Genomic DNA, 72,089 nt, shown 5'->3' on the forward strand with positions numbered 1-72,089 from the left:
ATCAGGAGGAGCATTCAAAACAGATCAAGATTTTAACGAGTCAATAGAAGACTTGTGGCCATCCAAGGGGGAGTGTTGTAAAGGTGAATGGATGGCTGGCCAATAACCCATTCATTTTCTTTTACTATGCTGCTTGTGACTTGCTTGTATATAAGCAAGCCTTATGAAACACAACAAAGATAGATGAATGTGAAGGGTTCACGGGAAAGAAAGAGAGGAAGGAAGGAAGAGGAAGAGAGAGAAGGAAGAGGAAGAGAGAAAATAGAAGAAGATAAGAGGAGATAATAGAGAGAGTTATCTTTGTACTCCTATTATTCTAAATTATAATGAAAGCACCACTGCTGCCCCGAGGACGTACTCCAGTCACACTGACTGTAGAGGAACCTCGTAAAATTTGTGTCTTGTTTCATTTATTCCACTGCACCCACAGTCGATTTTACAACAGTATCATCATTAATCAATCATTCTTTCCTCTGAGCTAATATTTCCCTTTCTCTCTCTCTCTCTCCAAATACTTCTGCCTACAAGCTCATTTTTAACAAAAACAAAGGCAAGGGCAAATTTCAATGCGGTCCTTAATTTGGAATTACCAAATCCTTCTATCCAAATTCAGCTCAATGTATTCTTGGCAATTCTCCACCAAGACAGCATCTGTACTCCAATTCATCAATGCTTACTTGTCAAATCTGTGGCAAATATGATCATCTTGTTGATACATGTAGATTCAGAAACTCTGACACAACCTTTTTGGAAGGGTGTCAAATCTGTGGAAAACGAAATCACAGTGCCCAATTCTGCTTATTCGAGACTTCTTGTATAATTCTAAATTAAGGTGAGACAATATTTCTGAAAGCATTGCTTTTCATTGCTTCATTCCTCTGGATAAATAGTTACATAAGATTGATGTACAAGAGTCCTATTAGGAGTTAAAGTTCCCATCTATATCAAATACAAGTGATAACAATATTATCATCAAAAGGTAGAGTACAATAGTAAGTTTAACATATGTTGGACTCTTCGTTAACAGCCCCCCGCAAACTTGGCGTCGAAGGATGAACAAGTTTGGACTGAAGAAGGAGATGACGGGGCTTGTGAAGACCCTTGGTGAGTAAGTCGGCAGGTTGGTCGACAGAGGGTAGAAAACAGACTTGGTGACTACCCAAAGCCACACATTCACGAACAAAGTGGTAGTCCAACTCAATGTGGCGAGTCTGAGCATGAAAGACGGGATTGGCAGCCATGTAAGTGGTACTGAGGTTGTCACAGTATAGGTGAATGGGAAACTAAGCAGCAATGCCTAACTCATAAAATAAATAGGAGAGCCACGTAGTTTTTGCATAGGCATGAGATAAAGCTCGGTATTCGGACTCAGCGCTAGACTTTGAAACCGTTGATTGTTTCTTGGAGCACTAGGACACCAGATTACTACCATGATAAATTAAGTACCCCGTTGTCGAGCGACGAGTATTAACACAACCAGCCCAATCTGCATCCGAATAAGCGGAAAGACGGGATGGAGCAGGTTAAGGACGAGGCAGCAAGCCATGAGTGAGTGATCCTTTGATGTACCGAAGAATACGTTTAACGGCGAGAAAGTGTGGCTGTCGAGGAGAAGCCAGAAACTGAGCGACACTGTTGAATGCAAATGACATGTCCAGCCGGGTTAAGGTCAGGTACTGGAGACAACCAATAAGTGCTCGAAATTCAGTGGGTGAGGAGAGCAAGGGACCATTATGAGCCAAGAGAGAGATCTTGGCAGCAACTGAAGTGGAGTATGGCTTCCACTCAACCATGTTCGCTCGCTTCAATAAGTCATATGCATACTGGGTTTGGGAAAGATGAATTCCAGCAGTGGTTGTTTGTACCTGAATACCCAAAAAATAATGCAACTGACCTAAGTCCTTCAAGTCAAAAGCAGAACCCAAAGCCTGGATAACATATTGTAAAAGGGTAGAGTCACTGCCTGTCAAAACTATATCATTATCGTAAAGGAGAAGTACGATAGTATGAGGACCACGGTGAAAAATGAAAAGTGAGTTGTCTGCCCGACTTTGGACGAAGTCGTAGGAAGAGAGAAAGGAGCTAAGCCTTGTAAACTAATCCCGAGGGGCCTGTTTGAGACCATAGAGGGCCTTCACGAGTCGACAAACATGGTGGGGAAACTGAGGATGAATAAAGCCAGGTGGCTGTGACATGTAAACCTCATCCTAAAGTTGACCATGCAAGAACGTATTTTTTACGTCGAGTTGACGAAGTGGCCAGCCCTTGGAAACCGCGAGGCTCAAGACAGTGTGGATTGTTGCAGGCTTCACCACTGGGCTAAAAGTGTCATGAAAATCAATCCCAGGTTGTTGATGAAAGCCCTTAGCCACCAGTTGAGCTTTATAACGGTCTATGGTGCCATCGGCATTGCGGTTGATGCGATAGACCCGTTTGCAACCTATCTTATACTAAGCAGGAGATGGGGGAACAATGACCCATGTATGATTTTTGAGGAGGGCATTGATCTCTTCTGCTATGGCTGCACGCCATTCAGGTTGACAATTTGCCTAAGAGAAACAAGTGGGCTTATTAGTATATAAAGACATAGTCAAGGCATGAGGTAGAGGATAATGAATGGACCCATCAGTCTATGTTTTTGGTTTCCGTGTGCCATCTCTGGAGCGGGTGACCATTGGGTACGATAGGACAGGATGGGTGGTGGGGCTGCAGCAGGAATCGGTGGAGAAGATGGCTACAGTGCCGAAGGTGGAGATGTGGGGTCTGTCGGTGGAAAAGGGGACACGGACGGTGGGCTATCAGGCGTAGGGAGTGAAGATGGGCCGTGGGCAGGTGGCACGATGCTGGGAGCAATGGGCCAAATGGAAAGCTCCACATATGGTGATGGTGCAGGACCTATGGGCTTGTGAAAAAGGAACACAACTTCATTAAAGACGACATTACGGGAGATGTAGACCCGGCCCGAGGTGGGATCGAGGCACCTGTAACCCTTATGTGAAGAACTGTATCCCACAAAAATACACTCAATAAAGTGAGGGGATAGTTTGTTTTTGACATAATTGCCCAAATAAGGAAAACAAAAGCATCCGAAGGTACGTAAGTGAGTGTAGGATGGAGAACAACCAAATAACAGAGTGTGAGGGGTGGACCAAGATAGGGTAGGAGTAGGTAGTAAATTAATTAGGTGAACAAAGGTAAGGGCAGCTTCAACCCACAACGAGTGTGGAGCTTTGGCTACGGTGAGTAGGGTACGGGTCATGTCAGCAATGTGACGGTGTTTACGCTCAGCAAGCCCATTTTGTTGGGGCGTGTGAGGACATGAAAGACGTTGCTGAATACCAGAGAGACGACAAAACTCAAACAGGGAGTGATTTACATACTCAGTGCCGCCATCACTTTGTAAATTTTTAATAGAGGCATGAAATAAATTTTTAACCATAGCCACATAAGTTTAAAAATGGGAGAAGACTTCAGATTTCTTTTTCATAGGGTAAATCCATGAGTAACGAGAATAGTCATCAGTAAAAAGGACATAATAGCTATAACCAGAGACAAAATCAACAGTGGACATCCATACATTTGAGTGAATAAGAAAAAAAGGAAAAATGCACGTTTATTAGTAGAGGAAAAAGGGAGCTGAGTGGATTTCCCTAAAGCACAACTCTTACAAAAATTAGGACCTAGACTAGAACCTAAACGCGACAGCACAAACGGAGATGGGTGACCAAGACATTGATGCCAATCAATAGACAATGCAGCAAGAGCTTTAGGAGGAGAAACAGACAATGGATAAAGTCCATTCTTACATGGGCCCTGAAATAGCAATGCACCAGTACGTAAATCATAAATACAATAAAAGGAAGGGAAGAAACAAATAACAACATTATTGGCGTATGTAAAACGAGCAACGGAAAGAAGGGTTTTACGTAAGGAAGGAACAAGAAAGACATTACGAAGAACGAATGAAGAAGAATTGAGATCGAGAGGAATGGTATTGGTGGATGCAATATTTAGAGTGTCATCATTACCCAATTCGACTGAGTTAGGCCCATGATATCGTTAGGGATGCGGAAGAGCAGTGGCATCGCCGGTCATGTGGTGGGTGGCACCTGTGTCAGGGAACCAAGTGGAGGGATCCTAGTACTAAACAACTTGAGAGCCAGCAAACAGAGGAAATGTCTCAAGACCACCATAACGATGAGGATAAGTGGCGTCAGAATGGTGAGATGTGGAGGAGGTAAGACACCAGGTAGGAGTGTGCGGTGGATGAGGGCCCAACAAACCTAAGCCAGCCCAATGTGCTCTCGAGAAGCCACGAGAACTAGGCCAAGACGATGGATGCCCATTCCAATTTGAAGAAGACCCAGTCCAATTTTGATGAGAAGGGCGATAGTAAGGCTGAGAATGCCCACCAAGGAAAGAACCCTGGTTGCGGCCGTGATTGGTGGTACAACGAGTCCCATGCCAGGAGGTAACGCCACCACAATGGGCAGAAGATTGGGAACCACGTGAAAGAGCTTAGGTGGTGAGAAGTGCGGTCTGAGAAGCAGCAAGGCTCGAGGAGGAATGAGGGTTTTGCAAGTCAAAAGCGAGGATCTTAAAATGAAGTTCCTCAAAGGTGGGTAGGGGTGTGATGTTGATGATGGCAGTATAGAGAATAGAGTAGTCAAGGCCAAGACCACGAATGACTGTGGTGATGAAATATTCAAGATCCACAGGGTGACCAATACTGGTGAGTTTATCAGCCAATGTTTTAGCTTGCTGTAGGTATTCAAGCATAGGGGTGGACCCCTTGGTTAAATCAAGAAGTTGGTAGCAGAGAGTGGCAGAGTTGGTGACAGACGGCTGAGCAAAACGGCGTTGAAGACACTCCCAAAGAGCCTGAGCCGAGTCATAACCCACAGTGAGAGCAAGGATAGGTTCAGTAAGGGTGGAAGTGATATAGCTAACCACCAATTGGTCTTGTTGGAACCATTTGAGATAGTCGGGATTCGAGGTTGTGGATGAGGTGATTGTAGCAGTAGCAAATAAACCATTCGAGTCAGAAGTAGGGGTGGGTGGTACAGTAATGGTGGGAGGAGGTTGGGGAAATGAGCCATCGACAAACTTCTAGAGATTGTGACCAATAAGAAACAGCTTGATTTGACGAAGCCAGGTGAGGTAATTTGAGTCAGTGAGTTTAAGAAATTGGGCTACGTTCGGTCCGAGAAGAGAGGAAGAAGCAGGGGTTGACATGGATATGAAGAGGGTCAGGATCGAAGAAGGGATGATACCATGTAGAATTCTAAATTAAGGTGAGACAACATTTCTGAAAGCATTGCTTTTCATTGCTTCATTCCTCTGTATAAATAGTTACATAAGGTTGATGTACAAAAGTCCTATTAGGAGTTAAAGTTCCCATCTATATCAAATACAAGTGATAACAATATTATCATCAAAAGGTAAAGTACAATAGTAAGTTTAACATATATTGGACTCGTTGTTAACACTTCTAATGTCTTACCTTCTCTTGCAACTATAAATGCAATGCAAGTCACTGCCTCTGCATCACCTTTGGTACCTACTCAACCATCTGTACAACTATGGCGCATAGATTCTGGTGCAACTAGCCACATGACTGCTGATTTGAACAATTGTCATTGGCAACTCCATTTCCATCAAATGAAATGATTTAGACAACAAGTGGTAAATGTTTGCATGTATCCCATTTGGGGTCATCTATATCACAGATTGTTTTTCATAACTTGAAGTTGAACTTAGTACTATTTGTGCCTTGAATATCTCAAATATTACTCTCAGTGCATAGCATTTGCCTTGTAAATAATTGTTGGCTGATTTTTTATGCTTTTTGTTTTTGGATTCAGGACAAAGCCATAAGGAGAATACAGTCCAATGGTCTCTGCAATAATGGATTGTACCCTTATCTCTTTTTCTATACCTTTATCTCATTTACAGAAAGCTTTTTAGGCTATTGCATACCTTGGCAATTGAGTAACCTCTAGTCTTTGGCATAGCAGATTAGGCCACCTTTCTAATCTTGTTGTTTGTCTGATGATTAAGAAGACCAATAATACCCCAATAATACCTATTGTTCTTGATTCTTCACCTACGTTGTGCTTTACTTGTATAGAGAATACAACAACAACAACAACAACAAAGCCTTTTCCCACTAAGTGGGGTCAGCTATATGAATCCTAGAACGCCATTGCGCTCGGTTTTGTGTCATGTCCTCCGTTAGATCCAAGTACTCTAAGTCTTTTCTTAGAGTCTCTTCCAAAGTTTTCCTAGGTCTTCCTCTACCCCTTCGGCCCTGAACCTCTGTCCCGTAGTCACATCTTCGAACCGGAGCGTCAGTCGGCCTTCTTTGCACATGTCCAAATCACCAGAGCCGATTTTCTCTCATCTTTCCTACAATTTCGGCTACTCCTACTGTACCTCGGATATCCTCATTCCCAATCTTATCCTTTCTCGTGTGCCCACACATCCCACGAAGCATCCTCATCTCCGCTACACCCATTTTGTGTACGTGTTGATGCTTCACCACCCAACATTCTCTGCCATACAACATCGCTGGCCTTATTGCCGTCCTATAAAATTTTCCCTTGAGCTTCAGTGGCCTACGACGGTCACACAACACGCCGGATGCACTCTTTCCATCCAGCTCGTATTCTATGGTTGAGATCTCCATCTAATTCTCCGTTCTCTTGCAAGATATATCATAGGTAACGAAAACGGTCGCTTTTTGTGATCTTCGCTAGATTGCTCCGGTCATTAGTGTGGATAAGTATATAAATGGATAGAGATAGGAAAGCAAACACAAGATGTACGTGGTTCACCCAGATTGGCTACGTCCACGGAATAGAAGAGTTCTCATTAATTGTGAAGGGTTTACACAAGTACATAGGTTCAAGCTCTCCTTTAGTGAGTACGAGTGAATGATTTAGTACAAATGACATTAGGAAATATTGTGGGAGAATGATCTCGTAATCACGAAACTTCTAAGTATCGGAGTGTGGTGTCGTCTTGACTTGCCTTATCTGTCTCATAGGTAGATGTGGCATCTTCTCTGGAAGTACTCTTCCTCCATCCAGGGGTGGTATCTTTAACTGGTGGAGATGCACAAGGTAATGTATCAATTTCACTTGAAGCTTACTTGTAGTTTCAGGCTTGGTCAAGCGCGATACAAACCATGTAGTAGGAGTCCCCCAAGTCGCCGAGCTAGGGGGTCTGCTGAAAGAGGTGACAGACAAGGTAAGCAATCAGAGCTCCGACTGATTGTTCACCTTCTCCCCATCTTGCAGCAGCATGAAGGATAAAGAGAAGAAAAATGAGAAGAGATGATATGAGATACTTTTGCTTTTGAAGAAGTAACTTTCCACAGGCTTATTCTTGAACTGAGCTGGAGGGTTTTCTGGTTTCCTCCAGAGTATAAGGCCGACTGAAGAATTTGAGGGTCAAAACAAGTCCATCAAATCTAGAGTACGTTCCACCCTGCTGATATGGGATACTTTTGCTTTTGACAGAGTAATGGATGTATCGGCACGTGTGCTGTTACGCTTGTCTCCACATGCTTCCTTGTATCCTTCGCACTTGCCCTATCTGTTCCTCAAGCAGATGCGGAATCTTCCCTGGAAACATAAGATGTTGAAGATGAGTACTCGAGAGCAATGCCAGGTAAGTAATCAGGTAAGGGGTTCCAGGCAGTCAGTTCCTGGCTGGAAGCTTGATTCCAAGTGCTGACTGATTGCTCTCTTTCTCCTTGTCTTGCAGGTAAAAACAAGGCCAAAAGAAAAAACAGGGAAAAAGCATGATATGGGATACTCTTGCTTTTAACCCTGATGATATGAGATATTCTTGCTCTAGTATAGCTTGTTTGCAGAGGTATTATCGGGGGGAAAGAAAGCTGAATATTTCGAAAGGCTTTGTTGGGAGTGCCCTCTCAGATATGATGAAGGGTTGAGCATTTTTGCAGGTCTGCCTGTCCGTTGGGGATGGAGGTCGACATATATAGGAGTCTCCCTAACAACAAGTAGTAATGCTATTCCTTTACCCTGCTTGGTCATAGCACGGTAGTGGGAGCTGCCAGTTTCACATGTTTTAACTCTGTCAGAGCACTTTGAAAAAGTGGTCTGTGGTATCTAGCTCTCGAGATTCGGAGAACGATGCCTCTTCGATTTTTGAGAAAGCAATCATGTTGGGGGTCTGACTCTCGAGATTCGGAGAGCAGTGTCTCTTCGATTTTTGAGGAAGTAATCATGTTGGGAGTCTGGCTCTCGAGATTCGGAGGGCGGTGCCTCTTCGATTTTGGAGCAAGCAATCTTGTTGGGAGTGTTGTCTCGAATGTGAGTAAAGGTTGGACATGTTTGCTAGTCTACCTTGCCACGAAGCACAAAGGTTGACACATAGAGACTTTCCAATTATCCAGCAATGGTACTGTTCCTTTACCCTCTCTTCGATTTTGAGAAAGTAGTCATGTTGGGAGTCTGGCTCTCGAGATTCGGAGGACGGTGCCTCTTCGATTTTGGAGCAAGCAATCTTGTTGGGACTGTTTTCTCGAATGTGAGTAAAGGTTGGGCATGTTTGCTAGTCTACCTTGCCACGAAGCACAGAGGTTGACACACAGGGACTTTCCAATTATCCAGCAATGGTACTGTTCCTTTACCCTCTCTTCGATTTTTAAGAAAGTAGTCATGTTGGGAGTCTGGCTCTTTAGATTCGGAGGACGGTACCTCTTCGATTTTGGAGCAAGCAATCTTATTGGGAGTGTTTTCTCGAATGTGAGTAAAGGTTGGGCATGTTTGCTAGTCTACCTTGCCACGAAGCACAGAGGTTGACATACATGGACTTTCCAATTATCCAACAGTGGTACTGTTCCTTTACCCTTGTGGGTAATAATATGGTAGCTAGACCTTCAAAATTTATGGGTCTAAACTTTGTTAGTGCTGTTTCTTTGCTATTCTTTTACCCTTCTTGGTCAGAGCGATGTAGTGGGAGCTGCAAGCTTCACGTGCTCAACTTTGGCAGAGAACTTTGGCAAAGTTATCTGTGGTACCCATGAGCTATTGTTGCGTGTGGGAAGTGGGTGATTGAACAGTAAGATTCATGTGTTTTCTACTTCCCCAGAAGTCTTTGACAGAATGCCCATAATTTCCGCAAAGCTGAGTGTGCGTGTGACAGGTGCTGACAAGGCTGGAAAAGTAGGTGCCTCTTCGATTTCTGAGATCGGCCCTCGTGGTCTCTAGGGAGCCCAGCTTTTGAGAAAGCTAGCGCCTCTTCGATTTCTGAGATCGGCCTTCGTGGTCTTTGAGCAGCCCAACTTTTGAGAAAGCAAACGGCTCTTCGATTTCTGAGATCAACCCTCGTGATCTCTAAGCAGCCCAACTTTTGAGAAAGCAAACGCCTCTTCGATTTCTGAGCAGGTGCCTCTTTGATTTCTGAAGCTCCGTCGAGTGCAGATTTTTATAGGGGCTGGCATTAAGTTCCAAAGCACACTTGAATCTCCACTAGTAGAAGCTTCATTCTTGCACTTCTAAGATCTTGATTTGTCCGACCTCTTCTCTCTTCAACACCTTTGAAAATGTCTGGCCCCTCCGACCGTCGTTTTGACTTGAACCTTGTTGAAGAGGCAGCCCCGCCTTCTCCAGACAACATATGGCGCCCATCCTTCGTCTCCCCAACTGGTCCTCTTACCGTTGGGGATTCCGTGATGAAGAATGATATGACCGCTGCGGTGGTGGCCAGGAACCTTCTCACTCCCAAAGATAACAGACTACTTTCCAAACGGTCTGATGAGTTAGCTGTTAAGGATTCGCTGGCTCTCAGTGTTCAGTGTGCAGGTTCTGTGTCTAATATGGCACAACGCCTATTTGCTCGAACCCGCCAAGTTGAATCATTGGCGGCTGAAGTGATGAGTCTCAAACAGGAGATTAGAGGGCTCAAGCATGAGAATAAACAGTTGCACCGGCTCGCACATGACTATGCTACAAACATGAAGAGGAAGCTTGACCAGATGAAGGAAACTAATGGTCAGGTTTTACTTGATCATCAGAGATTTGTGGGTTTGTTCCAAAGGCATTTATTGCCTTCGTCTTCTGGGGCTGTACCGCGTAATGAAGCTCCAAATGATCAACCTCTGATGCCTCCTCCTTCTAGGTTTCTGTCCAGTACTGAGGCTCCAAATGATCCCCCTCCGGTGCCTTCTCTTTCTGGGGCTCTACCGACTGCTGAGACTTCTCCTAAGCAACCTTTGTGAAGGCTCCCTCTTGTGTGTTTATTTTGACTCATGTATATGTACATATTTGTAGCTTATCGGGGATATCAATAAATAAGCTTTCCTTCATTTCAACGTATTGTGTTAAATACACCAAAGCCTTCTTCGCTAAGTTCTTTGAATTTTCTTTTGTTGAAGCTTGTATGTTGAAGCTTTCTGAGTGGAGCATGTAGGTTGGGGTAGTGTTCCCTTAATTTCCCGAGTGAGGAAAACTTCTTGGTTGGAGACTTGGAAAATCCAAGTCACTGAGTGGGATCGGCTATATGAATCTTAGAACGCCATTGTGCTCGATCCTGTGTCATGTCCTTCGTTAGATCCAAGTACTCTAAGTCTTTTCTTAGAGTCTCTTCCAAAGTTTTCCTAGGTCTTCCTCTACCCCTTCGGCCCTGAACCTCTGTCCCATAGTCGCATCTTCTAATCGGAGCATCAGTAGGCCTTCTTTGCACATGTCCAAACCACCGTAATCGATTTTCTCTCATCTTTCCTTCAATTTCGGCTACTCCTACTTTACCCCGAATATCCTCATTCCTAATCTTATCCTTTCTCGTGTGCCCACACATCCAACGAAGCATCCTCATCTCCGCTACACCCATTTTGTGTACGTGTTGATGTTTCACCGCCCAACATTCTGTGCCATACAGCATTGCCGGCCTTATTGCCGTCCTATAAAATTTTCCCTTGAGCTTCAGTGGCATACGGCGGTCACACAACACGCCGGATGCACTCTTCCACTTCATCCATCCAGCTTGTATTCTATGGTTGAGATCTCCATCTAATTCTCCGTTCTTTTGCAAGATAGATCCTAGGTAACGAAAACGGTCGCTCTTTGGTATTTCTTGATCTCCGATCCTCACCCCTAACTCGTTTTGGCCTCCATTTGCACTGAACTTGCACTCCATATATTCTGTCTTTGATCGGCTGAGGCGAAGACCTTTAGATTCCAACACTTCTCTCCAAAGGTTAAGCTTTGCATTTACCCCTTCCTGAGTTTCATCTATCAACACTATATCGTCTGCGAAAAGCATACACCAAGGAATATCATCTTGAATATGTCCTGTTAACTCATCCATTACCAACGCAAAAAGGTAAGGACTTAAGGATGAGCCTTGATGTAATCCTACAGTTATGGGAAAGCTTTCGGTTTGTCCTTCATGAGTTCTTACGGCGGTCTTTGCTCCTTCATACATATCCTTTATAGCTTGGATATATGCTACTCGTACTCCTTTCTTCTCTAAAATCCTCCAAAGAATGTCTCTTGGGACCCTATCATACGCTTTTTCCAAATCTATAAAGACCATGTGTAAATCCTTTTTCCCATCTCTATATCTTTCCATCAATCTTCGTAAGAGATAGATTGCCTCCATGGTTGAGCGCCCTGGCATGAACCCGAATTGGTTGTCCGAAACCCGTGTCTCTTGCCTCAATCTATGCTCAATGACTCTCTCCCAGAGCTTCATTGTATGACTCATTAGCTTAATACCCCTATAGTTCATGCAATTTTGTACGTCGCCCTTATTCTTGTAGATAGGCACCAAAGTGCTCGTTCGCCACTCATTTGGCATCTTCTTCGTTTTCAAAATCCTATTGAAAAGGTCAGTGAGCCATGTTATACCTGTCTCTCCCAAAACTTTCCACACTTCGATTGGTATATCGTCTGGGCCTATTGCTTTTCTATGCTTCATCTTCTTCAAAGCTACAACCACTTCTTCCTTCCGGATTCGACGATAAAAGGAGTAGTTTCTACACTCTTCTGAGTTACTCAACTCTCCTAAAGAAGCACTCCTTTCATGTCCTTCATTGAAAAGATTATGAAAATAACCTCTCCATCTGTCTTTAACCGCGTTCTCTGTAGCAAGAACCTTTCCATCCTCATCCTTGATGCACCTCACTTGGTTTAGGTCCCTTGTCTTCTTTTCCCTTGCTCTAGCTAGTTTATAGATATCCAACTCTCCTTCTTTGGTATCTAGTCGTTTATACATATCGTCGTAAGCCGCTAACTTAGCTTCTCTGACAGCTTTCTTCGCCTCTTGCTTCGCTTTTCTATACCTTTCACCATTTTCATCGGTCCTCTCCTTGTATAAGGCTTTACAACATTCCTTCTTAGCCTTCACCTTTGTTTGTACCTCCTCATTCCACCACCAAGATTCCTTTTGGTGTGGGGCAAAGCCCTTGGACTCTCCTAATACCTCTTTTGCTACTTTTCGGATACAACTAGCCATGGAATCCCACATTTGGCTAGCTTCCCCCTCTCTATCCCACACACATTGGGTGATTACCTTCTCTTTGAAAATGGCTTGTTTTTCTTCTTTTAGATTCCACCATCTAGTTCTTGGGCACTTCCAAGTCTTGTTCTTTTGTCTTACTCTTTTGATATGTACATCCATCACCAACAAGCGATGTTGATTAGCCACGCTCTCTCCTGGTATAACTTTGCAATCCTTACAAGTTATACGATCCCCTTTCCTCATTAGAAGAAAATCTATTTGTGTTTTTGACGACCCACTCTTGTAGGTGATCACATGTTCTTCTCTCTTCTTAAAGAAGGTGTTGGCTAAGAAGAGATCATATGCCATTGCAAAATCCAAGATAGCTTCCCCATCCTCGTTTCTCTCCCCAAAACCATGGCCACCATGAAAACCTCCATAGTTGCCTGTCTCCCTGCCCACGTGTCCATTTAAATCTCCTCCTATAAATAACTTCTCCGTCTGAGCAATTCCTTGCACCAAGTCTCCAAGATCTTCCCAAAATTTCTCCTTCGAACTCGTATCCAACCCTACTTGAGGTGCGTACGCACTAATCACATTGATAAGTTCTTGTCCTATTACAATCTTGATTGCCATGATTCTATCTCCTACCCTTTTGACATCTACAACATCTTGTACCAAGGTCTTGTCCACGATGATGCCAACACCGTTTCTCGTTCTATTTGTGCCCGAATACCAAAGTTTAAACCCTGAGTTTTCTAGATCCTTTGCCTTACTACCAACCCACTTAGTTTCTTGTAGGCACATAATATTTATCCTTCTCCTCACCATAACTTCCACTACTTCCATAGATTTTCCCGTTAAGGTTCCTATATTCCACGTTCCTAAACTCATTTTGCTCTCTTGAACTCTACCCTTCTGTCCTAGCTTCTTCACCCTCCCCCGTCTAATAGGATCAAAGTACTTCTTTTGTGTGTCCCGGGTAAAGTTGATAGGAGCATATGCTCCCAAACAACTTTGAGTGGAGTCGTTCGAAAAGAAGTTTCTATGGCCCCCTTGCTCATTTAACACTGCATCCGGGTGCCGATGGAGATACAGCGACCCTTGCTCACTTATCACTATGCTCGGGCCACACAGCGCGCCACTTACGGGTGACGCCCTAGCTTTAGCGCGATTTTGTTCTGGATTCATTTTCATAAGGATTCGACGTGATCATGGAGTGCCGGCTGTCGACTACCTGACGCCCTCCCCCTCCTCCTTTATCTGGGCTTGGGACCGGCCATGTAAGACATAGGCGGAGTTTTTACTTGTATAGAGAATAAAATTAGCAAATTACCATTCCCTTCTGCTATGGATACGTCTATTACACCATTTGAGGTTGTGCATAGTGATATATGGGGTCCTACTCCTTGTTTGTGTATAGAAGGTTTAAGTACTATGTAACCTTCAAAGATGACTGTACTCGATATTGTTGGATTTTTTCACTTGTTAATAAATCTGATGTTTTTTCCACCTTTGTTGCTTTCTATCAATTTGTGTTCAATCACTTTTCAATATCGATTAAAATATTACAAAGTGATGGTGGGGTTGATAGGCAAATAGTTTCAATCATTTCTTGTGGAAAAGGTATTAGTCACCAAATGTCATGCTTATGGGACCATAATATTTCATGGCCAGAGCAAGGTGGATTGGACTACAATTACTTGAGAAGTTCGGTCATGGACTCAACAACTCTAAGAAAAGATGGATTAACAGAGTAGTGGTGCTAGCGTCATCCTGTTTTGAAGCAATGGGCGAAGTCCGAGCGACTTCGCTGAGAATGACCGTACTTATTCCGGAAGACATGAGGACCTGATCCAACACAAAATTAGCCAAGTTCCATATATATCTTGGAATTCCTACAATCTAGGAATTAGCATGCGCTGCAAGTAATCACACTCCTAAGAAGATACAACATATATTCCTAAATATCTTCTAGAATTCTCCAGGCCTTATACATGATTCCATCCTAAAAATGTCTCTTTCTCGACCAGTATAAATACACCCTCTAGGTTCGTCTTTGGTAATGCAATCATGACACTCTAATTCTCTTGTATACTACTTGAGTCATATACTTGCTTACTAACTTGACCATTAAAGAACCTTTGGACTGCACACCTCCCATGATTTAGGCTTACTCACGTTTGTTTGCTCTTTTACAGGTTACTCGAATTTCTACATTTCCACCACTTGCGGCGGTACGCGAATTTGATTTCAACAATTGGTGCCCTTATTGAGAGTGAACTCATATTCCTTTCGACCGAATCACTCTACTTCTATGAAGGCCACTCTTAAGTAATCATGCTACGACTGTGCCGTCTCCCCACACGACATCAATCTCAAGAATAAGGAAGTTTCCGCCTTAGATTGAATATGGAAAAATTTGATGTAGATATGCGTATCTCTGAAAAATCTTCGAGAGAGCTCGCAAGCTAAGGAACAAACGAGACTTGCTGACCTCGAGATGTAAGTGAAAGCCTTCAAAGATATCGTGTCCTGTTCTAAGAAGCCAACAGTCTAGGAAAATACCTGGTCAGATCCTAGCAAGAATCCTCGATCTAAACCCAAACACGCAGCCCTAATGACTTGCTCCTGAAATGCGATGCAGAAAGTCTAAAAAGATTTAAAATCTTCATCTAGTTAAATGCTTCGGGAAAGAAACACTCATTAGTATCAATTGCATATATAGAGAATAAGAGTATTTAGGAAAGGTGGCGTGCAAGAAACCTCGAATGGTAGCTTCGATCAACAAACAGTTGCCCATTGACTCTAACATCTTGATGTTCTCTGACTGAGACTTGGAAGATGTCCACTTTCCCCATGATGATGCTCATATCGCCAAGGTACAGATCTCTAATGCTATGGTTAGTTGAGTCTTGGTGGATTATGGATCAAGAGTAAATGTCATTTTCAAAACGCCACTGAAGATGGGCATTCTTGATAACATCAACAAGGGAAAACCACCATTCACATCTTCAACAAGGTCCTTGTCTGGTCTCTAGGAATGAGGAAACTAGTGGTTCGGGCAGAGCCTTATAATCACCTAGTGACCTTTCACGTTAGGAATTGTCTGACTCCACATAATACTATTCTTGGTTAGAACTGGTTGCATAAGATGATAGCTATACCCTCAACCTACAACCAGTTGCTTCGCTACCCCACTCTGAATGAAATAAAGGAAATAAAAAGTGATCAAGCAGCGGCATGTTATTGCTCCGCCGCACTGTCGAAATCATGAACATGAATTGGAAAGGAGAGTTGAACTTCGACACTCCCATGGATGAATCAACATCACAATCATAGCCTAGGGGGTTAACAGACTAGTTATAAGGAATTCAACCTAGATCTCGATCCCCAAGATGACAACACTTCAAAGTCAAAAGCAAATGAGGATGCTGTGTACATCAACCTCGATCCCGACAAACCGAAGCGCAAAGTTAGCATGGGATCAAAACTGACAGATCAAGAAAAGGAATTGTTTACTGACTTTCTGTAGGGCAACAACGATTTGTTTACGTGGTCTGCCAAGGACATGCCTATAATTGGACCCAACTACTAAACTCGTGATCCAGCCTAAGTGAAATCATAGAATGGAATGAGCTGAGATCGACAAGCTCAAAAGCACCAACTTCATCGTCGAAGTATACCATCCAAACTAGCTGGCCAATGTAGTGTTCGTATAGAAGAAAAATGGAAAATGGAAAGTATAAGTGGACTTTATAGATTGAAAAAGGCTTACCTAAAGGATCCGTACCATCTCCAACAAATCGACTTGTTGATGGACTCAACCGCAGGATACGAACTGTTAAGCTTCATGGACGCTTACTTGGATACAATCAAGTAAAGATGTATGAGCTAGACATAGAGGCAACCTCATTTGTTATCGATCAAGGTACATATTATTACAAAGTCATGCCATTTGGTCTTAAAAATGCAAAGGCAATATATCAAAGGCTTGTCAATCGAATTTTAAAAAAAAAAATTGGAGAGATGAAGTCTACATAGAAGACATCGTCGTCATAAGTAAAGAACAGAAAAACCACCTTACCAACCTCCAATAGTCATTTGATTTACTCTAGAAATACAACATGAAGTTAAATCCAAAAAAATGCACCTTCAAGGTAGTATCAGGTAAGTTCTTGGGTTTGGTCAACAAATGCGAGAATGATGCTAATCTGGATCAGATTAGAGTGATTATGGAGATGAAGTCACCCATAATCATGAAGAAGATATAAAACTTGATTGGAAGAGCGGTCGTCCTCAACCGATTCCTCTCTCGATTTATCAGTAAATGCAAACCCTTCTTTTCCGCAATAAAGAAAAGTAAAGGCCTACTCTGGATGAACGAATGCGAAGAGGCCTTTACGAAGTTAAAGGAATGCTGGTCTAATCCTCCACTACTATCCAAGCTAGTAAACAGGAAAGGCTTATACTTATATCTGGTAGTATTATATTGCGCAGTCAGCGGAGCTCTGATTTGAGAAGACTCGGGGGAGCAAAAACCGGTGTGTTATGTATTGAAAGCTTTTCTTGAAATAGAGACAAGATACTAGAAAATGGAAAAACACATACTAGCACTGGTAACAATAGCCCGAAAGCTTCCACCATACTTTCAATCGTTCTGAATAGTTTACATGACAGAATATCCGTTTTGATCCATTTTGCACAGTCCTGATGTGTCATCTAGAGTTACCAAATAGGCCATTGAGCTAGGGCAGCACAAGATCATCTATTGACAAAGAACTTCAATCAAAGCCCTGCAGGTACTGGTAGACTTCGTGGCAGAGTTCACTCCGGCAACACAAGGATATTGGACCACATGCCCATTCGTTGTATAACCTGCCACTTGTCATTAGATTAGTAAGTTTGTTATAGGTACTTATGAGATTACTTAGGCAACAAGTTTCTATAACTGTAGTATATAAAGTGAATCTTGTACTGTAGAATCGTACTACAGAATCATTAATAATCAATCTTTCATTCCTTTGAGCTAAGATCTCTCTCTCGTTCTGCATCACTCTCTCTTTATAGCCCTTCTCTGATATTCTGGCTAGGTTTACATGAAGGTCCCCTTCTGCATCACTTTCTTTCTATAGCCCTTCTTTGATATTCTGGCTAGGTGTACACAGAATTATCAAGTATCACCTGTTTGAAATCTAGGTCTTTAGGCCGCGTTTTATGGGAACTACATGGACAATACATGATTGATATATGTTTTATATGCAAATGATAACCTATCATGCTCCATAAACAGTGTGTTGATCCAAATAACATGTAGTCTTTTTAAGATCATACCTGATAGAATTAACGAATTCCGTATTGCCATCATGTTTTTATGGGATTTGGATTCCATCCTGATCTTCTTTGTGAGGATAGGATCCTCACACCCTATCCGTTCATCGTACATCGTCGGCCAGAAATCATTTAAATTTTTTTTATATAAACTAAATACAAACGGTGCCTAACGAAATTTGGCCCCACGATGTATGATGAACGGATAAGATCCTCACGAAAAGGATCCCTAAGATCCTCACAAAGAGGATCCGGAGACGATCCTCATATTGTTTTTATGAACCTTCTTTGACCGTGGACACGAACACCACCACTTGTAAGATTTGGTTGCATCTAATCCAGTTAGATTGGCTATTGACATATGTCGTTGCACAAGGATCAAACCGATGTAGTTCTCCATGTAAAACTTCATTTGAATGACAATGAGTTAACAACTGGATTTCTTGAGTTACACATAACTTGTTATATGAGTTGCTTGATACACAAGGACTCCAAGAGTCTTGATAGGATAAGAGTTGTGGAGTTTAATTATGTTGCAGCTATCTAATTGAAGTACTCATCTTGTGTATACTGAGGAATAGAGTCATAAAGGGACTTAAATTTTTTCAAGGGATATGGCTTATCACTTTACTGATAATAGGATGGTTTGAGTGAAACCCTTAACAAGAGTACACGTACTTCACATTACCTGATTCTCGAATAAGCTAAAACCCTATTAATTTAGTCGAGAGTGATGTTGTGTGTTGGAAGTAGAAGTCTACTTCTTGTTGTTCTTCCAATGGCGTCACTTTCAAGTGAGTTGTTCTTCCGATGTGCTTATTGTTTTCTAGAATAATTATGTATCAATTTATTTTGTCTAGGTAATCTTAATACTGCGTTGTTCATGTTTTTGGTTTATTCATATAATTCATACATGTGGTATGAGAGTCACCCAACGTGGCTAAGGTTCCTTGTCCATAATCAAAGGCTTTTGGTTAATTTTCTAAAGATTAATATTGATACAGATCCTGATTAAACTCAATGCTTCCGTTGCATAATGATTCCTTACCATAACTATTACCATGCAATCTCCTTTGTGTTAGCTAATATTTTGCAGAGACATTCACACAAAGGGACTGTTGACAACCACCAAGTTCGATACAACCTGCTGGAGAACTTTAGGGTTCCTACTTCTTCTGTCTATACAGAAAAATAAGAATATATTATGAACTGAAAACTAAGGACTTCAACATCTAATCTGCTCAAAAGTGTTTAGACTGTTGTGTTGGCTTGTCATCCAATCAATTGGATTTATGATTTTTGTGTATTAAGTGAATAATAATTTTCCCAAAGGTGTTTAGTAATTCAAGTAAAACAAATGAATCAATGTATAATGAAGAATTAAATTGACAAGATTATATTCTTCATCTGCTCAAAAGTGTTGGAGTCATGTAAATTGCCCTTGTGTTTGATGCTTTGGTTATGCAACTCCAATATAAACGGTGTCTGTCCAAAGATGATACTGAGTTTATAGGCTCATGTTTTGGGAAAAACACTCAGATGGTTTTCCTTGTTTGTTGCTATTTAATTACTGACGTTATGAATTTTTTGCATATTGTTCTTCAGTTCCTCATATGACCTCTCTCAACTTCACAAACATTCAGACTTTGACTGGTTCTAACTTCAAGAAATGGAAGGAAGATGTCAAGATTGTTCTTGGTCTCATTGACCTTGATTTGGCATTGAGGGAGGAACGTCCAGCAGCTCTTACTGCAGAGAGCACCATGGAGCAAAGGGTAAAGTTTGACAAGTAGGATAGAGCCAACATAATGTCCTTGATGATCATGAAGAAAGCAATTACACAATCAGTTAAAGCGGGAATTCCAAAGCAAGATAATGCCAAAGACTTTCTGACTGCAGTGAGGGAGAAGTTTCAAGAGTTGAATGAGGCGGAAACTGGAACTTTTCTTACTTAACTCACTGCCATGAAGTACGACAAAGTGGGAAGTATCAGAGAGCACATCCTCAAGATAGTGGTTCTTGCACAAAAATTAAAAGATCTTGAGGTACCCATGAATGATCAATTTTTAGTTCATATGGCCTTAAATTCTTTACCTGCTAAATATAGGCAGCTCAAAGTCTCATACAATACTCAAAAGGGAAATGGGGCATCAATGAACTGATTTCAATGTGTGCTCAAGAAGAGGATTGGCTCAAGAGTGACAAAATAGTGAATGTCAATTTTGTTCAAGCTGAAAAACGTAAGAAGGATTTCAATTTTTTTTGGTCCGACTGTACCTGCTGGTAAGAAGAAGACTTAAGAAATTTTTTCTTCTTTTAAAAAGACTAATATCTCTCAAGGATCTCATAAAATCAAACCTATTAACACTGAGGCTGAAAAGGAAAAGGAGTGTTACTTTAGCAAAGCAACAGGTCATTTAATAAAGAATTGCATTCGCTTAAAAAAATGGCTTGTTAAGAAAGGTAAAGAAATAAATGTTTTTGTGTGAGTTCAGTCTAATTTAGTTTACATTCCTTCTCAAAGTTGGTGGTTTGATACTAGTTGTTCTATTCATATAATTAATTCCTTGGAGGGCTTCTCAAAAACAAGGGAGATAAACAATGAAGTCTCCAATGTCTATGTGGGAAATGAGAGCAAAGTAGTTGTCGGATCCATAGGAAGTGTCAAATTAGTTTTATCATCTGGTTTTATTTTAGACTTGAGTCCAGTTCTTTATGTACCTTCCTTGCGAAGGAATTTAATTTCTGCATCTAAGCTAGTTAAGTGGGGCTTTACCTTTATTGGTGACAATCATAGTGTCAAGTTTTTTCATTCATATAATGCAAGTACTTTACTTGGTAGTGCTTATCTCAAAACTAATATACGGCAAATGGATTATTCTTATGAAAATGAATGTTTTAATGTTCAAAGTGTTGGTTCTAAAACGCTGCTCACTTCTGGAAAACCCTCCATGCTTTAGCACAAGAGGTTGGGGCACATCTCTAAGGAAACAATCATCACACTAACGAAACAAAACTTGTTGCCACAACTGCCACTCAATACTACAGTCTGGTGGTAATCCTCTTCACATGGAAGTGAGAGGTCTTAGGTTTGAAACTCGTAGATGGCGAATTTGATACCAAATTAGGTTTGTCCATTGTGGGGCTTAGCCGAACTCCTTCTTCCCCTAGTGTAAAAATATCGATGTACTAAAAAAAAAACTTGTCGCCACAATTTGTTTTAAATGATTTAAAGAATGTATTGATTCTTTTAAGGGAAAACTCACCAACACTAGAAAACCAGGATCAAACCGTAGCCAATCCTTGTTAGAGATTATGCACACCAACATTTGTAGACCGTTCCCAACTAAAACTATTTGTGGAAAATCTTATTTCATAACATTTATTGATGATTTTTCTTGATTTGCATATGTTTTTCTCATCTCTGAAAAATCTGAAGCATTAGAATGTTTTAAAACCTTTCACTTAGAAGTCTAAAAACAACTTGAAAAATATATTAAAATTGTGAGATCTGATAAAGGTGGTGAGTATTTTGGCAGGTATATGGAAGCTGGACAACACAAAGGATCCTTTGCAACTTACCTTGAACAAAATGGCATAGTCGCGCAATGCACTCCACGGACTCCTCATCAAAATGGAGTTGCTGAACAAAGGAATTGAACACTTAGGTTTTATAATCCAAGCGAGAAGAAACTTAACCCGAGGACCACAAGTTGTAGGTTCATTGGATATTCAGAAAAATCGAAGGGTTATAAATTCTACTGGTCTAGCAACTACTTGAGAATTATGGAGACTCATAATGCAAAATTTCTTGAAGATTTGAATGAGATTGACATTCGTAGTTCAACATCAAACTCTCCAGAATTCGAAGAATTAAATCACGATAAGGAGCTGCTTGTTCCGCTAGCATCTGTCGATGCTACTCGCACTGAGTTGCTGATTTTTTCTCCACAAGAAAACTTGAACTCGTTGCAGATGCTACAAATGGCCTGCAAATTCAAGCACAACAGCTCTAGTTACAGCCCCAATTAATGAACCAAATGGCACTACTCGTGATCCAATCATTGCTCCAGTTGTTATACCAACATAAACAAATGTTCGAAAGTCACATAGAGTAAGTAAGGCAGCTATTCTACCAGATTTTGTGTATCTAAATGAGGCTGAACACTATGTAGCTGACGATGATGATCTCATATCTTACAATCAATCCATCAAAAGTATTTGATCGGCGTTGTGGAAACAAGCCATGCATGAGGAATTGGAGTCCATGGAGAAGAATAAAGTATGGAGCCTAGTTCCAAAACCGATTAGGATCACAAAAACTGTTGGTTGTAAGTGGGTATTCAAGACGAAAAAAGATTCACAAGGTAATATAGACAAACACAAAGCAAGGCTAGTGGCGAAGGGCTTTACACAAAGAGAGGGAGTTGACTACAATGAGACTTTCTCTCCAGTCTCGACCAAAGATTCCATGAGGATACTTCTAGCACTCACGGCTCACTTTGATTTCGAACTACATCAAATGGACGTCAAAATATTGTTTCCAAATGGAGAACTAGAGAGAGATATTTATATGCATCAGCCACCAGGATTTGTCGAAATGGGGAAAGAGTCAATGATGATTTGTAAACTGAATAAGTCTATTTATGGTTTGGAACAGACTTTGAGGTAGTGGAACAAGAATTTCGATCAAGTGATGATGGCTTCTGGCTTCCAAGAAAATAAAATGGATGAATGTGTTTATCTCAAGGTCAGCAGCACCAAGATTATATTCTTAATATTGTATGTGGATGACATTTTATTGGCTAGCTTCGACATGTCTCTACTGCAATCAACCATTAATATGTTGACTCAAAGCTTCGACCTGAAGGATTTAGGGGAGGATCAATTTGTTTTGGGGATAGAGATTATCAGAGATCGTGCCAAGAAATCCCTTGGTCTTTCACAAAGACAGTACATCGACAGGGTCACCAAAAGGTTCAATATGGAAAAATGTTCTAGTGGCGAATTGTCCATTGGAAAGGGAGATCAGATGAGTCATGAGCAATGTCCCAAAAATGAATTAGAAAGAGTAGGAATGAAAGACAAACCCTACGCATCTGTTGTAGAGAATCTGATGTAAGTCCAAGTATGCACGAGACCGGACCTAACTTTTGTAGTGAGTGTATTGGGTAGTCTTCAATCAAACTTCGGTGCATCTCATTGGGTTGTGACTAAGAAGGTGCTGAGGTATCTTAATAGAACTAGAGACATGCTAACCTATAGTCGCGTGGATAAGCTTGAGCTGGTGGCATTCTCGGACTCTGATTTGGCAGGATGTGTGGATGACAGGAAATCAACAAATGGGTACATTTTTCTGTTAGCAAACGGTGCAGTGTCATGGAAAAGTTGGAAGCAAAAGTGTATAGCATCCTCAACTATAGAGGCTAAGTTCATAGGGTGCTATGCAACAACTCAACAAGCTATTTGGCTTAGGAACATGATGAAAGGATTGATGATCATTGATGACATTGAAAGGCCTCTCATGTTGCATTGTGACAACAAAGTTACAGTTTTCTTTTCGGTGAATAATAAGAGGTCTTATGCAAGAAGATTGATGGACATAAAGTACTTGAAGGTGAGGGATGAAGTGAAGAAAAGCACTATCGATGTAGAGTACATAAACACAAGTGTTATGGTTGCTGACCTAATAACAAAGGCTTTATCTGTGGGAGTTTTCAACAAGCATGTCTTTAACATGGGTGTAAAAGAGTCTTTTGATTCAGTTAATGAGTGGGAGTAAGCACTCAGTTAACTGCATTAAACTATTTTTCTTGTGTTTATTGTTGTCAGTTGCATTACAATTCATAATTAATTGATTCTGATGATTTGATCCTATGACTAATTTATGTTTCTTCAAACAATTTTGGTACTGAACGCATTTTTCAGTTTGTTCTGAGGAACTAACATCATGTTTAGTTGGTTCCTGACTTTATGACTCTAATGGCAACATAGTGTTTCAAGTTTAATATGTATGTAATCATAGAGCGCGAAGTGCAAAATAGAGTGCACCTTGTTTTTTCTATGGTTCTGTATTTTGCTTGAAATGACAGGTTGCTAAGAAGGGTAGTTGTATGCTCTTGTAAGCTCAATGATCATCATGAGTCTTATTTTATTGAGATTCAAGTGGGAGAATGTAAAACTTTGGTTGAATGACAATGAGTTAACAACTGGATTTTGCTTGACATTCAAGTGGGAGAATGTAAAACTTCGGTTGAATGACAATGAGTTTACAACTGGATTTCTTGAGTTACACGTAACTTGTTATACAAGTTGCATGAGACACAAGGAGTCTGAGAGTCTTGATAGGATAAGAGTCATGGAGTTTAATTATGTTGCAGCTGTCTAATTGAAGTCTTCATCTTGTGTATGCTGAGGAATAGAGTCATAAAGGGATATGGCTTATCACTCTACTGATAATAGGATTGTTTGAGTGAAACCCTTAGAAGAGGTCCCTGCTCCCACACTACCTGATTCTCGAATAAGCTAAAACCCTATTCATTTGGTAGAGAGTGCCGTTGTGTGTTGGAAGTAGAAGTCTGCTTCTTGTTGTTCTTCCAATGGCGTCACCTTCTAGGTGAGTTGTTCTTCCGATGTGCTTATTGTTTTCTAGAATAATTCTGTATCAATTTATTTTGTATAGGTAAGATCCTAGTAATGCGGTCTTTCCAGTGTGATTGTTGACACTACATGCCTAAACCCAACATATGTAGGAAACACATAATATCATTATAGTCCTGATAGTATTGACAACTATGGACATAACGATTTCTGATAATCTATTACATGCTTTCAAATTCTCCAATTACAATTTAACAAAAGGAACTAATACAGATTCGTGTTCATGCCAGCAAGCCATAAGTGATCGCTACTTATATGGATCAACTTATTCCTTATGTAATTTGACTGAAAAAAAAAAAAAAAAAAAGCCATAATCAAACTTGACAATACTGAAAGTATCCAGGCAAATTCCTTTGGAACAATTCCTTCCTTTTGGCTCAATTTCCTTCCTTTTCGCTCAATTTTCATATGATCCTGCAAGGAAGTAATAAATCATGAGTTTGATGATTATACATTAAGGGTATGTACATCTGTTACTGGTTCCGTTTCAAAGTGCTGGAATGTATCTATCGATCGGATAAGCTCCTAACAACAAAAATACAATCACAACGCAAGCATATTGGAGTTAATACGAACTGCAGTGTATAATAAATGAGTGACCTTTAAACAATCAACCATCGGACAATAAATGTGTGCTACTTGTAAATATTCAGTATTTAATTAAATTCGCTTGAAGTCAATTTTAAACTGCTGTGTGTGATTGGTTAAATTTGTGTTACTTATGTGATAATCTGCTTTCTTTAGACATTCTAACATGTTATTGAATTGTCAACTGTAACTATGATCATGTGTAGCCACTTCGTGCTAGTATTTCTCTTTTCTTGTAAGTGCAGAGTTTTAGATTCGAATCTCATGAATAGAGTTTGATACCAATTTATTTTCCTCATCCCTAAGTTTTAATATATCATTGTATTAAAAAAAAAATCAAAATGTGTTTGGTTTTGTAGTTTTACAAAATAACATATTAGATTGTTTACCAAGAGAGCATAGTTGCAATATATATGTGTGCACACATGTATAACTATAATTTCATTTGGACACATAAAACTGACACACTTGTAATAGAGGTGGTGAAGATGCATTATCTTTTTCTGTGTGTGTATTTAATTTTTATTTTATTCTTTATTTTTGGTTTTGCAAGTTTTAGAGTTCCACAAATGTGGTATGTTATTAGAGTAATGCGCACACTTACTACATTTTTCATACTATATTTGTTCTAGCTCTCTGGTCCCATTTCTATTAGAGAGTTAATACAATTGTTGTATGAAAAATATAATGAAAGTAGCATTTTTGATGATCTAATGGTTGAAAAACAAACCTTCAAGTTTTCAGCTAAAGTATCTAGCTATTTAGTTTTAGAATATCGGTGTATATGTGTCTGCGAGCGCATACAAAACCTACAAAAATATACTGCAGAGTGTGTTCTGTGCTCATCGCCAAAGCTACATAGAAAAGATGGATGTTGACTTTTTAGGCTCGTAGGATCATGAATTTACAGCATGTATTATAGTCCAATCCAAATATGTTGACAAAAAATAGCTGCATTGATATATAGTCATTAAATAAGGAAGCATTCATATTTGTATGTGCAATACTAAAGATATTACGTATTCAAATGAATTCAATTAAGGATGGTGAAGAAGAGTGTTGTCCTTACACAATGACGTGGGTTCAAACTCCTTTGGCTCCAGAATCTAATATTTAATCTAACAAATATATCGTTTGACAAAAAAAAAAAACCAATTCAAAATCAATTAACAACGAATAAAATAGGTAAAAATTTAAACACATAATTCAATACTTCAATTTCCAATACAAAATACTCTGAAGTCTCATCAACGCATGCTAGATCATTGATGCATCTTTAGTTTAGATTAAACGACACTTTTTGTTGATATACGAACTTTATGTAGGGTATGCATAGTACTCTAATTTAAATGTTTGTAATTAAGAATGCAAATTTCACATGAGTTTCGCATGAAATGAGAGCAACACAAATAATCAAACCCTAGTAAACCTTGGTCTTAGAAATTGCGAACACGTTTTCTGTAATCTGTGTTTGACTATTGGGCCAGGAAATTCATAGTTATATATGTATGTATGTATGTATGTCTGTATGTGTGTGTGTGTGTGAAACACGTGCAAATAGTATACGATTTTCTGTAAATTGCAATTCACACAACTCTGACTGAGAGATCCATTTAACTCTGAGCTATCAACCTAATGCATAAAATAATATGAAGTTCCTATGAAAACCCGACAAAGACATGTGAAGTAAAAACCCTTGAGCAGCATAATCAGACTTTATTTTAATGTCTTTTTACAATTTTTTTCCTCTTCCGACAGTGTGTGTGTGTGTGTGTTTTGTAATAAGCCCTTGATCATGATGAAACGCTACGCAACAGAATCTTGTACTGCCGACAGCAAGAAAAAATGAATTGGTAAAGGAACATAAGAATGGGCGTATAAAAGAAGACTAATTAATTGGTTGTGTATAACTGACATTTTATGGAACTACTAGCTGCACTTATAAAAGAAGAGCAATTAGTTGTGGCATTGATCATCATGGGTGTTATAGATTCGCTATGATGACCTTTGTTAAATTAAAACCAAAAGATAGAAAAGCAGTAGAAAAAGATGGATGAACGCCAAAAACTAATAAAATACGAATGAAAGAGATTTGTGAAAACCTTAAACCTTAATTAATCATATATTTTAATCATTTGTCTATATTTTTAAATTATATATCCTGACGTAAGAAAGTTCGTGACTATATATATTTCTTGACAAATAATCGTGGGGCACCAAAAATTTGCAGAATCAGCCAAATTAATGAAAAGCTACAAATAGATAACAATTTTTAATTAACGTACGACAGTCACAGTGGAGATTGCATCGTGAGAATGTCTCAGAGAGAGAGAAAGAAGAGGACCTGAGGAGAGAGGGAGAAGTTGGAGAGAAGAGATTATTGTTTCTGATGTTATTACAACGCGATATAGGTGGAGTGATTTATTATTGGTTAAAGTTACTGATCACGATCAGAACATTATCACTCAAATACTAATTTGAGTATATCAGTTCAGTTAGGGTTTTAATTTTTTTCTTCATATATATGTAGTTCCATATCAAACCAACCAATTTACAGTCCTTTGACTGCACTCCATCTCACAAGTTTAACTGTCTTTTTCTCTCTTTTTAACTATAATTTTTGGGGGATTTGATCCCAAAAAAAAAAAAAAAAAAAAAAAAAAAAACCAACAACAACAAACAACTATAAGCTTTGGGGGTATATCATGTACACTGGCAAAATTTTTCTTCATTTAACTCCAATTAAATTTTTATGATGTGAACGTACTTAATTAACCATGAAAAGAAATTGAATATAATTTAGTGTATATAATATCTACTTACCCTTTGATTAATTCTGAAATTGGCCAAAGGAATCAAAATGCATCAAGAGAAATGCATGGTAGAACTTGATTCATCATCATTTGGTCCGGATCCCTTGCTTGGACTTGGCTTCTTCTTTTTCTTCTTAAAAGGAATCCCTCTTGCCATAGCTTGGCACTCCCTGACCTCCCTCAGGTAAACCCTGATTGCACCGCTAGCGAAAGGGTTGTTCTCCGGGGATCCTCCATTTTCTTCGTAGGCAGCCCTCAGCCTCCCTATGAGAGCATCCAGGCTGCCCCAGGCTTGCCTAAGTGGACATGTGCAAGGAGCAGGAGGCTCAGGCTGCCCATAAAACATGCAACCCTGGAGATGAACTTTGGTCTTCCCAAACTGGTCCAGATACCTAAGAAACTCCAGTACATGGTTGTAATTGCTCTGAGACAGCGCCACTGGAGGCCTCTGGTTCTTCAAGTACTGACCAAAAGTGTTCCAGTCCCTTCTCTTCTGGGATTCATAGCGGCTTGGTGTGGCCGGCTGCTGCTGATCATCATTCAGAGAACCTCCAGCAGACGATCCTTCGGCGAAATCTTTGCCTCTTTCTCTAGACATAGAGCGGTGATGACTGATCACTTAATGAATATTCCAGATGAACTTATTTTTTGTTTTGCTAAATAAAGGAACAAATAATGAAGGGCAGGAGGTGAAAGGAATAGGCAGTGAAAAATCAAAGATGGGAGGAAGACGGAAATCACATTATGGGCCCAGTGATGAGAAGACCTCCCATGGGGTCGGGGCCATATGATGCTTCCTGTTCATCTTTTTCTTCATCTTTTCATTTATATTCTTCTTTTCTAATAGTGCTATTACCACTAACTATACGTTTTGGTCTGTCAATAAGTTACAAAATTTGCTGTCTCTTGAAACTCCAATTGTTTTTTTTTTTCTATAGAGACAACAACGCATGTTATTATTTTACGTATTATAACACAAGAATAGTTATTAGCACTATGAAAATTTCATTTTGCATACTTCACAAGTGTATCTTTATTTCTAAATACAAAAAATTTGGAGTGGAAAATAAGAATTTTGGAATGCCAATAAAAATTTAGGAAAACTAATGAAAAAAGCTTGAAAACTTTGAGTTTTAATGATAAGGACAAAATAAAGGGTAAAGTGAATAGTACCAGGATTGACTTTTTAGTGTAAAAATGTGGTTTTTCGTTAAAGTGAACAGTATCGGGTGCTTTTCGTTAAAGTTCCCTAAAAAATTTCTATAATAACAGGTAATTGATAAAGTTAATTTGTTACATTTATAAGAATATATTAATAATAAACAACTATACGTATTCTAATTTGAGTAACATAATAACAAATACGTACATAGTTAATATGTCCCCATTCTCGAAACTGGTCATAATTCGCTAGATATGTATATATTCGCTGGACATACAATGGAAGTGCTCATAATCCAAAAAAAAAATCATTGCTAGAGAGAATCTTTTTGCTATCTTACTGTTTGCATTTGGCTTATTCAGAGGAAGAGTATTTGAAAGAGATCTGCTACAAAGAGAAAATACTGTTGTTGGTTTGGATGTTTTGCCAACTAAAATTTAATCTTCTTAAAAAGATTTAGTTTGAATAAATAAACAAAATAGGTACAATGTAGACAGTGAACATATAAACAACGAATATGGCTCACTATGGAAAGTACTTGTTATAGGAAAAATTATGATTTCATTGATAATGAAATAAAGTTACATTTGTGTATATATACAAGTTATAAACATACTTGTACTAATAGCTCAACCTAACAAACCAAAACTAACATAACAAACTAATAACCTCCTAAGTTTTATCTTTAGCAGATGCTATTACAATATTGCCTTTAATATGCCCCCTCAAACTGAGCTAAGGTAATAGCATGAATAGTTTGTCATGAAGAAGCAAAAACCTAGGTTGTGACACTATTTTGGGACAAATATCAGCAACCTAGTCTTATGTGCAGACAAATTGTAGAGAAACTTCCTTTCCAAAAAAACATTCCCGATGTAGTGGTAATCTATTTCAACATGCTTGGTCTGAGCATGAAAAATAGAATTCTTAGCCAAAGAAATTGTTGATATTATCACACCTTTATTAAGGAGGACAAGGAACATAATAGCCAATATTAACCAACAATTTACATATCCATGTGATCTCTGTAGCAGTATTGACAACTGATCTATATTCTGCCTTAAGTGATCTATATCTTACAAATAGAGAGTGATCAGATTAAGAACCAATGAAGCCAACAGAGTTCAAAGCACCATGTAACTTTTCATACCAAGCTCTAGGAACTTGTTTCAATCCAATAAGGATTTGTGAAGTCTACAAACCTGTGATTTGATCTGTAGGATCCTAAAAAACAGGTAGTTGTTGCATAAAAATTGATTATGTAAGATGACTATGCTAGAAAGCATTGCTAATATCGAGATGATTCAAGAACTACTCAAACTGAGCTACCAAAGTAAGAAGAAGCCTTATAGTCATAGGTTTTGCCATTAGACTTAAAGTTTCAGAGTAGTCTAATCCTTCTTGTAGATGAAAGACCTTAGCAATAGATCGAGCTTTATATCTATCTATGGAACCATGTGGTTTTCTTTTGATTCTGAAATCCCATTACATGATTATATCCTAAAAAGGTCTATCTCCTAATTGAGATAAATACACGTGTCTAGGGTTCATCTTACTAACCTGACCGTTAGACCCACCCCCGGGGGTCTTATACTTGCTCGATTGTTTGCTCTTTCATAAGTTATTCGGATTTGTACATCTTCACCACCTACGATGGTGCGTGAATTTGGTTCCAACATTAAAATTAATCGAATTGATTATTGATTGACTGAATTGTTGTTTAATTAGTTAACTGAATTCTTGTTTAATATATATATGATTATTGATTGTTGGTAATTGAACCGATTCCCCATATAATTGGATACCAGATAAATAAGGAACATAGCATCCAATAACATAATCACTACTGTTAAGGACCAGTGGTACTACTCCTGCCCTATATGCACTCCACTCTCTGAACGATTCACATAGATCATTTAGTGTTAATTAAGGTTGAAACTCAACATCACAAGTTCTCCATTATCATCTGCACGAACCATAATATTCAAAGTCAACAATCTTTCAGAAGAATTCACAAGCCATTAACGCCTCGTTCAAATCACATAACAACATAAACACAACGCAAAAAGAAATGGAACTCCGACATATTTTTAATCTTGCACCCTTTTGTATTTGTCATCTCCTTGACAATTCTTGACTTTGCCATTGATTACATCATGTGGTTTGCATAAGATTTAGGTTTTTAAAAATATTTACTACTATTAAGAGGAGAGGTAAGAGTTCAAAACTATTGCATAAAGTTCATGATGAAGATATATATCAATTTTAATATGAAGCTCAAAACTATGTTAGTTTAAATATTATCAAGAAAAGTCAACGAGTAGTACGATATAATTGTTAGTTTTGTAAGAGTATGAACATGAGATTGGATGTTTTGGTATTGTTTGTTGGGATCCAATAAGTATATGGAAGCCTTATTGGGCTTGGCAAGCTGAATTCTTCTTTGTAAAGGATTCAGTGGTTGCGATTGAAACTGATATGTGATGGAAAAACATAAGTTGTTTTTCATTTGGATTCTAATAGAGAGTCCTTATTATGTAATGAGAGGATTATATATCTGTGTATATATTATATAGGTTGGCCTCTGCTCTCACAGATTAACACTCTTATTTCGGAACTGAGTCCTATTCTTAGTTTGAGCAATAAGCAATCTGACAAAAAGGAGAAGGTTCATAGCGCACAAGTTCTGGTTTGCAAGGCTTCATCAAGTGAGACTTCTTCACGTTAGTACATTGCAAATTCTTGTATGTAATAAGGTTCTGAGTTTTGTTATGTACTAAATAAGGTCCCAAGCTTTGAAAATTGCAAATTATATACTAAACAGAGTTCAAAGCAAAGCAGTCTCTTCAACACCATTTGAGTTGTGGCAGCGCAAGGTACCTAATTTTAGCTATTTTCATGTCTGGGGTTGCAAAGCTGAAGCTAGGTTCTACAATTCTTGTGAAAGGAAGATGGATCCAAGAACGCAATCATGTTATTTTATCGGTTATCCTGAGAAATCAAAAGGATACAAATTCTATATTCCCCAAGGTCATACTCGAGTTCAAGAAACACACAATGCTATGTTTTTAGAACATCAAGATATCTCATATTTATCAAGAGAAAATTTTGTTTTTGAAGAGATTGAACATACTCATGAACATTCCGTACAAGTAGATTCAAATCCCATTTTATTATTTCCTCATTCAATGACTACTAGTATACAAGATTTGGGTGATTAAATGGATTATGATGTTGGCAATACTAGGACAATGATCAATCTGCTGTAATTACTGATACTGTCACATAATTGAATCAACATGAATATGTGGAAGTGTCAACTTAAATTGAGCCAAGAAAATCAAGTAAAATCCGAAGATCAACAACTGTGAGTTACTATGTTTATCTACAAGAAGCTGAATTTGACATTGGTGATATTGATGACCCACTCACATACACTTAGGCCATAGAAGGTTCTAAATCAGTTTTATGGCAAAATGCAATGAAGGATAAGTTGGAATCCATGTTTAAAAACAATGTTTGGACATTAGTGGAATCTCATATTAAGCCTATAGGTTGCAAGTGGGTGTACAAGACTAGGAAAGATGCTCAGGGCTGAATTGAGAGATACAAAGCAAGGCTAGTTGCTAAGGGGTTCACTCAGAGAGAAGGCATCAATTACAATGATACCTTCTCACATGTTTCCTTTAAAGATTCAATGGGGTTGTTATGTCCTTGGCTACACATTGATTTGAAGCTGCATTAAAGGGATGTGAAAATGACTTTTCTAAATGGAGACTTAGAAGAGAATATATTTATGAAGCAACCAACTGGATTTGTTGAAAGGGGGAAAGAAAATATGGTGTGCAAGCTAAACAAATCCATTTATGGCTTAAAACAGGCTTCAATGCAATGGTATTTAAAGTTTGATCAAATTATTTCTTCCCAAGGTTTTGTAGATAACAAGTTAGATGACTGCATATACATTAAGTTTGTTGGTTCAAAGTTCATTTTTCTGGTGCTTTATGTTAATGATATTTTCCTTGCCAGTTCATGTCAACACTTGTTGCAAAGTACCAAGAGAATGCTAAGTGAGAATTTTGAGATGAAAGATCTTGGTGAGGTCCACTTTGCTGGGAATTGAAACTGTTAGAGATCGGAAATGAGACTTCTTGGCTTATCTCAAAAAGGCTACATTAATAGAGTGTTGCTAAGGTTCAATATGGAAAGTTGTAACAATGGTCAAGTACCAGTTAACAAGGGAGATAAATTTTCTAGAGATTAGTGTCCCAAAACAGACTTAGAAGTTAAAAAGATGCAATCTAAACCTTATACTTTTCTGGTTGGAAGCCTTATGTATGCAACCATTTGTACAAGACCAGACATTGCCTTCATTGTAGGCATGCTAGGTAGGTTTCAAGCAAATACAGGAGAAGCACATTGGGTAGCTGCTAAGAAAGTTTTGAGATACTTGCAGAGAACCAAGGGTTATATGTTAGTATATGGCAAGAGTGACTCTCTGGAACTTGAGGGGTACATTGACTCGGATTTAGCTGGAGATGTGGATGATAGGAAGTCTACATGGGGTTATATTTTTGTGCTTAATGTAAGTGTAGTTCATGGAAAAGTTGAAAACAAATTGTTATTGCTAAATCTACTATGGAGGATGAGTTTGTAGCATGTTTTGAGGGCATGAAACAAGCGGCTTGGTTAATGAATTTCATATCAGAATTGAAGATTGTTAGTTCAATTCAAAGGCCTGTGAAAATGCATTGTGACAATAATTCAGCAGTGTTTTTTTTCCAAGAACAACAAAAGAACTTCAGCTTCTAGGTTAATGGATGTGAAGTTTCTTAAAGTAAGGGAGCAAGTCAAGAAGAGGGTGATTGAAGTGCAACATATTAGTACCTCTATGATGCGTGCTGATCCTTTGACTAAAGCATTACCTATTGGAGAGTTTAAACATCATGTTGTAAAAATGGGAGTGCTAGAATGTTTAGGTCAGTGGGACTAGTACTTCGCATTTCTGTAACATAGGATTGCAATTATGAAACAAGAAGCGCAGTCTTAATGTAACTAAGGTTAATTTATTTTAAATAATAGCTAGTTTGTTTAATTTTATGTTTCAATAAATGTCTCAAGGCTCATTACTTCGATCTTTAGAGGTTTTGTGGTTTTGGAAGACAGATTCGATTGTGCATTGGTTTCAATTGATACTTTGGAAAACAATTTGTTTGTTTTAAAGTTTTAGTTATGAATTGATCTTTTGATGAATATGTTGCTCTCTTTGGTGATTAATGTTTTGATCTTTTGACAAATGGGAGCAAGTTTGTTTCTTTACTTAGCCATATCAAGTTTGAATCATGAGTTATAAATTGCAGATTGGATACATGTAAGCTCTTAATTAATACTACATCTTGTTTGTAGTCCATAATTCTTAGTTTCTATATTTTGAGATGCATTTGTACATTAGTCTAAAATTGATCTAATGTTCAAGTGGGAGAATGTATGAGTATGAACATGAGATTGGATGTTTTGGTATTGTATGTTGGAATCCAATAGGTATAAGGAAGCCTTATTGGACTTGGCAAGCTAAATTCTTCATTGTAAAGGATTAAGTGGTTGCGATTGCAATTAATATGTGATGGAAAAACATAAGTTGTTTTCATTTGGATTCTAATAGGGAGTCCTATATATATATATATATATATATATATATGTATATATAAATATATATATACATATATATAGTTGGCCTCTGCTCGCACAGATTAACACTCTTATTTTGGAACTAAGTCATATTCTTAGTTTGAGCAATAGGCAATCTGATAGAGAGGAGAAGGTTCACAGCGCACAAGTTCTGGTTTGCAACATACATGGCTTCATCGAGTGGAACTTCTTCAAGTTAGTACGTTGCAAATTCTTGTATGTAATAAGTTTATGAGTTTTGCTGATTGTGATTCCACCAAGACCTCCTCACCTCCTCAACCGCAAAAACAGTACTTCTCCTTGCAGACATCGAATAGACTTTACTTGAAGATGTAAAAAAGAAAAAAGAAAAAAGAAATTTAGGGTTTAAGAGTTCAGTGTTTAATGTTAAGCGTTGACAATTTAGAATTTAGAGTTTTGATCACATAACTTCGTAGCATAACCTTCAATTAATTACGACAAAAAACTAAAACCTAACTGGAAAACAAGTATGAAAATTTGGAACTTTGTTGGCTCGCTTTAAATTTTCACTGAGAACTAAGATTAGATTAGGCATGTGAACAAATTTTGGCACTAAACCTAATGTGGTTGTTTCGGCGCCAAAATTCTACCTGCCATGATTCGGGAGGCAGGTATCCTAAAGTACACGTTAATTTGAAGGAGATGACAGCCGATCAACCAATCTCATGGGTCCCACGCGGAAAGATAGATGCCTTTGCCCAAAGTCTATCGGTACAGGGTCCTTGTAGCGCAAACAGGTATGTCCTAAAGTTGGTCATAACTGTTCGATTCGTGATCAATGGTCCTTATCATTTTACATAATGCATGTTTAACAGTTCAAATGTATAGTAGGTTATTTAGTACTACAGTATAGAAGTATTCATTTTTACTTGTTAATGAAACATTTTAGATTTAATTATCGTCGAAAATCAGTTCAAACCAAAATACTATGGTTCGTCATTGTTTGATTTCGTCCAAATCCCTCATCTCTTAAGTTAAATATACCGTCGTATATATTAAAAAAAAAAAGTACACAAACTCGTTCTTTTTTTTCGTTTTTTTTAGACGATACAAGGTCGTTTTTAAAAAATATAAAAAAAAAACTATACGAAGATCTCTTGTAAAATAAAAATCCTTCATCATCGACCCTACCTTTTGCGAACCCATGAAGAGCTAAGTGTAGGCAGCTTCCCACATTTAGACGAAGAATTTGTGGTTTTCTTGTGGTGCCTTTCTGGTAGCTCACTTGCAAGATTTAATTTATGTGAGCGTTATCTTTCATGTTGCTTGGATGTGAGTTTTCCATAGCTAAGAAATGTATCATATTCTTTATAGTTTGTAATTTTGGAGTTGTTGATTTTCTGTTAATGCGTGTGTGACCTATTGGTTGCAACTAGCGTGTCTGCCTAGTATGTTATCGGTCTTATAATCTTTCATTTGATCTCCAAAAAAGAAAATAAAAAAATTTGGACTGGCGAAACTACTTTTGGTGGCTGCAAATAAATTTGGCAGATTGTAGATGATTCTACATGTTCTTGATCAGATCCAGCTAGGATTATTATCTGAAACTCCAGAGCTTAATTGATAATATTTTATATGGACACTGCTTGACCCTTTACGTACAGGAAGATTCCTCCTAACATAACATAACAAGGTGACATCATTATATAGTGCAAATGTTATAGTTGGAATCATTTATTCTCTACATCGTAAATGTAAAGATTATTTCTACGAAAACTTGATTTGGAGGCTGTTTCATATATGATTAATCAAACAAGTGGACAGTTTATCATAAGTATGTTACTTATTACCATAACCATCGATTTTTTCTCACATAAGGATGGTCAACGGTTTCCAAATTGAAAGAATTTTTTCAATGATATTTAGAGATGACAAAAAGGGTGAACGAGTCCAATATGATGTTTGCACAACGTTACATCTTCATGTAAAAAGTCAAACAATATCCTTTAATTTAAGTCTCAAATTTGGTTTGCTGTGCCATAGAATTCAAGTGTGAAATTTACATTGTAGGTGGCATGTTCCTGGGAAATGGTTTCTGCACTATATTTTTGTATGTACATCCTTGAATCTCTTTGAATTTATTCAATTCAAGAACTAAAGAGGAATGTGCAGAGGAAGATAAATGCAAAAATTTATTTTTCAATTATATAAAATGATTCCATGCTACATAATAAGGTATAAAGTAATTGTCTTGCCATGAGAAAACACATATTTGTCAACTTATTATTGTATTAAGGTATGCAAACTAAGCATCATAATTCCTTAGTTGTGTGTGTACACATTCTTAATTACAGTTCATAATATAACGAAATGAAATTGTAAGTTCAAAATGACAATTGTGCGTACCAGGAATAGTACTATATGTGGGTTTTATGTGTCATAATACGAGTTAAAACATAATTAATATGTCTTACTTTTAAAATACATGTATTATAATTTTAATTGAATAGTAACACTACATAGCAGTGTGTACATGTACATGAAATTATTTGTGTAAAACTTAGCTCGTACAAGGATCTGTAGTCACTACATTTATCTTCTAAAGTAAGTAAATTCTTTTATTCTTGACTTAAGCCTAATTCAATTTAGATTGAAATCATCTATTAGTAATCCAATCGAGTAAACTTTTACTTATAACATGTGTCAAGAAAGTTGAGGTTCCACCATAAAATCAATTGTGATATGGGGAGTAGCCAAACTTACTTATAAGCCCATGCAAGGTCTTTCTTCTAATTAATGTGGAATTCATTCCCAACAACCCCCCTCATGTGTGGCCGTTGTAATTCACACGTGGGATAACCTGTTCTGATGCCATCAAGAAAGTTGAGATTTCACCATAAAACAGATTGGCAAATATGAAGAGTAACCTTACTCACTTATAAGCAAATGCAAGATCCCTTCTTCCATCATCAATGTGTGATTCTTTCTTAATGACGTGGGAATCACAGTCACCCTTGACTTAACGCCTTCCCATTTAATATGCCAGTCTGATAATTTCTTCCGTCTTTTAAAGGGTTTATGGTGTTTGTTTTGTGTAGTCACTGCAAGAAGCCATGATTGTTGAACCCGAAAGAGACCTACTCTATAGTTCAAACGAGATTTAAATATTGCCATTTCCATTTAAATGTAGCTGCTGTCTCTGAGCAATCGATTAAGTAAATTATTGGTCGGGGACTATTGCATGTCCTCTAGGTTGTGGCATTGTCCAGAAAATGGTAAAATCGCAAAGATTCCATTTTTGATTTTTGGTTGTCTTTGTTAATCATTCCTTTCCTTTTGCATGCATCCTCCTCATGGCTCAGAATTGACACGAACGTGCAGCTTGTCGCTATAGTTTTTGCTAATTTCGTGTCTATGTACTTTTTTGTTTCTTTTTATGCTAACCTGCCTTTTTATTACACTAATAGGGTTAGGGTTTGGGTGAATACCATCACATCTCAAATCTGATACCCGCCCCATTGTTTCGTAAAGCATGTTGCAGGGCCTCCTTTATGCTATACTCAGTGTACGAAGATTGAACTACTTATCACAATTCGTACGTATGTTTGATTTTTGTTTACAAGAGGTGGATTGCTCTGGTGGATAGAGTCTTTTCCTCTATCCTTAATGTACAGTATCATTTGTTCTAAAAAAAAAACTAACCTAAAACTGATTTAGTTACTTAATTTTACTGAGATTGTTTCTTTCTTCTGTTTTGGAAATTCAATGATACATTTACACTACAAGGGGTTAGCGAGTAATTTGGTTTATAACTTGCAACGCGCTTCAAATCTAAAATTTCTCATTTACAAGTGAAGAATAATATCTAAGCCGTAGTATTAAGTGGAAAAACCAAGTGTTTTAACTAGATGCGTTGCTGAAATACATCGCTGGCATCCACAGGCAATTTCTTTGAATTTAAAGAAATATATTTGGTATTAAAATGCTAGCTAGCTCTCACATTGAATTATTTAAGAATTATTGAAATATTTCCCGATTATTAAACTATTCATCTAGACCCTTAGATTCAAATTTAAATTCAAATTTCCTGATTATAGGGTAATATTATCCACATACCTAATTTTACTTCCCAGACACCCCTATCAATTTTTGGCCATCAAATCAAATAAATTGAAGATGATCAATAGCCGAAAATTAAAAAGGGTGTGTGGGAGGTAAAAATGAGTTTGTGAATAGAAATATCCATTTTATATTGTCCCTTTTAAGTTTCTACATATACATACACACACACACACACATATACCAGTTACTTGAGAAAGAAATACGAATTTTGACGTCGTGAATGTAAGACAGCGCACATTTTATGATGAATAGAAAATGATAAGAAGAGAAGAACGCAGGTAAGAAAAAAAAAAACACCCCTTGAATTTTACTTGTTAGAGCTATAAGGATGAAAATTTGGTAATTAACTCTATATTTGACATAGTTTTATTTTATACGAAATGGGTATAATGCGCCCTTGTTCAAACACGGTCCCTTTGTGATCCTCTTCATTCCAAAAATAACTGGAAAGATCCAAAATGGGCCAAAATGTTCAGTCGTTAAGTGGAAAGATATATGAAATTTAGCATTTTAGTTTGTTAAATCTTGCCTAATAGATAAAAGGTATGGCATCAGATTAAATTTCGGTTTGTACTTAGGTAGTACAAAATTCTACCCGAAACCTCATCATATTGTAACTTAACTAGTACATATTCAGTAGTTAGAGTACTTCTTCATTACCCTTAAAAGGACTAAAAGTATAATTAATAATGGCACCAAAATCTGGGGCATAGACTTCTTTTGTAGTGGTTTCCAAATGAAGGTACAACTGCTTTATGTTTAAAGCTGCACAAGCTTTTGCCATTTCCTTGCGGTCTTCCTTCTTTGATTAAATTTGAATCTAAGAACATGTTCACTCTCATTACCATCCACCATCCACCATCCACCATCCACACTACGTCAACATCATTACCGCCGTTGTCATTCAGTACTATTTTTGTGGTTAAGTTATCATTTCACGACCTAATCGATGAAAAAAAATAGTTTTAGTTACCATCTTTGAAGAATTGTGTCGCCATCACATACTCGTTAATCATACGTGAATTTAACAACACTGCCATCTATGATTGATATTGGTGATACGACACTTCACCAATATGCTTATTAAACACTCTACACTTAATGGCGCGATAAAAAGAGTGCGTTTCAGTCACTATTTCAGATCTAAGTACACTTTGTAGGTAAAGATGAAGGGGAATCTCAATCACTCCATATCCTTGCAAATACATTCAACCAAACAGCCCTCAACATAAAGACAAGCAGCTTTTTGTATAATTTTATCATTTTTTTAACAAAGAAGCTGTACAACAACAATTTAGATTAATGAGTAATTATTCAATAATGTTAGACATAACCCGTGAAATGAGTAAGGTAAGACTGCTTATAGCTAGATGAATTAGGTTGAATGTTCATTCTCTTAGCCTGAGAAGGAAAACATAAAGATGATCAAGTTTCTTTGTGCTTTGGTGCCAACGACTATAGCGCATCCATCAGCGAGCAATCCAGTAATCCCACTAAGTAAGTTTATAGCTACGATATGTGAATTATGGTAGACATGCATGTTTGTTGTTAGGTAACATTCGAACGTGTCCAAAGAAAATAATTTCTCTTTAAAGCCTTCACTGTAGACACCATAATTGTTCAAGCTAGTAAGTTCAAAAAAGCTTGGAAACAATGATATTTTTGCTTTCCTTTTTCTTAAATGCCATTCTAGGGTTTCCTTTTTCAAACCCTGCTGTGGGGTGTGCGTGTGGGTGTGGGGGAGGCGGGAATTGAAATTAAATATACGTCTCAAATAATTTAAGGGCAAATTTTATTTGAACCAAATAATCTCTTTTTACATTTAGTTTTACCTTTAAATGTGAATTGTTTTTTTTTTTATTCTATTGCATAAGAGTACATCTGATATAATACCAATTTGGTAAGTTATCATTTGGTTAGTTCACTTTGTTGGATTAGGTTCATACATTGATTATTTAGATTAGCTTATTTTTATTATTTTTTTTATTAAATTATCATAAATGTTAATTCTTATTTATTGGATTATATTTTACTTAATTTTAGGATTAAATTTAAAAATTAAATTTTGTTTCTCCTGCTTTCAATCCCTATTTCAATTTTTTTCTCCTACTTCCATCACAGGTTAATTGTGCTGACTATAATCTATGTTATAGGTATTATATAAATCATATATACTAATATGGATTTGTAAATATATGAACATTATATTTCTTTGAACTATGTTCATGGATGATGGGTAAATCACTACTAAGCATAACTATTTGGGTGATGACGTGACAGCCGTCGCGCAAAGGCGAATACGGTCGTTGAGAAGAGGACATCACACAAATTCTGTCGTGCAAAACTCATGATGTCATACATTGCGCGACGGAGGAAAGTTCTTCGTTGCGTGAAATGAATGTTGTGCGAAACAAACAACAACGAATGAGTGTTCGTTGCGCGTGATACTCTAAGCGACGAAACTGGGGTTCGACGCGCTAACCCTTGCGCGACTGACATAGAGGCTGTAGCAATAAGATTTTAAAAATAATTTTTATTTATTTATTATTTATTATTTCCTTTTAAATGTTGACAATACTGTTTTATGTACAAATTAATTTAATGAAATTAGAAATAGAAAATGTAAAGAAGAATATTGAATTAAAAAATTATTGATTGCTAAAAAAAAAATATTGAAAGAGTACATACAATGGAAAGAAATATTTTAAAATTTGAAAATGATTAAAAAAAATTACAATATGTAGTCGTCCACGTCACAATTGCCTGCTAGTGGTGTTGTTGCTACGTTGGGGGGCTGGGAAGTCGTAGCTGCTGCGGCAGGGGGCTGGGAGGTCGTTGCTGGAGGTGGTTCAATGTCGGGGAATCGAAAGCCATAGATTTGAGGGGTGAAACGAATTTGGTTTACTAAACTGCTTTGGGCTGCAAGCTGAGATTGCTAGGCAGCAATTTGCTCCTTTAGGTTTGCTACTTCAGATGTGAGAGATTCGACGTCTTCTGTTCTCTACCTAGAGGAGGAGGCAAACGAGACCCGATGGCGGGCTTTCCTAAGTCCCCGATGAACATTCCCCTGCCTACGACCAATGGTCTGATCGAGTGTGTCCGTCACGTTCTGAAAACCCGCATCCTCAGGGGGAAATACCTCCTTGATCGGGGTCTCTGGGGGAAGCTGGGAAGCCACCTCCTCTAGAACGGTCTGGCCCTTCTCCACCATGGTGGACTAGAAAAATGAAAACAAACAAATTAATTTTAATATACATGTAATTAATATTAATACTAATTGAATATTAAAATATTGAAATAACTTACATGACCTTGCTCTGTCAGCTCATCCCTGAGCCAAATGTATACCTCCTTGAACATGTCAATCTCAGGAAACTTTGACCCCCTTGAATAAAAAAAAATTATTAACACATAGATTACTAATTGTGTAATATAGAGTAAAAAGAATCAAAACTTAAAATAAATATATGGTTACCTTATGTCGCCCCTCCAACCTATAACAGAAGCGTTGTGAACTCGAACGCTGAAGAAGTTTCTTCTTCGACCGATTGATCGAGTTTGCCTTCATTTTTTTCCTGTTGAATTAAAAAACGTATTAGTTTAGATATTTATAACAAATTAATGAAAAAAATTAAAATATTATTGAAAAATATAAAAATTTTGATTAAATATTATCGAAATATATATTATACTTACGAGGTATTCCTCGTCTTGAAAATGTCCGCAGAGCCACTCCCATTCATCCCAGCTATCCACCAACTACTTAGGGCACCCAACTGCTAAAGCGACCTTCGAACCGTCGTATTTCTCATAATGCTTGTGGAGGTCACTCTTCCACTGAATGAACCTACCGGCACAAAGGTCATTGATGTACTGGTTTTGATTGGCATCAAGGTTCATGAGCTCATAGTGATGCTGAAAAACACAACAAATAAATAGTAGTTACAATTTATAATATTTGTGTACTTTAATAAAAATTTAAATTTTGAGGTTGAAAATACTTATCGATAATTCATGAAGAATTACTTCCTTGACTTCAGGTGGGACAACTTTCCATGACTCCCACAAGAGGGGGCAATGATTCCTGATAACTGAGCCAATGTCGCTGGCCAACGCACTGTGTTGCTCCCTTATTGCAGCCGCACGATGTCAAGGATCCCACGTAATGGTGATCTTCTTGGTCGTGGTGCGAGTGGTTTGTGACTTCTTCAGAAGTCTGCATGGGCCCCTAATTTATTTATTTATTTTTTTTGAACTACAAAATAAACAAAGTAAACATTAGATGAATTCTATTTTCTACTGAAAATTCGGCAGAACCTCCCTAAAAATATAACATTTCCTAAAACCTGTAGACAATATAACAACAAAAACAACACATCCACCTAACAATTCAAACACTTTATACCAACTGGGGACTTTAAAACAATTATAATCTAAATTCCAAATTGTTAAATTGAAAATACCATGAGAAAGATGCATTACCTGTCTGGGACTCCTTTCCATAGACAAAGGAAGCCTCACCAGACTGCTCAGCCTCCTCAAAACTTCGGGGCCGTCAATGAGTCCGTCAGGTGCTTAGTAGAGGATGCGTCACCGAAAAAGTCGATTATGCAGGAGTCGGAGACATCGTTGGACCAAAAGGCGTGACAGAAGGCACACCCATTGTGCCCAAATCAAGTGGGGAGGTGGCAGCAGCACTATCTGCTGGAGAAGGTGTCTGATTGACCTTACTAGCTGCCCAATGGTTTGAAATTAAATTTGACATCTACAAAAACAATAAATAAAAAAGTTACATTCGAATAATTTTAGTCAATTTATTAGAGTATATTACATGGCACATAATATACATAATCCACCAACACCAACATGTTTTTGTTTATGTTTTGCATATAAAAGCTATCAAATGTTTATAAAAAAACAAGCAACGCATCCTAAGTAACTAATCCGCCAATGAATTAGTAATAGACAAAGAATAGTCAAATATATAACATTTTCCTTGATATATATATATATATATATATATATATATATATATATATACAAACACAGAGAGAGAGATAAATTAATAAGTTTATCTTTTTTTGGGAAAAATATTCAAAACCAAACTAAAACACCAAATCTAGTGAACTTATTTGAATATACAACTTGGGCAAAGCATTTGAGACAATATCATATATGGTTGGTGTAGGGAAACAAATAGCAAAATAGCAAAAATAAAGGTATTAGCTATAGGCAGCATGGTTTCATCGCATAATCCAGAGTGTTGGGGGCATAGTTTATAGCCATATATTGGTGGGGAATGGGAATGAGAAATAGCATATATTAGTAATAACAAGATCCATGTTGCAGGATTACATACATAAGAAAACTATTCATACTATTGCAGAGGTTGAAAACTGTGGTATAAAATCAAATGAAGCAAACTATGGTATAAAACATAGGAAATTTCAATCCAAATCCAATTATTGAATACCAAACACAACATTACAAAACTCAAATTACAAATTCACTATGATAAACAGGTAAAAGTTTTCCTTCACCACGTCCTGATTATTAAGAAAACACATCCATGCATAGAGTCTACATCATTATAATCTAAAGTTGTTGAATGCTAGTCCACTTTTCAGTATACCAAATATCCAATTCTGTAAAGACCCAAATTACATAAATCAAACATAACAAAACATATATTACTTGAATGACCGATACAAAGAATAATAAAGTTAAGAATCTAAATCCAAATAGTGAAAAAAGAAATATTCTCAAGAGTATGAGTAGAAGCATGATTCCACACACTGCAATATGACAAAAGAATCAAATATTTTGGTGCCTTAGCGGGCAAGATAAAGGTAACGCTTAAAAGGGACCAATGCAACATCGGCAAGTTGTGAAACATGATGAACATGTCCAATAAAGAAGAAACCAAATAAACCTATGATAAAAAAATACTGCATAAAAATTGGAAGTAAGGAATCATTTAATAACTATACTATAGTAAAAAAATTTATTTTATTTTTTAAGTCACTACTCTAACCTAGACGAGAGGGAGGGGGAAGGGCTTGAGCCTGAGGTGTAATGTTACGTTTTCTTAATGAGTTTGATCTATGATAGCAATATTCAAAGCAAAATTTCCAAATTTCTTAATGTATAATACCCGGTTTTGTTAATGGAATATGCTGGGAGTACTTCCTATCATTCACATTAGGTAATCCCAATTCTGAACCCCTATTTGATTCTAAAACCCGGTTTTGTTTATAACCAAAAAAATGGAAAAAAAAAATTCAAACCCCGGATTTCCAATTCGAAAACCATAACCCAATATTCTCAATTCAAAAACCATAACCTAATATTCTCAATTCGAAAACCCTAACCCAAGATTCCAAATTTGAACCCTAAATCCCTAACCCAGGATTCCTAATTCAAACCCTAAATCCCTAATTGTTCTAATTAAAACAATTCAACGAAAAAAATGAAAAATTCCACTAATAGATAATTGAATTAAGGTAGAGTGAATTAAGGGATATAGGGTGTTTACCTAGTAATATTGTTGCGGTGGTGAGATGGTGTGGCGTTGGAGTGTGGTGGCGGATGTCAGGTGTGGAAGAGAGAGTGATAGAGAGACAGAAACAGAGAGAAAGCGAGAAAGGGAGAGACTGAGATATTGAGTGATGAGAGCGAGATATGGAGAGAATCGAGAGAGAGAAGAGAGTGAGATTCATATAGAATCGAGAGAGATATAGAGTCTGAGCTTCACCAAAATAAAAACACACCCAATTTATATGTTTGCGCGATGGAGGTGTTCAAATTTTCGTCGCGAGTCTAGTTTTTAAATAAAAAAATGAATTTTTAAATATTTGCATGATAAACATTTCCAAAATATCGTCGCGCATATTTGTAAATTTATTTTATTTTTTGTTTAATTAATTTTTTACAAATTTTAAAGGAAACTTTTGTTTGTATACAAAATAAATACCATTCAATAAATATCATTACATTTACATCACAAGTTTTCATTAATCCTCGTCTGAAGTAGAATAAATATTATCACTTTCATCATATTCAGACTCTCATTCCTCCTCATCTGTAGGCACATCAACATCATCAGTTGTGCGCTTGGGTGCATTGTATTGTAGTAGATCCCTGAGGTCAATCATAATAGACTCGATTGGTATTTTGATTTCATGACCTCCGGCTACCTGATACGGTTCGTGTACAATAGTCATATCCTGTTGTGTATATGTACCAAGTTCCGTTGAAGTCTCTAGTTGTTGGTCAGCAACGTCACCACAATTGTCATTGTTAGCTGGATATCGGCTTGGAATATCATATAACCCTCTGTGCTCAATCTTCTGAACTACTTTCCATCCCTTCTCGCCCTTATGGTCATCTATATAGAAAATTTGTTTGGCCATTGTTGCCAAAATGTAGGGGTCGTTGTTATACCAACATCTGTTAGTGTTGATCGATAACAAACCATCGTCTTGCTTAACACCTCCAACCCTACGTGGGTTTGTATCAAACCAACCACACTTAAAAAGGATAACTTGACAGCGGTCTTTGTAAAGCAATTGCATAACACTTGTAAGTTTTCCATAGAAATCCATTTCTGAAATGTCACCCGCACCCGGGACATGTATCCCACTATTTTGTGTACACAGCTTGTCATCGCGATTAGCTGTCAAAAACTCGATGCCTTTTACAAGACAACCAGAGTACAATTATGCAGTTAGGGGTTCAATAGCCAAGTTGTACAAATTTTCAATGTAAGTAGGCAAATTCATGTCATTCAATTTCTTCACCTAAATGAATGATAAAAGGTTAACGTGTTAATTTACCATTTACAATTATGCAAATAACCCAAAACAAACCAACGAGGAAACACTTCACGGTGCTTCTTGGCATATAAATGTGAATGATGTTCCCACTTCATCAACTCTTCATGCTCATCTAGGTAGGTAATTGTCTTGTTACAATTGTTAAGTATAAACCAATGTGCTACCTCCATGTCCATTTTGTTAAACGACTCCCCTCTGATTGGCTCGCCAAAGGGTCATGCAATTTGGGCAAAAACAAAAAGTTTTTCACTTCTCACACCACCATCATTATTGCTTGATGTCGATTGAACATAGTCTTAACGTCTTGTAGGTACATTGCACAAAATGTAAGCAACTCAAATGAGACCCATGCCTCCACGATTGATCCTTCGGGCTTTGCCCTGTTCCATACACTCTTTTTTAATTCACCTAGTAGTCTGCATCAATAGATAAAATAACATGTAACATCATGAACTAAAGTATTTATGGCGATTAAATTCCTTTATAGCGGATACATCAATCGATAGTTGACGGGTCTGGCTAGAAATGCCTCATCCGATAAGTGAATCATGACGTGGATCAGGCTTGTGAAGAAAGTTGGAGGAAATATTTGTTTAAACTTGCATAGCACTTTAATAATATGACCGTACAACTATTTAACATTGGACTTGAGCAAAGATCTTGCAGTTAATTGTGAAAAATATATCGCCAACAACATAATTAGGTTAATATCTTCAGGCAATAAGTGTCGAATTCCCACTAGGAGAAGATGTTGAAGTATCACATGACAATCATGACTCTTGAGGCTTGAAAACTTTCCTCCATCCACGTTTGCACAACGACCGATGTTTGAAGCATACCCATCTGGAAACTGTACAGAAGATAAATACTGCAAAAACTCTTTCCTCTTATCCGGCTTCACCGAAAACGATGCAAGCTTCTTTTTGGCTATGTCTCCGTCCCTCATCATCCATAAACCTGGCCTAATGCCCATTTTTTCCATATCAATCCGAGCTTTTATTTTGTCCTTTGTTTTTCCCTCGATGTCTAGTATAGTTCCGACCAGTGTATCAAACACATTTTTCTCAACATGCATTACATCGATGTTGTGTGAATTTTGACCAGTACGGGGGCTCGAACAACCTTGTCTTATGTGTCCATTTCAGACATGTGTCTAGTCTTGTCCTATTTACGAATTTTCCCAACAGAGAAAAATTCAAACGATTCACCTGAGCCAAAATTTAATCTCCAGACTGTTCTTTGGGTCTTAGCTGAATCTCTGTGCTATTGAAGAAGGCTATCTCATTCTAATGCCACTCGTGGTTCCACGGCAACCATTTACGATGCCCTAGGTAACAAACTTTTCCCGAGTGCCAACCAAACGTTATGTTCTCTTTGCAGACTGGGCATGCGTAATAACCCTTAGTGCTCCATCTAGGCATCATAATGTACGCTGTAAAAATAGTTTATAGTCCACATCACTGGTACTCGCAAAGTGAACATCTTATCGGTAGATTTATCGTACGTGGGAACATCATTTTCCCATAATTCTTTTAGTTCATCGGCCAACGGTTGTAAATAAACATTAATAGACGTGCTCAGATCTTCGGTTATCAACAATGTCATCATTATATATTCTTTTTCCATACACTTCCAAGGTGACAAATTATACAGAATTGCGAAGATTGGCCAAGTGTTGTGGTTTTGGTTTAGAACCCCAAACGGATTAAACCCATATGCCACAAGTCTCAATCTAACGTTCTAGGGCTCACGTGCAAAATCGGGGTATAGCTGATCAAACTCTTTCCATACCTTTCCATTTGCAGCATGTCACATCATTATCCATTCACCTATCCTTATGCCACCTCATGTCGCTTGTAGTGTGCGTCGACATATACAATTGCTACAACCTGGGCTTTAATAGGAGAGAACGGATAACGTTTTGTGGAATCTTCGTTGATTAATTCTAAGAGGTCATTTTAAACTGCGACTCATTACATACAGGGCATTTATCCAATGTTTTATTGCCTTTGAAGAACAAAATGCAATTATTTTTACACTCGTGAATTTTTTCACATCTCAATCCAAGACCATTCAGCACATTCTTTGCACTTTTATGATCTTTAGGCAGGCAATTGTCCTTTGGAAGCATCATCTTGAAAGCCCCAAAAAAGTAATCAAAACACCAGTTCGACATATGAAACTTTATTTTGCCATGCATCAACTCAACAATGGTCGTAAGCACTGAAATCCTTCACAACCAAGGTATAATTCTTGTTTGGCATTTTTTAATAGTTTTTCATATTTTTCCAATGCTTCATTGCCCATGGTGGGAGGTGTGGAGCCAAAAATAATCACAAGGTGACATGTGGGTTTTTTGGATAAAAGAGGACAAAAATACCCTTGACGCACATCGGGATTCCTACGCGCGAGCAGCAGGCAATCATCCCTCAACCAAGTCAAAAGTGCCCAAAATAGGTAACAATTCAAAATCTGTTTCATCCATGCTCATCAAATCTTCCCCACAAGGTAACTCCCAAATCATTTCTTTCAAATTATGTTAATTAGTCAATTAATTGATTTATTACCTAATTAATCTATTATTGGCTAATTAACTACAAATTACACCAAAAAAATACCCCAAATGACCGGTCCTTATTCTCCTAATAGGACTAGCCAAATCCCTATAAATAGCTCTCTATTCTTTCCAAAAACTACTTCCAGGTCTCTTGTTAAAATTCTCAAACACGTTCTCTCTAAAGGTTCTTCGACCAAAGCGCCCCCCCCCCCCAAATCATCGTGGGCGTGTGAGGCTTTTGGCCTTGACCAAAGGTGTTAATTTTTTTGTAGGTGCAATTTTGTCCAAAATCAAGGAGGAAGAAATTTGCATCCACATGAAGGACTTCATCTTCTACTTCCTCATTCGTATTCTAACTAGCATTTGAAAAAGCATCATTGATAATGTCCATAATTTGTTCTTTGGGTCCACAACAGATTCAATTGTCTCCACTGCTCGAATAATGTGTGAGGTGAAGCATGTTGTATTTGTTCTCCATGATGATTCCAAGTAGTATAGGTTTCCATCGTCCCATTTCTGACTAAAAGGTATCGAACAGTTTCAAAATATTCAATCATTGAGTTGTTACACTTTCTACAAGGACACCGAATTTGAGTTGAACCCCGATTGTTTGCAATTGAAGAATCAATGAACTAATTTATTCCATCCAAATAATCATCAGCACATCTATTAGGATTATATATCCACTGTTTGTCCATATCACCTTTAAACATACAAAAATTTACAAGGGTTACAACAACTTCAATTATGACATGCCACCTTATGCCTCCAGTATGGGTCCTATCTCATTCGAGAATGCACGATTACGTGTTATAATTTATGGTTCCAACATATTAGAGTTCGATCGTGGGAAAATTTCGGCAGCATCTCCCTGTAATTCTTCAAGTGCCGCAAATACAAAAAAACTACGATGCACGCGAAGAATGGAAAGAGATGCTATCAAATTTCCCACGTTCAAACTCTAATGCTACAAATTGTGCATTCTCAAACTGTCAAAAAATTTGGGACAATTCAAGAATTAATTGGACTACAATCATGCTTTCGCATCCATTTGCAAAATCTAACTAATTCTCAAACTAGAAACTAAGCTTATATGAACATTGCAAACAATTTTTTACACATCCATACAAAAATGTTTGCATACAAATACATAAACTCACAACAATTATAAACTACATATAAAACAATTTCAATGAATTGAAAATAAATAAGTTAGTTAAGAAAATATACCTCCGAGATTTACGGCAACACTACTAAAACTACTGAAAATTCTAGAAGGAAGGCAACTGCTGCAATTGTTTTGTAGCTTCTGCCTTCCTGCATTCTGGTTAAATTCAATAAAGTGGAAAGACTTTACGCAACGAAGCACCGTCGCGCAAAACATGGTGCTTCCACTTTTGATGCCATCCAACTACGCTTTGCCGCGTTTTTAAACACTTTGTGCGATGAACTACATTTAAGAAAAAAAAATTGTGCGAGGAACCATAGTTCGTCATGCATTACCTTTTTTTTTTCTTTTTATATTTCATTTTTTGAAAAAAAAAAGAATTGAATTTTTCCTTTTAGTCTTCAATTGTTTTCAAACCACATAAATACTTAATAAACCAAGAACTTAATTCATTAAACCATTCGTGCATAATTAATTAATATAAATATTTATTAAAATGCATTAATTTTATTTAAAATAAACATTAAGTACATATTTAATTACACTGTTCATAATAAAAAACTTCTAATTCAGATCTCATTATTAAATAAGTAATAAAATTATATAAAAAAAACACTATTCTACTCCTTCATAGGTAGTTCTAGTTCTCACTGTAGTTCTGCCGCACATTGATTATCAAACTTCCACTCCCGGAAACGAGACTTGAAGATGTTATGGATAGCCTTCATCAAATTTGGGTTACTTTTGTCAAGGTCCCAATTAGGCTGTCATGCGAAAATTAATAAATTAAAATCTCACTATTATATTAAATTTAACAAACATAATTATTATTTAACTAATAACTTAACACATACAACTAACTCATCGATCAAGTACATCTTCATCTCCTCAGGGATGGCTCTCCAACACTCCCAATCCGCACCACATTTGTCATGCACCAATACCCCAACGTCGGACCAAAAGTTGGCGTGGGCATCTAACTTCACAACCCCTATTAATTCATCAGAAGTGATTTGGTAACGGCTTCCATCATAAGTGTGTTGGACTCGTACCGCAACTCTTTTCTTCTTGTTTATCAACAAAATATATATTCATAACATTGAAGCTAAATAAAAACTTTATACAAAATGCAAAATTTACAATGCAAACCTTTTCTGGAACCTTTGCCATCCATTGTCTTTGATGAACGTGCACCGCAGTCAGCCATCGTACCAATAATCGAAGAACAAATTGATTATAATTTGTAAAATAGTAAAGCATTTCTTAAACGAATTGTGAAGAATAAGCAGAGCAGAAACGCATATTTATAGGAAGGTTAGGAACTTTGTGTGACCAAGCCTTTGTCACGCAAACATCTGTACTAAATACGGTATTGATTCCTTTGATTCACATGCATTGAATGCTCTGACTAAAAAATTGAATGGATAGCTTTGTCACGCAAGGTTTTCCGTGAGAAAAACTTCGTCATTCCGTTGATTTGCATGCACTGAATGCTCTGGCCCAAAAACTAAATGACCTTTGCTTTTGTCGAGCAAGGTTTTAGCGGGAAAAATTTCAACCAGCGTTTTTTACCACCTTATGCGACGAATGATTCATCGCACAAAACATATAGATTCGAAATATGGTGGTAAACTTAACCGCGTTTTTTACGCCCTTCGAGCGACAAAATGTTCATTGCGCAAGCGTGTGTATATGGGAGATCGTCGCATAAATTTTGTGCGACTAAGATTTCGTCGGGCAAAATTTGTAGCAACGAACGAATATGTAATTATGAAGTTTACGTAAACATAGATCTTCAGTATCTATATTTACGTAAACTTCATAATTACAAACAAATATTCAATTATAATATTTATTCTCAAAATAATTGAAAACTTAAGTAAATTAAATTAACCCATTCAATTATTTAAACAACAAAATATGAATTAAAGCCTAATTAAGTCCAAATACATAACCTAGAAAAAAACCTTAAAATTAAATATTTTCCTCAAAAACATAAATGTAAAACTACTGCTCCGGTAGTCCTCCATTCTGCTCCACGTCATAACGCCACTACTTGTAACCCCTCTTCAACGCTTCCTCCATCAACTCTTCGTTCGTATCATCAAAGTATAGTTACACTGTTCCACATATATGCAAATAATTAATTACAACATATAACAAAAAATTTTACAAAATTAATTATTTTCAACATCTATCACACTTACTAATAATTGATCCATCACCACCTTCTTCACATCCTCGGGCACATATTTCCAACAACACCACTCAGCGGTAGGACAATTGTTCCGCATTGCTACACCAATTGCATGGGCAAACTCCACATATTTCGTCATATCATAGGGCCCGAAGGCCATGCTCTGCTGCCGGTTTCTTTCCTTCATTCGAGCCTGAACCGAATTGTGAAGAATAAGGAGAGCAGAAGTGCATATTTATAGGAAGGTTAGGGACTTTGTGCGACGAAGCCTTCATCCCGCAAACATCTGCACTAAATATGGTATTGATTCCTCTTATTCATTGGCACTAAATGCTCTGACTAAAAAAACTGAATGGACTTTGGTGTCGCACAAGGTTTCTGTGGGAAAAATTTCGTGATTCTGCTGATTCGCATGCACTGAATGCTCTAACCCAAAAACTGAACGAACTTTGAGTGACAAAGCCTTTGTCATGCAAAGTTTCAGTGGGAAAAACTTATTCAAGCATTTTTTTTCCCCGCCAAAAGAAAATTACCTGCAGTTTTCTTAATAACTTTGCGAGACGAGTATCTTTTTTTTGTCATGCATACAGTATTGCGCGACAAAGGTGTGCGTCGTGCAAAGTAGCACCATTCTTGCACGACAAAGTTGTTGTTTCGTTGCGCAAAACACACTTGCGTGACAAATTTTGCTTTGTCACCTAAACATCTGTCGCTCAAATGGTTTTTTCTACTAGTGAATTAAGCTTTATTTATTTTCGTATATTATACTCCATCATCGGTTAAATATATTTAATCAATTTATGGTGTAGGCATTCACATATGATGGACATCTATAAGTTTTCTTTTAACTATTTTTTAGAAAAGTGGTTATATCTTATATTTAATTCACGAAGTTTAATTAAAAAAAAAATTTAAAAGTAGAAAAATAGGACAATGGACTAAATCCAATAACTACTCAAAATTTTGGGCCTAGATCAAAGTCCCCCATATTAGGATTGCCATTAAGTACAAGATGAAATTAACAATAAAACTAAAATTTATCAATAAACCCACACTCAATAATCAAACCCTACCGTTACTTCAACCCCTACCATCATGCAATCTTTATCCTACGTTCAATCTAGCTAAAACCCTAGACACTCTCATAGGGAAAAACAAGCTCTTTTTGACCGATGGATGATGATTTTGAAGTTTTGAATCCTTCAACTAAGATATGAATCGATTTATGCAAGTTTGTGTTCATTTGATTGCAAAATTTTTTAGAGTTTAGGAACAAAATCAGCGCCTTTTCCAAACCATAATACTAGCAGAAACATATATGGGATTTAAATTTTTAATTTTTTTTAATCATCTATATGGAATTAAGCAAAACCAGCAGATGAAGGATTAATTAAAGGGTAATGCAAGGGAGACCAAATTTTTAAACCAAATTTGCAAACCAATTTTTTTATTTTTTTTTGAAGAAAAACCAGAAACCTAGCAGGGGTGAAAGGCTGATAAACGATGTAGGAAGGAGAAAAAAAGTGGGGGAGAAGAGGAAAATTATGAGTCGTTAGATGGATCTAATTATATATATTAGTTGAGAGGAAACTTAATTTTTTTTATCTAACTATATTATCTACACTAAGGGGTTGGGGGAGTAGGCTAAACCTCACAATGGGCATAAGAAGAAGAAAAAAAGTGGGGGGAAAGAGGAAAATTTATGAGTCGTTAGATGAATCTAATAGTGTATATTAGTTGAGAGGAAACTTTTTTTTTTTTTTTTGAAAAAACTATATTGCCAACACTAAGGGGGTGGGAAAGTGGGGCTAAGCCTTAGAATGAGTTAACAATAATGTAGTTCAAATTTTCTTTTGGGGAGAATCGAACCTAAGACCTCTCACTTACAAATAAGAAAAATACCACTAGACCGTAGTACTAAATGGTGAAAGGAAACTTATTTTAAGAACTTTAAATATAACTATATATTATAAAATTCATATTAAAATTTTGCCATGCGACGAGATTTGAGTTATTTACAGTATCACTAAGCATTGTGTGACAAATTAAGCGCCATACAAATTTTCCTCCACCCCTACCGACAACCTAACGGGCAACCCAAGGGGCAACCCAAGACCAAGCCATCTGTCGTTTTGCCTGGGGTGAGTGCTTTTCTTCTGTTTTGGCAAATAAGGGTTGTCCTTGAGGATATTTTGGCTCGGCATGAAGCTAAAGGAGTAAGTTACCCCATGAATCTCCTTTTCCTTTTTGTTGGCAGTGAAGGAAGGCCATCCGCCTCATCCCGATACACGAACCCATTTTCCTTTGTTCTTTTGCGTGATTGGACTAAAAATTGGCATAATGGACGACGACATTATATGAGACTGTCAAAACTCAAATTTAACTATTTCGTCTTCTTTAACTTAATTGTTCATGTTTCCGTTGTCCTTCGTGGCCCTCTTTAGCAACTTTAACCTTACTCTGTGCGTGCGGGGAGAGAGAGAGAGAGAGCGCTAAATGTATCTTGTAAACTTCGTTGTTAGTTTCATGACCCAATAAGAAAGCCCAAGCAAGGTTAGTAATGTCAGCTCCACTTACTCATTATAGGATTGTTAATTTGATTAATTTGATTGTTTTCATTTGTTATTACAAGTAACGGGTAACTTTTTTGTTGAAGTTTAGAGGTTGTAACCTGCGCATGCATCCGATACTACAATAAGAAACTATCATTTGTCCGATGGACGAAATTTCATCAGGTCAAAACACTTTACCTGACGAAATAAATATTTAGTCGGACAAATATGCTCAACGCTTAGTTTTTTATCAGTTACTTTGCGCTATGAAATTTATTCATAGGGCAAAGTGAAGTTCGTTGAGTAAAGTTTTAGCGCCAAGATAAACAATTGGCGCATTTTATATCACCCTTTGCCCCATGAAAAATCTGTTCGTCAGCTTTCGTAACTTCACCTGACGAACTGTTTAATCGGGTAAAGTTTCATACGCGTAGGGTAAAGTTCCACGATGACCTCTCAAAAAACCCACCAACAAGTTTTTGTTCACGGCGTTGCTAAGTTCGTCAGCCAAAACCTAGTTCATTAAAACAGGAGGTGCAACCTTCTCTTTCTCTTTCCCCTTTCTTTCTTCTTCCTCCCGGCCACTCTCTTTCATTTCCTATGCCAAATTATGCTCTCTCTCTCTCTCTCTCTCCTTTCTTTCTTCTTCCTCCCCGCCGCTCTCTTTCATTTCCTATGCCAAATTCTGCTCTCTCACTCTCTCTCTCTCTCTCTCTCTCTCTCTCTTTCTCTCTCTCTCTCTCTCTCTCACATCCGTATCATCACCCACCTCATAATCCATCTCCTCCTTTCCGTCTCCCAATTACATAAGATTTATTTTTTATTTAAATATATTTTTGTTTAATTTTGTAATTAATTAATCTTGTTTGTTGTAGGTTTGTTATTAAATTGAAAGAAAATTAAGGGAAAGAAATGTATTTGTTTTAATATAATTTTTGTAGGAAATTGTAATTTATTTATTGTGTTGTATATATAAGTTGAAATTGTCGGTTATGTGAATTTTTGATTTTGTATGTTATTGAAACATATGTTGAGGTAACTTTAATTTTTGCAGCATTAGCCTAGAAAATCGTAGTGTGAAATTTGTTGAACTTTCATAACTGTTTATACAAAGTTAATTATGTTGATTAACTTAGTCTGTTGGATGTGCTTGTAGAGTTTGTTGATGCAATATGCATTACTACGATCTAACTAATTCTTTAATTGTCCGGTTTGAAAGTGCACTAGTATGTGTTTAGGGTTTGCAGTGAACATGGCTAAGTTCCGATCGTGAAAAATTTGGATGTATCCCCCTAATGTTCTTCGAGTTCATACTAGATATTTGCTTATAATATCTACATCGTGCACTTGGGAAACCCTAAGGAGATGCTGCCAATTTTTATACAATTGAAATTAGGCGCGTGAATCGTAAACCGCCAAACAGAAAGTGCACTTTTGAATGAGATAGGATCATTACCGAAGGCATAAGGGGATGAAGAATCGTATATCAACTTGTTATGATGACTAAATCCCTGAAAACAAGCACAATGGACAAAGGGTGGATAAAGTAGCAAAATAAAAGTTGTGATGAATATTTAGATGGGATTGAACATTTATTGAATTTCGAAGCAACTATGTCACTGCTCAAAATTGTATCAGGTGTTCGTGCATGAAATGTAACAATTGCGTTTAGATGACATTGGACGAAGTCCTATAGCATTTGTATGAGAATGGGATGGTACACAGTTATCAAATTGGACTTATAATGGAAAATTACCCATTACAGCATCAACATCTTTTGGCAATGAGACAATTAGACATCAACCCCCTTCATCTGGCCATGTTGATGATGACCAAGTGATGGACATATTGAAGGATGCCTTCCTTCGCGCTTCACTCAATCTTTCGTCCATAGACCTTGAGAAGTATGATAAATTGATGAAAGAAACTCACGGAGAATTGTACCCCAATTGCCAAGATTTCTCCATCCTAACATCCACTGTGGAGTTGATGCACATGAAAGTAAAGTGTAATATGACTAATTGGAATAATGATATGATGATAGGAATTGTTAAACGTATGCTTTTGAAACCTAATCATTGCCTATAAATGATTCTAGCTTAAAGAAGATGTCTCAGGTTGAGATATCGAAATATCCATGCATTCAAAAATCAATTGTGTATTGTTTTTCAGTGAATTAGAGAAGCTAGACAATTGTCCCAAGTGTAATGAGCAAAGATATCAAAAGAACAAGATTTTGAACAAGTGTTGTGTGTATTTTCCACTAAAGCCAATATTACAAAGATTGTACATTCAACCCACACTATATGTGATATAAGCTGGCATAAGGACGAACAGGTTGATGATGATGTAATGCGGCATCTGGCAAACAACGAAGTGTGGAAAGAATTTAATAAAATATATGTTGATTTTCTTGTGGAGTCAAGAAATATTAGATTAGGACTTGTTATTGATGACTTCGATCCGTTTGAATTTTAATGAGCACAACACTTTGTCAGTGGTTATCGTTCTTTATAACTTGCCTTGTTTGAGATGCATGAGTCTTAATGTCTGGGCACAAATCACCCGGTGTTTCCATTGATGTGTATATGCAGTTGTTGATTGATGAATTTATAGATTTATGGAAAAATGTTGTATGAACGTACGACAAGTCCACTAGAGAAATGTTTATATGTGACATTGATTGATAAGTTAATAAATTTTATGGAAAAATGTTTACTTTGCAAGCAGCTGTTATGTAGACAATTAATGATTTCCTAGCTTTTGTTAGGTTGGAGGTTATATGGCATGCACTACATGCGGTGAGAATACTTTGTCATTTTGGCACGCTATAAAGGTATGCTACTTAGGCCATCTACGATGGCTTGCCTAGGATCACTAGTGGCGTAGTGAGCCTAAAGAATTTGATGGGAAAACAGAGTTTTGGCCTAGACCAAAGGAATGGTTTGGAAATGAGATATTGTCCAAGTTTAATAGTCTGCTGATTCAGGAAAAAAGCAATACCATTGGAATAACTAAATTGGATGAGAAGGAGTATATTCTTTGAATTTGAAGAAGTTGAAAATCAAATACATTGTGGTTCCCATGCATATTGAGAAGAACGTTTACAACAATGTGTCAATGTGGTAGGAATGACTCTACCTATCGAAGAACATCATGAAAACTCGTATTGGCATGTAAGAAATAGGCATAAGCACAACCTTTGGGTGCAATGCGTCAATGGTCAATACAAGAAGAGACCCACTAATTATACTTTCAAGCCGGATGGCAAGAAAAGATTCTTAAAGTGTTTACAAAGTGTGAAATTTCCAGATGGGTATGCTGGAAATATACCATGACACATCAAAATAGACAGTAACATCTGTCGGGTTTGATGAGTTATGGTTGTTATGTGTTACTGCAGGGGCTCCTTCCGGTTGGTATTGAACCTTACTTGAATAACGTGAGACAGTTGTATATTTGGCTGGGTTCTACTAACATCTATGTGCTAAAACGTTACGAAAGTTAGACATAGATGACATAAGCAAAGATATTGTGTATATCCTATGCCATCTAGAGCAAATACATCCAGTGACATTTTCATTTTTTACAAGTATACTTCACACCTATTAATACATCTGTTAAATGAGGCAAAACTTATTGGGCTGGTGCATAATCATTGGATATACCCAATTGAGACGTAGTCATGTTAGTATGTTTGATAGTATTCTTTATTCATAACTTGAAATAAAAAAATTTCATAATGTTGTTAATGTTTTACACTGCTCAGCTCGTACAAGTGGTTTCTTTGTAACAGAGCATGAACTGAAGGATCCATAGTTGAGGCAGATAGTGTGCAAGAATCGCTTAGGTTTTGTGTGATGTACCTGCACCTCCAAAATGTTGATTAACAGGCGTGAGCAGGTTGAAAAACTATATGTCTTTGCTCAACATGCATGACCATTCGGTGAAGGACCTTCCTCTGAACCGTCCAAAGACGACAACTTGAAAATGGCTCTTTGGTCTATATTAAACAATTGCGATGAAGTCTGGCCATTCCACAAACAGAATAAGGTATTGATGAAGACCTAATATCCTTTAAAAGTGGGTTGAAATGGACAAACAATTGTTTTCGAGTTCGTACACTCTAGTGCAAGTGGGAGTTTGTTGGAAATGTGCCCTGAAAGCAATCATAAGATCATACTTCACAAACATTTCACATATTAAACTAATCTAGTTTAATGTAAGAGCAAAGATTATTGTTTAAAGTCGTCTAATTAAAGAAGTTAGATTCAAGAGACCTTTCTCTTTCATACACATATCCTAAACGTTCCTGATTATAGGATTGATAATTGGGCATTGACGATCCAGGTAGATCAGTACATGCTATTTCTTCTCTCCCAAGAGAGTGACTAGTTTTGATTCATTGGTGTGAATAACACCAAGACCAAGTATGTAGTGCTTAATAAAGAGTGAGTTTACTAAACGAGATCAACAAGGAGTTCTCATACTCATTTCACAAGAACTCATGGTTGGGATAATGCAAAGTAGTCATTTAATTGAAACATCATAGTTGTCTTGTGGTTATCTCCTTAATCTTTGACTGTGTTAAAGGCATTCTATTTGAGGTTGTCCACAACATAGTTGAGGTTAAACTACTTAATCATGTGGGCATGTGATTGTATAACACAGGATTTCTAACCATCAAACTAGAGTAAATTGTACAAATGGTCCCTCAACTTTAATCAAATTGGAGCAATGGTCCCTCAACTAAAAATCCATTACCTTTGGTCCCTCAACTTATCAAAACGTGCAGCTATGGTCCCTCAACTAAAAATCCATTACCATTGGTCCCTGAACTTTAATTCAAGTGGAGAAATGGTCCTTTAACTTTAACCCAATTGTAACAATAGTCCTTCCAATATAACTCGTTTTGACAAATTTTTTGACATAGTTGACGAAAAGAACCATAATTATACACTTTGATGAGTTAAGGGACCCTAATTATATAAATGGTTATTCCAACATAGCTTATTTTGACAATATTTTGACAAAATTGATGAAAAGGACTATAGCTACACATTTTGATAAGTTGAGGGACCAATGGTAATGAATTTTTAGTTGAGGGACCATTGCTCCAATTTGATTAAAGTTGAGGGACCATTTGTACAATTTACTCCATCAAACTATTGAGGGAGAATACTTTATGATATGATTAAAAATATTTGGCTAGAGTATGAATGAGATTTATGAAATCGTTGCAAATCACATTCAAGGTAATCATATAAATTAAGGGTGAGTTATGTTTCAATTTTTTTGGCTTTTTGCCGAAACTGAAATCTTGGTTCGGCTTGGTTCAATTTTTTTTTAGTTTTATTCGATCAGGTTCCATTTTTCAATAAAACCTTCTTGTTTTTTTTAATTAAATCTGAAAATTGGCATGTGCTATACAACTTTGTTTCCAGTTTTTCCATTTCCAATAAACTAGAGGAAAAAACATAAAGAGAAGGAAGATGCAGGTTTGTATTTCCTAGAGAACAATCACAAGAAAGTAAATTGATTAAATTAGTCGGAGACCTACTCCTACTTACAAAACAAAATGATAAAAGAAACTTGATAAATTCACAAAGCATATCAACTGAGTACTACCCAGAAGAGCCCAAACTTATCAATTGCTGCATCAATTATAACCTCCAGAGAAAATGTCCAATACCCGTTACCAAATTAACCAAAATAATGAATACATCTGGAATTGATGAAAAGGTGACAAGTTTGAAGCGAGGAGGAGCAGCGATGAAGGAGTTGTGATGAAGGAGCAACAATGGATAGATTTCGACGTGATCGTCGTCGCCTTTATCTTCTTTCGTATTCGTTGATGAGGGAGAGAAAGAAGATGCAGCAAGAAAAAAAAGAAGAATGGAAAGTGTCGGTTGGGGAGAAAAAAGGACGAAGAAAGAACAGGGTAGGCTGGGGAGAAAAAATGGACATGGAAAATAGGTTAAAAATTAGGCCTAAAATAAGAGCTTAAAATTTGGGTCTAAACTGAAAATTGGGCTTGAAATATAAACACCCAATAACAAAATAAATTATATTTAATTTGGTTACTGAAATCGAAATCGAACCAAAGATTTTGGTTCGGTTAATTTTTTTTCGTTCGGTATTCGATTCAATATTCAAGTTCATTTGTTTTTTTGTTTTTGGTCACCCCTAGTATAGACAAAAGAATCATAATGGATAGTAGACATGAATAAACTATCAACCAAACAATGTGATTAAGTGTATTGAATTAGAGAAGGGTCATATTGCATTGTAACCCTAACAAGGACACAACTGTTTGGTTGAGCACATTGTTTGTCGAAGCAGTTTTGTAACCCTAACAAGGACACAACTGCTTCGACAAGCATAACAAAGTCCCAACATGGGAATAAATCTTTGGGGGCAAGTCACCCCTCGAAAAGGCATAAAATTCAACTTCAGAATTCCATATCGAGTTCCATCAGGGTTCCGAACTCAAAAATGAACCATGACGGTTCCACAAAAATAGCATAGTGATCATGATAGAACTCAAAAAATAATAAAAAGGGAAGAGTCTCGTTTCTTTATTATTATTCTTATTATTTATTTTCAATTATCGTTACTTTGCTCTTTTTTGTCTGAGCCATGACTAATTTGATTATTGGTGTATTTTTAATCATCAGTCATCTTGTGACTTCAAGTAGTGACCATTCTATGACTTAGGAAGAAGCATTCCAAGCAAATTCGCCCAAGATGGACCTAGTTCACAAAGATCTTCCAGTCCTAGAAGTGAAGGCAAGTATTGCTCCATGTGGACCAATACCTCATCACAAGTTCGACTTGTAGGCCTCTCATTTGAAATCTACATCAAATTCAATTCGAGTCCATTAGCACCCCGACTGGGGCAAGTGCTTGCAAAGCTCTGGGGGCAAAGTGATTGTGCCTGAAACCCATTCTACGCGCTTGAATGATTTTTAACAGAAAGCCAAATTTCCAGATAATTTCAACACAAGGCCAGTTGAAGACAAAAGCTAAGGAGTTGGAGATCATTATGTCAAAATTTTCAGAATTTTATGCAAAGCCAATCCTTCTAGTTTTTTTTGTACAAAGACATTTCAAGCTGCATTCCCGTCAGAAATGCATAGTCGGGGGAAAACAAAGATTTCGAGGCCTTCCTGATTTATTTCCAAAAAACATGTCATATATGCCTAGAAAGATAAGAAGTGGAGCTACAAAGTTCCTATTTTTCCAGATTTTTCAGAACACAAAATGGTCCCAAACATGGCATGCAAAGTGGTTGGACAACAAGCCAACCTAAGTAGCACATTGCAGCTGCACTTCCAACTTCATAGATTAAACTATACCTACTCGTACCGAACTTGGTTGTTCCATACACAGTTACAAAGATATGGGTGTCATCTTTCTACAAAATTTCCCAAAACTCAGTTTTGAGTAACGTGCAAAGCGTTATTGTTGTTTTACCACTCATAGCACAGGCTGAAATTCTCCGTGGAATTCCTCAAGATTCTTCCTCCAAACTCATACCAAGGTATCCAAACTAGGAAATCCTCAAGAGGAATCTTATTTCAGTGGAGCTCTGTAATGCAAAAATGCCTTAGCCAAGTCAGCTAAGTGTGGTCTGATTAAAAATATCCACGTTCAATGCATAAGGTCTGACAAAAGGATTCCAAAGGTATTTCCGACCCACATGCAAGTGATGAAGTCCCTAATGAAGTTCGTTTAAGATTCACTAGGTATATACATGCAATTCAAAATGAGAAAGAAACCCCTTCTTGTTAACACATTACGACTATTAGAATCCTTTATCCTAGAATGGGGCAAGGTTAAAGAAAAAATGAAATTAGAGTCATGCTCAACTTTTCACAACAACACTTTGATTAATCTCCTGAAAATGTTATCAAGAAACAAGGCAGTTGAAACATGTCAGATTCACATTAAGATCTAGACACCATTATGGACACGACTCGTCACTTTCTCATCCTTAATCTGATCAATGCATCAAAGATGAGTTCGGAGTAAAATATTTATAATGGGTCTTAGACCTGGTGTTGAAGTAGGGTGGCACTCCGATTATTATAGTGGAAATTTTTACAAACACTGAGCTTGGGGATGATATTTCTTACTTCAATGTTATCAATTTGGGATTAGAGCCTTGTCCCAGGCATATAATTTTATTTGCATTTGACTTTGTTACTTATTACTCCAAAGTTAGTTTACTTCAGAAAGATTGTCGAATTGAATTATATTTCACAATAAGGAAGCAAAGGATGAAAAATTTCAAGTGTTTTATTCTAACAGGCTTAATGACCTACATAAAATAAACTTAGCAAAATATTTTCTAAGGCATCTAAGTCATTCCAGGAATATATAGGCATATCTCGCCTTGCTTCCAGCTTTTTAGCTATGCATCTAGAACTTCGACCAATCGTCTACAATATGGTTTAGAACTCTAGATGATCAAAACTTTGAGAGACAAGCAAACAAGATTAACCGATTTTGACTTCCTCCAAATCATACAAACAATTCGAAGGTTATCTTGTTATGCATTATAGAGAAGTTATTCTGGGATGGTTCACTCATGGTTCGTTGGTAACTATCCATCTTCGAAGCGAAGGGCATTCTCAGAAGCATAGCTAGAGGCAATTGTGGGCCATGATTTTCTAGGCCCATGACATATGGCACTTTGGGTGGCAAGAAGGAGCAGAATGCCCATAGTAAGTGGTGCTTAGGCGAACAAGCTGAGAGGCCAGATGTGAATCGGAACAGGTTACTCTTATAGGCAACTTAGTCACATGTGACTAGTTAGCTTCCTTAGTCAGATCAGACTAATCAAACGAAATCAGAGTACTAAGCGAAGTCAAACATCCGTATTCAAATAGACTAGACTTAAGTAAACTAGGATATTTTAGGGATTAGACAAGTAATCATGACCTTGGGTGGATTGGATATCTTATTCTAGATTTCCTCCTTGCTAGTATCCCGATTTAATTGGGGTTGATCTCCCTAGAAGAACTTTGAAGATCTCTGAATATCCTAGCTTGGGCATTTATCTATCTAATCATACACAAGTGAAGATACATTTCTCTTATACTCTCTCCATGCCTAACATAAGCTCATGTCCTTCGAAATTCAAGTACAAACATGCTCTGCAACACACATATCTTCCCACCACACCGTCGTCTAGGCATAAACAAGTCCATGGAGAACTCATTTCCTAAGCGTCTCACATTAGGCTATTCATCAAGGATGGTTCACGATGTAGCACACACCACACCATCCTTTCTTAAGAACTACACCAGTTATTTCATTCTCTTTTTTGGAGATTTGTGGATAGTCCTATTCGGGCAAAGATTTCTCTAGAGAAGGCTCCTCAGACCTCAGCACAGCTCCCCAAGAGATTGACATTTTAGATGTGTAATTGAGCTCTTGCTTGTTAAAGTGCTAAAAGAAAAGAACAAAGTTAGTTATGAAAAGTGCCTTTGTGAGGCCTTAGGGGTAAGCTTTGAGGCTCGTAATCAAATTTAACTAAGTGCTAAACATGCCACTGCTATCTCAGTATAGCAGATATAAAACAAGTATGTTTTAAGTTGATTACTTGCACCCCAAGTTACTCAAACTTCTTGTTATCAAAGGATTGTGACAGATGGGTTAAGTTTGCATTAGGTTATTTTTCTTGCCTTGTAAACAAGGACTTTTAGTTCATGATCTTGTATGTTCGAATGGAGGGGGTTCAGAACCCCTTAAATCATTTGTTTGGATCCAAATAACTTTTAATGAAAACATATCGATTAAGCTAACCAGATCCAGATGCAAATGTGACTCTTAAAATGGAAAAACAATTGGGAATAACTTGAATACATGATGGAGAATGCATTTAAGCAATAGATCTACTAAGTTAGAAACAAACAAAGAGCTTCGGGAAAGATTTCACCTTGTCTGGCAAGGTTGAACCTCTTGCAGTTACTTCTCTTTGAATTTATAGTGGTTATATGCTAAAAAGAAATGGATGGTAAACAAGTTTACATGAGGGAATCAATACTACACCACTAAAAAGATTTTATACAAGACAAAAGATAGCTTTTCTAAAGAAACTATTGCTAAAACAACTGAATCTGGGTTGATTTCAGCTGTTGGATGCAAATCTGGTTTGAGAGCAGAGTTTGTAAGTTTGTTTGATTGGTTGAGTGTCCTTGTCTCAGATCCCAATTGCAGTAGAGAACAATCTTCCCAAGGCCACTTGGTTCACTCTTACCCCATACTCGGCTGAGTCGGGAATTTCAACCTCTAAGTGGTCGAACCTTTGTAAGGGTTTTCCTTTGATGAAAGACGAAGGCTGGACGCAGTGGATAAATGAGCTCGAGCCTACTTTCAAGCAAAAATGGATGAACAACAGCATATATAAGCTAATAATGCTGTCCAAGACCACCGTTATTGCCAAGCCTGAGTTGCTGACCATAGCTCTTCTTTTCTGGAATTCGAAGACCAACACCTTTGATTTCAGGATGGGTTCCATGTCCCCAACTATTCTTGACATGGCTCAAGTCTTTAGGCTAAGGCCCTCGAGCAGAGTCGTGGACGTCACCACAGACTGGTCTCCCTCAACTTGCCCAACTTGTGAGAGCTCAGGCACCTCTGGTCTCACAACTCGGTTAGAGTACAACTTTTCTACTTTCAAAAGTTATGGGACTTCCTTCATGGGCTTCATCCCGTTCGTCAAGAAGAACTTTGGGCCCTTATCTTCAAATGCCAACAAAGACCAAGAGCATATGTACTTTTTACTATATTGGCTCAACAAGCATGTCTTCCCCAACAAGTCCAAGGGAGTAAAGGTTGAGTGGATCTTTTTGGTGGAAGCTCTCTATAATTTTGATGACATGGCCACGACCCTCTTCCTCATTGCTCATCTTTATCATCTTTCTTTATGAGATAACCCGAGGTGCTCCATTTGAAACCAACGTTAACGGGCCAACTTGGATGGTCCAATTATGGTTGCAGTGGTACTTCCTTGAGCTTCGGTTACCCAACCTCGAGTTTCCTGAATAAGTGGTTCCTGCCTGCATTCTAACTAAGGCTTCACCCACCAATCACTGCACCTTATCTTGCCTTTATTTCTTCAGAGTCTGCAGGACTCGGGCAGACTTGGAGTGAGGGGCTTCAATACTAAGAAGATATCTTTGGTTCTCCAACCAAGCCTTTCAGGAAGCCTTCGGGGAGGACATTAGTTCCTTTTGCAAAGAGAAATTTATTAGTTGCATCCAGCCAAAGGATATGGCATGGACAGTAAGGAGCAACCACTGTGAGCGTGGGCTAGAAGTTTATCATCCAAACTTCTGCAATAGACAATTAGGCTTCAAGCAACCCATTCCAATCTATTTTTTTGACTCTGTACATTATGACACCTCTTTCTGTCTTCATTCTCCATAAGAAGTCACCTTTCAAGCTGCACGACGCAATCTTGAAGTCATGAGCAAAACTGCCTGAAAGCCCATGATGCTGAACTTTGAATGTGCTTCAACTTTCTCTACTTGGTAGGAGACCAAGTGGTCCAAGAAGTACGGAGGGGGTCTCAGGGAGTATCATGACTGCATCTTTAAGCATTTATCCATCAAGTCTTATCCCAAGCCAACTGAATTTGAAGGCAGGAAGAAGATGATCCATGAGAAGAACCAGCTTCTTATCATAAGTACATTTTATTCTTTTAACTTGTGTTTTATAACATTTTAACATCTTGCCCTCTTCTAATCTTTTCCTTGGTTACTTTAAACTTGCAGCCTAAGGCAACACTGAAGAAGTGAATGTTGGGCTAGATGAAGAGGCTGAGGAAGCCTTTATCCTCCAAAAAGTTGCAGCCGAGGCTGAAAGACAAGGGGCTGGAGACGGTGGAGATTTCTCTAAACTTTTTGGAGATTCGGAAGATGAGGTCGAGCCTGAAGTGGAGGTTTGGGCTATTCGGTGGGCAAGAATAACCGTGGTGGAAACTTTGGAGTCCAAGGCCAAAGAGCGAGCTCGAGCTCAACTCTCCATACCAGGTCTGCGGGCAACCCCAACGAAGAAAAGAACTAAGGCTCAATCCTCAAAATCCTTAAAGTTTTCTGCTTATGTCGCTAAGGCGGGCAGGAAAAAACAGAAGGCTTCTAGTAAGTTATTCTTTTTTCTTTTTTTTTTCTGTTTAGTTGCAGTTTCAAATTCTCCTGAAGTATAGGCTGATATTTTTCTTTTTATTTTGTCATTAGGGCCTTAAGCGACAAAGAAACCCAATTTTGTATCAAGGGAAGAGCCATTGGGTGTAGAGATGTATCAAAAAGCTAAAGATCTTCTCGATTCTACCCTTGAAAAGCTGGAGGTATGGCTTATACCACAAATCACCCCTTCAAAGTTTCCCAAAACAAAACATAAGAGAAGAAGGGATCTCTCAGCCCGAGGCTTTTTCACCTCCAGCCTGAATAGTACATGCTTTCCTTTCTCGGGCTAAATCTTCAAAGGTATACTTTTTCCTACTCTTGGCTTTAAGCTTGCAACTTTATTACTTTGGAATTGATGGTCGACCTCCATTCTTCTATAGGCCAAGGTTGGGGAACCTGCACCCTCAATCGGACAAACCTCTGCTCCTATTCCCTCAACTTTTTCTCCTACGCTGATGGTAACTCCCACTTCGCAGTTCAATCCTTCAACTAGGGAGATGCTACACTTTGTGGAGGATAATAGTAACTTGTTGAGCATTTTATCTTGACATTTTTATGCTTGAAGTCATCTCTTTCCTTTATACTTATCTTCTTTTTGCTTTTCCCAGTCCACCCTAGCACAAGAAACTCATCCACCAGTAGCAACTGCATTTGGGGAGCCCGTAGTCCCTGAGATCCCTGTGGTCTTAGAGGTGACCAGCCCGTATGTTTTTCCTCAAGCAGCAGCAACAACAAAGGAGTTTCCTTCTCTTATTCAAGATCCTCCTCAAGTATATAAGTACTTGTACTTCTATTCTATTTTCTTCATAAGTTGGTTACTAACATTCGCCATTTCTTCTTAATGTTTATAGGACTATGGCGAGGGTTCAGGCATATTTTCTCATTCTTAAGTAAGTGAGAATTATCCCCCTCAGTCATCAAGAGAAATAACTCTTCCTCCACCTTTTTCCAGGGCTTCAGGATCAACTCAGGTATATTAGCTTCCCTTATCTCGCCTTCCTTCAATCTGAATTGTATTCTTTCTTCTGAACTTGTTTTTCTTGGTTTGCAACAGGATCCTAGGGAAGGCTTGGATCAATCTCCTTCACCTTTGGTGCATAAAGCAGTTCTCCCAAGGTCTCCCTTAGCTTCTGGTGTTATGGGAATTCCTATCCCTAGACCGAAGAACATAAGGGCCATTACTACTTCTTCAACTTTTATTCCTCCTCCTCCTTCAACTAAGGCTGCCCTACTGCTGTTCCTTCTTCAGGGAGTAGTGAAGCCATGCCTCCATCTTCTGCACCAATTCTAGCTAAAACTTCATTGATCGAGCTTTTCAAAGAGTTTGGGCAAATAAGAACAAAGTTGAGGTCTCCTAGGCGCCTTTCTGAGCCTCAACAACTTCAAAATCAGCGCAGGATTTTCCAAGAATGGATGCAGAGGGACTTTAATGCTTTTTCTAGCCTCAAAGGTCTTCAAGACGCTGAAAAGGCTCTGACTGAACTCTATAAAGGCCAACACATGACAAAAGTTCAGTTTGAGTCATTCCGTAACTTTTTTGAGAACTTGAGGGAACTAAGGGACTAGCATCTAAAGGCAGAGAGGCAGGCTAATAGAATAAGATGATACAAGGAGAATCACTCAAGAACCTCATGTTCTTTGTAGAAGCTAATGAAAGAAGGCTCAGCCATGGAGGCAAGGATTATAGAGGTGATTTCTAAAATTCAAAAGTTGAAGAGCAACTGTCTGCACTCAAGGCTGAACAAATGACTTTATCTTACCAACTTTACCAGAAGATTAAAGAAGTCAAGAAAGTAAATGTTAAAGTTGAGGATGCTGAAGCATAATTAGCCAACAATAATATTGCTTTGGAAGAGCCTAGCAGAATCTTTACTATCATGCAAACATACCATTCTAGGATAGCTGCCCTAGCCAAGGATGTAAAACTGTTGAGTTAATCCTTATGTAACTTCAATATTTGATGAAATAAAAATGACTTCTTCCTTCACTCTAGCTTGTATTTCTTCCTTGAAACTCAATTGTGGTGAATACATAAGCTAACTTTAAATCTCTCACAATGCTTAGACTTCTTCAATATAACAATCCTTAACATCCCACAAGGTTGTGTGATATTTCTTAAAAAACTTAGCATTGATTGGATGTCTTTGCAAGTTTTCTTCTAAATCTGCCAAATAATATCCTCCATTATCCAGTACCTGATTGATAGTGAAGTGGCCTTCCCAAGTAGAACTTCATTTCCCAAAGCTTCTAATTTGAGCTCCTAAGGGCAAAATTGCTTTCCACACTAATTCCCCTTCTTTGAAAGCTTTTAACTTTACCCTTTTATTATAAGCTCGGGCAACCGCTCTCTTCCCTTCTTGAATCTTGTTTAGAGCTTTAATTCGGGCTATATCCAGTTCTTCAACTCCTTGACACATAGCTTGAATATATTCTTCATTGTGTAGCCTAAACTAGTTTTGGATCTTAACAGAACTCACATTAATCTCCATGGGAAGCACAACATCTTGCCCGAAGGTTAGGACATAAGGAGTAGTTCCAGTTCCTGCCCTCTTTGAGGTTCTATAAGCCCATAAGGTGTCTCCCAACTTTTCATGCCATTTCTCTGGATTTTCTACCACCATTCCTTTAATAATACTCAGTAAGATTTTGTTGCTAGCCTCTTCTTAACCATTTGATTGGGAGTAGTAAGGACTAGATTAGATCATCTTTATCTTGAACTTACTTGCAAATTCCTCTACTTCTTTTGAAATAAAAGATGGCTCGCGGTCTGTAATAATTATCTCGGGCACCCCATATCTGTGTAAGATCTTGGTTTTAATAAACTTCTTGATTGCAGCTGAGGTGATAGTCTTCAGAGCTGAAGTTTCTACCCACTTGGTGAAGTAATTTGTCACCACAATTATGAATGTGTGTCCCTTGCTAGAAGCTAGGTAAATTTGCCCGATGAAGTCAATTGCCCATCATCTGAAAGGCTAAGGCTTGACCATAGGGTTTAAGGGTACTGAGGGTAACTGTTGGAAAAGTCCATGCCTTTGACAATCTTTATACCCTCGGCATAACCCTTGCAGTCCTTCTCCATGTTGGGCCAAAAGTAGCCATATCTTCTTAACAACCACCTCATCTTAGTTCCAGCTTGATGTGTTCCACAGATCCCTTCATGTACTTCAACCATTACTCTTATTGATTCTTCTTGGCCTAGGCATTTCAACAACAATATTTGAAGTCTTTCTTAGTAGATTCTCTTCCCACAAAACATACCTAGTTGCTTGCTATCTATTCTTCTTACTTGTGGGGAAAGAAAGATTTTTCAAGTATTGAGTAATAGGTGATCTCCAATTTTTTACCTCTGACTCTTTAATCATCACATCTAAGTTGAATCCTCTATCAAATATAGAAGGGAGATTTCTCCTTTGCACTTCTACCTCTACCTTGAATTTTCTTTCTTGGATCTGTGCTCTAGAAGCTAACTATGCCATCTGATTGGCCATTCCATTTGACTCTCTGGGAATATGGCTGGCTGATATCTTAATGCCCTAATAACTTAACAATTGAGTGACTGCCAAGTATTAACCCGCCATGGTAATGTGTTTACACTTGTATTCCCCATTTAGCTAATTGATCACCAACTCTGAATCACTAAACACTTCAACTTCAGTTGCCCCCAACTCCATCAAGATCTCTAGGCAAATTATCAATGCTTCATACTTTGCCCGATTGTTGGTAGTATCTTGATAATCCAGTAGGAATGAATAACAGTGTTGAACACCTTTGGGATCAATGACGACAATCCCAGCTCCAGTAGCCTTTTGAGTGCAAGAACCATCAAAATACAGTCTCCAATGAGTGATCCAGATGCTAGTTATCTTTTTTATCTCTTGCTGGATCCATTCCTCTTTGCCCAAGAAAGCTTTGCTTGGTGGGACCCACATACTGGCCACTTCCAAAGTTCCTGGGATGTTGATAAGTTCATCCTGTGATTCTTGGTGCTCAACCAAGAAATCTGCAATTGCTTGTCCTTTGACAACATGTATTTGATCACATCAGTCTTAGTAATAATGTGGATACGGCAAGGCAACATGTAATGCCTTAGCTTGCAGATAGTGAAGTATAGAACCAAACACAACTTCTCCACTAGGGTATATCTTGTTTCTACCTTTGAAAGGAATATACTAAGGTAGTATATCGCTTGTTCCTTCCCTCGTTCATTGTTTTAAGCCAGCAAGCTTCCCATTGATATTTCAGAGGCAGAAATGTAAAGCTTTAAAGGATTCCCTCTCTAAGATGGCATGAGCACTAGTGGAGAGGTCAAGTAAGCCTTTATTCTATCAAAGGCCTCTTGGTGTGGTGAACCCTACTTAAACTCTTCTTTATCTTTTAGATTTAACAAAGGAGTCAACGGCTGAATCTTGCTCGCCAAATTAGCAATAAATCTCCTTAGGAAGTTGATTTTTCCCAACAGCCTCTGTAGTTGTACTTTATTGGTAGGAGGATGTGATTCCATTATTACTCGAGCCTTGTTTTTGTCAACCTCTACTCCTCGTTGATGAACAAGGAATCCCATGAAGTTTCCCGACCTTACCCCAAAAGCATATTTCTTAGGATTTAGTTTCAACTTATGGATCCTTTTTCTTGTTAAGGCTTGTCTGAAGTCTACTAGGTGTTGTTCTTTAGTTTTAGACTTCATTACGATGTCATTGATGTATTATAAATTAGCACTCAAATTAAACCCTCTTATTGACAATTGTAGTAAAGATGTAAGTAGGGATCATTCTAGGCTGGGGATT

At 37.6% G+C, this 72,089-nt stretch overlaps 2 protein-coding genes and 1 long non-coding RNA gene across 4 annotated transcripts; 1 reads left to right on the forward strand and 2 right to left on the reverse strand.

Annotated features, from left to right (window-relative positions):
- Positions 1 to 16,359: 16,359 nt before the first annotated feature.
- On the forward strand, positions 16,360 to 21,837 carry LOC126633930 (uncharacterized). The gene is made up of 4 exons (XM_050304453.1): positions 16,360 to 16,405; positions 19,411 to 19,580; positions 19,913 to 20,045; positions 21,623 to 21,837. The coding sequence occupies exons 1-4, from the start codon at positions 16,360 to 16,362 to the stop codon at positions 21,835 to 21,837; spliced, it is 564 nt and encodes a 187-aa protein (XP_050160410.1).
- A 2,715-nt stretch (positions 21,838 to 24,552) lies between these two features.
- LOC126634231 (protein LIGHT-DEPENDENT SHORT HYPOCOTYLS 10-like) lies at positions 24,553 to 28,649 on the reverse strand. Of its 2 annotated transcripts, XR_007627251.1 has the most exons (3): positions 27,877 to 28,649; positions 26,123 to 26,171; positions 24,553 to 24,879 (listed from the first exon to the last, which is right to left on the reverse strand). XR_007627251.1 is itself a non-coding variant. In XM_050304735.1 (2 exons), the coding sequence occupies exon 1, from the start codon at positions 28,462 to 28,464 to the stop codon at positions 27,919 to 27,921; it is 546 nt and encodes a 181-aa protein (XP_050160692.1). In that variant the 5' UTR covers positions 28,465 to 28,646; the 3' UTR covers positions 24,553 to 24,879; positions 27,877 to 27,918. The 2 variants fall into 2 exon arrangements, 1 of the variants encoding a protein (XP_050160692.1); XM_050304735.1 differs by lacking the exon at positions 26,123 to 26,171 and having other exon boundaries at positions 27,877 to 28,646.
- A 23,577-nt stretch (positions 28,650 to 52,226) lies between these two features.
- On the reverse strand, positions 52,227 to 52,747 carry LOC126583816 (uncharacterized). The gene is made up of 2 exons (XR_007609834.1): positions 52,567 to 52,747; positions 52,227 to 52,479 (listed from the first exon to the last, which is right to left on the reverse strand). It is a non-coding gene; the product is annotated as an uncharacterized LOC126583816 (long non-coding RNA).
- Positions 52,748 to 72,089: the final 19,342 nt, after the last annotated feature.

This window comes from Malus sylvestris, chromosome 9 (assembly GCF_916048215.2).
Source record: "Malus sylvestris chromosome 9, drMalSylv7.2, whole genome shotgun sequence".
Classification (NCBI taxonomy): Eukaryota; Viridiplantae; Streptophyta; class Magnoliopsida; order Rosales; family Rosaceae; genus Malus; species Malus sylvestris.

Excerpts from the sequence above, each read along its gene's own strand:
- LOC126633930 (XM_050304453.1), top strand. The coding sequence starts at position 16,360 with ATGTATGAGCTAGACATAGAGGCAACCTCATTTGTTATCGATCAAG. Across the intron at positions 19,581-19,912 it reads AGAGCACCATGGAGCAAAGG|GCAGCTCAAAGTCTCATACA; the intron begins GTAAAGTTTGAC and ends TGCTAAATATAG. Across the intron at positions 20,046-21,622 it reads TTTTGTTCAAGCTGAAAAAC|ATTTGAATGAGATTGACATT; the intron begins GTAAGAAGGATT and ends AATTTCTTGAAG.
- LOC126634231 (XM_050304735.1), bottom strand. The coding sequence starts at position 28,464 with ATGTCTAGAGAAAGAGGCAAAGATTTCGCCGAAGGATCGTCTGCTGGA.